Consider the following 60970-nt stretch of genomic DNA (forward strand, 5'->3'; position numbering starts at 1 on the left):
AAGTGTATTCGAACTGATAATGGTAGGGAATACATATCTAAAGGCTTTGAAGAGTATTGTTCAAAGTATGAGATCAGGCATGAGATGACAGAACCTAGAACACCACAGCATAATGGTATAGCTGAAAGAATGAATCGCACCATTTTAGAAAAAGTCAGATGTATGTTGAGGATGACAAAATTACCAAAGTCATTCTGGGGTGAAACAGTTAACACAGCTTATTATTTACTTAACAGATCACCATCAGTTCATTTGAGCTTTGACGTTTCAGAAAGAGTGTGGACAAAGAAAGATACATTATACTCTCACTTGAAAGTTTTTAGGTGTAAAACATGTGTCAAAAGAGCAAAGATCAAAGCTTGACAGTAAAGCCACACAGTGTTTGTTTGCAAGATATGGTGATGAAGAATTTGGTTACAAGATATGAGATCCAGTAAAGAGAACGATAATCAGAAGTAGAGATGTGATCTTTCATGAAAAAGAAGCCATAGCAGACCTTAAGAAAAATGAGAAGACTACACGGGTTATTGTTAAGTGTAATGTTTCAACACCGACAGAGATTTCACAGAAAAGAGCCATAGATAGTGAAAATAAGCAAGAAACAAAACTTAGGGATATGAATGAGCCAGCCACAGTTGGTGATGAGCTAGATGCAATTAGTTTTGAGTAGGAAAAACAATCTTCTCTACCTGAGAGTGTTGAGCAGAGGGAGCTACCTTCGGTATTAAGTGATGTAGAGTCTCAACCCAAGAGATCTACTAGAAAACGTAGGCTATCTACCAGGTATCCAAGTTTAGATTTTATTTTAGTTACTAATGAAAGGGAGCCAAAAAGCTTCCAAGATGTGCAGGTTACTTCGGATAGAGAGCATTGATTTAAAGCAATGAAAGAAGAGATGGAGTCATTACAAAAGAATAGTACTTATGATCTTGTTAAACTTTCAAAAGAGAAGAAGTCATTAAAGAATAAATGGATGTTCAAGTTAAAAAATGATGGTGACAAACTAGTGAGGTACAAAGCTCGATTGGTAGTAAAAGGTTTTTCTCATAAATCAGGCATCGATTTTGATGAGATCTTTGTTCCAGTTGTAAAGATGAGTTTTATTCGAGTGGTACTGAAATTAACAGCTAGTTTGAATCTTGAGCTTGAGCAATTTGATGTTAAAATTACTTTTTTGCATGGTGATTTACAGGAGGACATTTATATGAATCAGCCTGAGGGTTTTGAAGTGAAAGGGAAAGAGAACTTAGTTTGTAAATTAAGAAAAAACTTGTATGGCTTGAAATAATCTCCGTGATAGTGGTACAAGAAGTTTGATTCTTTTATGATGAGTCACAGCTATAAAAGAACAGCAACGGATTCTTGTGTGTATGTTAAATAATTTTTTAATGGTAACTTCATTATCCTATTATTATATGTTGATGATATATTGATTGTAGGACAAGATGCTAGTATGATTTACAGGTTGAAAGAATAATTGTCTAAGTCCTTTGATATGAATGATTTAGGTCCAACAAGGCAGATTCTTGGTATGAACATTATCCAGGATAGAAAAGCTGAAAAACTGTGGTTGTCATAGGAAAAATATGTTGAACGAGTGCTTGGTAGATTCAACATGCAACATGCTAAATCAGTTAGCAGTCCACTTGCCAATCATTTTCATCTAATTGGTGTAGTGAGCAGATTTTTTTCTAATCTGATAAAGGTTCACTGGGAAGCAGTGAAATGGATTTTTAGATATTTGAGGGCTATCTCAAAAATATGCTTGACTTATGGAGTTTCACAACCAGTTCTAGAAGGGTTTATTGATACTGATATGACAATCGATCTTGATGGTAAAAAATCTACTTCAGGGTATTTGTTCACTTTTGCAGGAGGAGCTGTATCTTGGCAATCTAAGTTACAGAAGTGTTACTTTGTCAACTACAGAGGCTAAGTATATTGCAGTAACAGAAGCATGTAAAAAAATACTTTGGATGAAACATTTTTTTCTTGAATTGGGATTGAATCAAAAAGAGTATGTGATATTTTGTGATAGCCCTCTATTTTAGATTTGAGTAAGAATGCCATGTACCATGCTAAAATAAAGTACATTGATGTTAGATATCATTGATTACGTTCAGTGATTGAAAAATAGCAGATGCTATTGAAAAAAGTTCATATTGATAAGAATGTAGCAGATATGTTGATTAAGATACTTCCTAAGAAAAAGCTTGAGCTTTGTAGTAACTTAGTCGGAATGAGTTCTCTGGCTAAGGTAAGTTCAAATGAAACTGCTATGGTGATGAATCTCCTCCTAATAGAGCTAGAGGGGGAGATTGTTAGAAAAATGAGGTCCAACCCCATGTAAGTGGTTTTGGACCAAGTAAAAGCTATGGGTCTTGATCTTTCATTTTACACAGAGCCCTAATTACTTAATAAAAAAGAGGTGGGGTTATTTTAAGAGGGTGTCAAAAACCAAGGAGAAAGGAGAGTTAGTTGAACGGAAGTTGATCCGTGGTCCAATTGAGTTGGAACCTTGTCAGGAGATTTATGATTCAGAGTTCTACATTCTGAACGGTGAAGATCGAGTTTGAAGCTCTCTAGGAATAAATCTATAGTGTATTTGTTGAGTCACTTATTTGGTGAGATTTCTCTAATTGTTTCTCTAGTTGTTGATTAACTCTAGTTTTAGCTAGAGAAGAACTTTGTATACCTATTATTTGATAGTAAAATTTTTTCTGGTGCTCCGTGGTTTTTCCCTCTACACTGAAGGGTTTTCCACATAAATCTTGGTGTGCTTTATTTTTCCTGCATTTTTTATTATTGATTGTTGTCTATTGCTTCTGTATTGTTATGATTATTGCTTCAGGTGCAACAGCAATGACTTCTCTATAATCCACACCAAACTCTTGCTTATAGCCTTTAGCTATTAAGCGCGACTTGCACTTGTAAACTTTGCCATTTTTATTCAACTTTATCTTGTACACCCACTTAACACCAATTGTCTTGCGTCTTTTTAGAATATCAATCAACTCCCAAGTGTTATTTCTTTAAATGGTAACAATTTCTTCATCTATTGCCTTCCGCTATTTTGAATCTTTGACAGCCTTTTTGAATACTATAGGGTCATAATGGAAAAAAAAAAAAAAGCAAAATGTGTAAGTGGATCCTTAGGTTGATCAATTTTAGTTACCTCATAATCAGTAATCCATACAGTTATTTTTCTAACACATTATGGCTGTTGTCAACCTTCTTAAGCTGTAAGTGGACTTTAAGCATTTTCTAGAATATTTTGAGTGATTATTGGCTGCTACACATATTACGTAGGTTGTCACCTTTTCTCGCCATTATCTTCATAAAAATTTGCTAGAATATGTATTCCAATACTATTTACGTTCCATGACCATATTTGTTCTTTATAAAAAACATCACGACTAATAACAATTTTCTTGGTGCTTGGGTTACAAAAACTTATAAGCTTTTGATTGATCACTAACACCAAGAAAAATGCATTTCTTTCCTTTATCTTCTAGCTTTTTCGTCTTCTAGTCTAGAATATGGGCATAGATAGCATACCCAAAAATTCTAAAATGATCTACCATCGATTTTCGTCCGTTTCATGTTTCATCTAGTGTCATGTTTTGAATAGCAAATGTAGGACTTCTATTTAAAATATGAATGCTCTAATTGACTACTTTGCAAAATATTTTCATAATGCTGCTCTTTGTCAAAAGGTTTCACACCATATTGTTGAGGTATATAAGCTACTATAAGTTGCCTCTTGATTCCACGAGTCTTACAAAAATTTTGCAAATGCATATGAGTTGTATTCTCCACTATAATTAGTGTGAAGAACTTTTATTGCATTGCCAACATCTTTCTCTACAAGCACTTTGTTGTTTTTAAAAGTTACAAAAGCCTTAGATTTTTCCTACAAAAAGTAACCAAATTTTTCGACTACAATCATCAATAAAGGTAATAGAATACCTTTTTCCTTCATTGAAAATAGGATTTATTGGCTCGCAAATGTCTAAGTGTATAATTTCTAATAACTTTTTAGCCCTTTGCAATTTTCCTTCTGGAAATAGATTTCGATTTTGTTTGCTAACTATAGATACCCAATTTGGTCCAAGCTCGAATCAATTAGGCCTGGTCCAAATGGGTAAGCCCTTTTTGTATTTTTATTTTTATTTTATTTTATTATTATTATTTATTAATATATATTTTTATTATTTATCTATTAATTATTAATATGTATATTTTTTTATTTTATCTTGATTGATTTTTTTACTGGGATTAGGATAAAAAAATTGGAGTATATTCTATCGTAAATTTAGGGGCTAGCAGAGGTGGGATTGGATTGAAAGATTGAATCCAAATCTCAGAGGGAATTGGGATTGATCAAAAACTCTTCTGATCAATCCCTATAAATAGGTGTTGAAACAGAACCCACAGGAAAAAAAAAAACACAATAGAGAGAGGAAACAGAAGCAAGATTGTGTTTAAAATTTTTTTAAAAATTTTTTTTGAATTTTTTGGAGTTTTTTTTCTAGAAAATTTCTGAAAGTTTTTCAAAATCCGATAAAATTTTTTGGCAAACTTTGAATTTTTTGATGAGTTTTTCTATGAACTTTGAAGTTTTCGACGTCTTTTTCCAAATTTCGATAAAACATTCAATTGAAATCTGAGATTGTTTAGAGAGAAAGAGGAGAAAAGAAGGGAATAGAGAGGAAATGAGAAGGGAAATCTGAAGAAAAATAGAGTTTCAGTCTTATATACCCTTCCAAAAACGACGTCATTTTTACGTTAGTAAACCCACAGGATTCTCGCGTTTTGCCAAGATCTAACCCAACCCGTAGCACACCTGATCCAGTGACCCACTTCTCCTCCTGGGTTCGAGCTGAGTTGAACCGAGCCGTTTTCCTGTCGAGTCGCACATCCAAGCGGTCGTTTTTTCTGGAGCCAAGCCGAGCCATTCCAAAGGTTTTTTTTTCTTATTTATTATTATTATTATTTCTTTTATTTTTATTATTATTATTATTATTATCGTTATCATTATTATTATTATTATTATTACTTATTGATTAGATTATAATAATTTGGTATTCCTTATTTTATTTTTATTTTTATTTTATTTTATTTTTTTAAATGATTTTCTTAAAATAAAATTCTAAAAAAAATTTTTTGAGGAAAAGTTGAAAGTATTAATTTTTCTTGAAAATAAATTTTCTTTGAAAATAAGTTTTCTAAAAAATATTTTCTAGAAAAAGTTGAAAGTATAAATTTTCTTTGAAAATAATTTTCTAAAAAATATTTTTGAGGAAAAGTTGAAAATATCAATTTTCTTTAAAAATAAATTTTTTAAAAAATATTTTTGAGGAAAAGTTGAAAGTATCAATTTTTCTCAAAATTAAAGTTTCAGAAAAACATTTTGGGAAAAAGTTGGAAGTACCAATTTTTCTTAAAAAAAAAAACGTTTTAAGGAAAAGTTGAAAGTATCAATTTTCCTTAAAATAAAAACTCTCAAATGCTTTTGAGAAAAAGTTAAAAGTATCAATTTTTCTTATACAAAAGCAATGAGTTTTTGAAGTGAAAAGAATTTATATCTAAAGCTGAATCATTATTCTTTTTTTTTCATTTTATTTTTTTCTTTTTAAATTTTCTTTAATGGTAAATAATTCGACGATAGAGCCTCTGCAAGTGAAATAATAGTTTTCTTGCATACTCTTGAGATGAAAAAATTTTTTCAATTTTTTGCTAAAAGTATTAGAGTCAATTGAGAATAATTTTTAATAATTAATTACTTGATAAATTTTTAAAGCTTATTGGATAACACAAAATTAAGTTGGTAACATCTTTCAATGGGCGTTGTGAGGGTGCTATAACCTTTCTCACACGTAACCATACTTTTGAACTTTGTTCTGGTTAGTAAACCTGAACCTATTCTTTTAGGGACCCTTAGGCTTAGGTGTTCCTTAAAAGGATAGATTCATTAGGTGACCAATCGCACATAGATAAAAAAGATTAGTGGCGACTCCTCAAATCAATGTCTAGCAATAGATCTTCGAATCTAAACGTTATGACACCAACCATATATACTTCACAAATGTCTAGAAGGCTGTTAAATTGAAAGAACAACCACCATGTTTTTTTTAATTGAAGTGTCTTTAGGCCTATGAAATTTAGATGCCTATACCAAAAATGCCATAACCAAGCTACATCTATTAATTTTGCTGATAAGCTTGAAGGAATGGAGTTGTGGAGGTAAAGAGGAAACATTTGATTTGCTATCATGTTAACTTAAACAATGAAGCCCAATTTGGCATCCTCGATCTACAAACTCCATATCTGATAAAGATCTCATAACCCTTCTCTTGTAGTTGACCAATACATAGCAGATTAGTCTTCAATTTTGGAATAAAGAAAACATTAGCAACAATTTGATCAACATTTTCTTTGGTTTGGATTTTTATCCTTCATTTTCCCATGATAGAAGCTTTAGAATTGTCCCTGAATGTCACCATGCTACGAAATAATTCATCCAACTATAAAAATATTGACTTATTTCTACATATATGACTACTGCAGCCAAAATTTAGACACCATAAGTAGACTTGGAAATCTGTGTTTTTATGTCGTGTTTAACACGTATAATAACACAAATTATTAAAACACAAACACAGCATGAATTATAAAAATATGTTTAAATCCTAAACACCAACATGACATGTTTATTATACATATTACACGTAATATGACACAACTAACATGAATAATATACATATACACGAATAAACACAAATAACATTGATATATACGAATAGATAGTAGAGACATATCATCAAACATCATACCCAATTCAAGACATACCAACCTACTAGCTTCTGAATTTCAAAAAACAACATTAATTTATAAGTTATATTTAAATAATATCATATCATGTAATATAAAATAAATTATATAATTTTTTTATCATTAAACATATTATTTAGAATATGTATTATTTTTAATTTCAAGTGTATAATCTTTTATTTTAACTCTTATAATTTAAAAAATTGCATATTATAATTCATGTTATTAAAATGATCATATAATTTTTTATTATTATAAATGTTGTTTATTATCATTATAATATATTATTATATATTTATATGATTTGGATTTGTTTTGATTTATCAATGATCATTTTGTTGGATGTTATTTGTTAGTTCTTATTAACAATTAAGAGTATATTTCTCCTTCTAAATTCTTTCTTTAATAAAAAACTATTTTTTAATCTTATTATAAAAAGTTACAAAGAATAATATATATTTAATATGTTAAAATTTATAGATATGTAATATAAACATTGCTAATATAAAAAATACTTGCATATTTAAAAATATAAAAAAAATTGATGCCCATTTAATATGCATTTAACATATATTATATATTTAAATTTTAATATATACATTACTAATATAACATTCACAAATGTATGCTTAATTATATTAGTTTTTAGTGCTAAATCCAAAATGACAAACTACTAAAGATTAAAAAATAAAATAATGATGTATTATACTAATATTATTATTTATATTGTATTTTTATTATTAATATAAAAAATAATTTTATAATAATTATTAAATCGGTATCATAATTAAATGTTTAAAATAATTTTTATATGGTATATTGAATAGCTAAATATTAAGTATCATAATTAAAAGATTAAAAATTAAAATAATATTTATATGTTTATACTAAATTAAAATAAATATAAAAAATATGTTAAATGTATTCTTATGTCATGTCACGTGTTAAACGTGTTTTCATGTAAAATGTTTTATTTAAATATATTTTTCATGTTTTATACGTATTTAGATATATTATGTCGAAATTCGTGTTGACGGAAATAAATATAAAACATGTTTTTTTAAAATACATATACGAATTTTTTTGACATCATTTTCATATCATATCACTATATTATATATGAAATTACCAAATCTAACCACAAATGTTGGTGATTTTCTCCCTTTGCATGACATGCCAAGAGGAGTGAAACTTCTTCTTTTTTTACAAAATTAGATCTTTCTCAACGTTGCTTATTCAAATTAGTTTGACACTCAGACATATAGTAGCCATACCTATCTATGACACCTAGAGCATTCAATTTTTGACTTTTTTGCTAATTTTGGCTCGTGGCTTGTTTAGTGTTGACCATCACAACCTATTCCTTTCCCTTGAAATTTTTTTTATCTTTGTTTCCTCTTTCACCTCATTTGCCTTGATCTTTCTTGGTTGAATGATTGTTTGTTGAGACTTGTAGTACTTACTCTTTCTTATCTTGCTGATTTAGTTTCTGTTCATGAACCAGCAACCAGCAAAGAACTTTACAGTTCATCAAGTGAGAGTTCATCAATATTTTTAGACTCTTTTATAGCACACACCACAAAATTAGATTTTGGTATCAAATTGGAATATCTTCTTAAGGGTGGTAAGGCCTTGTGTCATGTTGCCATAGATCTGTATCTTGTTGATGATTACCATTGTCCGTTACAAATAGTCTATAACTGATTTTTTAGGCTTCATTCAAAGTGTTTTGAACTCCAAACGAAGTGCTTGAATCTGTACCCTTCTTGTTTTCACATTTCATTGATACTTTTTTTCCACTGAATCCTAAATATGCTTAAAGGTATCTTTGCAAATAATTATCTCCTAGGTTGAATGATCAATAGCTTAATAAAGGTAGTTTTTAGCCTTGAAATCCTTCAGCTTTAATGTCTCCAGTTCTACTTTCTACATTGCTGACAACACCATTCCCTCTTTTGGTTTTACTACTCAATATTCAATCACATGCTAATACTCCTTGGACCTAAGGAAATTCTCCATTAGTATGCTTCAGTGATCATAGTGACTATCAAAACATAGAATTGCAAGCTGAACAAAAATTTCAACTACCATCATGGTTCATTGTCGTTGTAACAAAACTTAAAACAAACTTGCTGTTATACTTTCTATATTACAAACTCTCACTTTTGGCTGTATCAAATTCTCTAACTTGGCTCTAATAGCACCATTGCAAACTTTCAAGAACAATACAAAAGAGTAAATAAAGTTTGGAAGATGTAAACTATAATTATTCATTCAAGACCTTTAATTAGGCACATAACCAACAACTAATAACATAAGAATAGCAACAAAATCACCTAAAAAATTGCTATGTGCAGGACACTCACTAAAATATCTCAACAAACAAGTTGTTCCTAAGGAATAGGACAAACATAAGTTATTCAACAATGAGCCATTCATTTTAGGGTGTGGCCCCTTAGTTCAATGTTGATATAGAGTAGAAAATGAGAGAAAGGGGAGACGTGTCTCTTACCCAGACCACACATTAGGCATCATTCCCCTTTTTTCCAAGCACAACACAAAGGAGAAGAGTCCTTTTCCTATGCCTTAAAAAAAAACAAAAAAAAGAAACAACTCCACTCCTCCATTGCTCTCCCCTCACTTCCTTGTTCAAGTAAACTTTAAAAACTTTTAATAAGGATGTGTTTGGCTTTTAATGACTCGTGAATTCTATTTTTAGTTTTGTATATAGAATTATATGTGAGAACATATTTATATTGAAAATGAAGATAATTTATTTTTAATTGTATAGGTTTAATTTGGATGTTATGGGTTAACATTATACCACAATTAAACTTGTCCATTTCAAATATGATTTCTCATAAATTTCTAAATTTTTTAAATTTTGAAAATTTATGGAGTTTAGTATTTTCTCTTTAATTTTTCATTTTTAAGGTTTTTTCTGCCTCTACCTTATGCTTAAATTAATTATGCCTTCAAAAAAAAATTTTATACTATTTGGTTTTTTCATGTATAAAAATTCTAACTACAATTTATTCTTTTTTTTTCTTCCCTAATATTTTTACTACTATTGTTTCTAATAGTTTGGTATCAAATATATAACAACATTTAATACAAAAAATAATTTAAATGCAAAAATATTACTAGAATAATTGTTTGTTATTTTAAGAAGATTAGAAAATAATTAGATAGAAAAAAAAAAAGGCTTTTTAAGTACAAACTTTGCTATTTTTTAAGAAGCACAAACTCATAGAAAAATTAGATTCAATCCAAAAAGAAAATACAGTGTATAAAACTTTAAAAGATATTGTTATTATATTTGTTTTATTTTATTATTTACTTTATTTAGTTCAATAGAATAATTATGTCATATTATTTGATTGTGGTTTTAATTATACTAATTAGGAGTAATTACTACTCTATATAATCTTATTAATTTAAAAATATCTACAATTGTACAATTTATTTATAAAATATTAAAAAATTTATTTTAATGGTTAAGATTCGACTCATTATTATCTTAAATAAAAAAAAATATGAATTAGAAAGTAGAGCAAATTTTTAAACCAAAAAGCGTAAACATTATCAATAATATACCTGATTAGTCACAAATTAATCGTATTAATTAATTAACCAAATGAACTAAACATCACTCATTAAGGGGTTGACAAACATTTACTAAAATTTATAGAGGAAAAAGGAAATTATGATGAGGATGATGAATTCAGTCCTTGAGATAAGAATTTATGGCAAAATAGGGAACCCAATAAAGTTAAATTAATATATAATTTGAGAGTTTGTTTTGAATTGACCTCAATTCCATTGTAAACCACAAACAATTCAGCTCAAGCATTTCAATAAATGATTCAAAATTAATTCCTTGACTGATTTAATTTCCTGACTGAAATAAAAGGCAAGGAATCCTATTTAATTTCGGATAGCGATTGGTAAAGATAGATTTTAAGAAATTGATGAATAAAAAAAAAAAATCTTATGTTAATGATTGAAGTTATCTCGTGAAATTTTGTTCTTGTTTCTTTAAAAAAAAAATGTTTTGATATATAAATATATATATATATATATATATAACCTTATGAAAATTCAAATTAGGTCCACTTTCTTTTTGGTTGGATGAAGGAGTAGAATGTGATTGTTGATTTCACTAGGTTTTTTTTTTTTATTATTATCTATTTTTTAATGAATTCTTATCTAAAATGTTTAAGTTCACGCATTTATTTCCTTTAATGAATTTAAATAATTATATTTCATATTAATATAATAAATATATATTAATGACCCATTATAATAGACCAATCAATTTAAAATTTAATAACGTCCGAACATTACTCAACGCTTCATGCAAAATCTTATTTAAAGAGCATCTCCTTTTTCCAAATAATAACAAAAAAAAAAACTATATTACTCGCCATCCCCTTGTTTTAGCTAAGATATATCACAAATTTTTTTCTCATATTTTGACCAAAAATCTAAGATAGTTTGTATGAAACAATTTGACTTTAGGAATAACAAAGTAAAACTAAAAGCGACAAAAAAAAAAAAAAAAAAGAGTTTGCAGCCAAATTTAATGTTTCAAGTAGTAATAAGACAAAGTAAAATTTTATTATTTTTACCAATTAAAAATTTTCATAGATAGACTGTATATAGAGAGGTTAATGGGGTCCAAGCATTCCATGTGCAAACCGCAAAGTAACATCCATGTTTGTTTTTATTTTTAGGAATAGATAAGGGAAAATAGGTTAGTGGAATTGATTATTCCTTCTATAATTTTTATCATGAATGTTTCATGGTTTACCCTCTGATAGCTAATTTTCTATGAATTAATGTATAACTTTGTATGTTGCTTTATATTTATTTAAAAAAAAAAGTATACTCAAGCATAATTTTATTAAAGAAAAGTATATACAATTAGTAAGGGTACCAACATGGGAAAAAAAGGAGAGAGAAAGAAAGGGTTTTGACCTATAGTAGATCAAATATCACCTTGTTTTTTTTTTAAATAAAATTTGGAATAGATATGTTGTTTAATTTTCTATATCAAGATCAAAATTGATCAGATGATGATGAGGGCTAAATCCAGTCCACCCTTCAGGAATTATATATAGGAATTGTAGTATAAAGATTTTTCTTTGGGTAAATTAACCAGTAGTGATAAAGCTCCAAAAAAACATTAATAATGTGGTCAAGAATATTGCATTTTAATTATTTTTTTATGGAACATTAAACATATGGAAATCTGATTTTCAAATGTTTGAAATACGTCGGCATCATCCAATTTCTTTAAAAAAAAAAAAAAAATTCGAAGTTCATGTTTTCACGTGGATGCAAAAGATATAACGTGGTTGCCTTTTTATGAGAAGAAAATATTGTAGCAAATTCCAATATCTCTCAATCATACCAAAAAAGAAAAAGTGGGTACTTGGACCACACGTCTAAAATATGCTATGAAATTAAAAATATTAACTTTAATTTAAAAGTTGTAAGTTTAAGTCTAAAAAATTGAGAACGAAATTCATGAGATGATAGAAAATTTTATTTTATTCTGTAACTTTAGATAATATTTTGATCAAATATATATTTTCTTTATTTTTCATGAAAATATTATTCAAATTTAATTGCATCTAATAATATAGAGTAAATGATTCTTGAAATTATAAAGGAATTGAAGTTGGGTCATTAAATTAAAAATTGAATATTTCATTAATAGATTATGAGATTATTGAGGGTATAAATAATTTTATAATAAAAAAATAAATATAAAAAATGCTTAATAGGTGACTTATTTTTTTCCCAATCAAATCCGGTTTTCATTTTCAGGTGTGATGATAAGCTTTTAATTGTTTGCGTTTGAACGCGTTATTCGGTTTCTGGGTCCATCTGTCTCTTTCGGATAAAATTTGTCAAAAGAAAAAAATGAAAAGAAAGAAAGAAATAAATCTTCTTGGAAGCTAAGCTTTTGGATGACGTGAATGTGAATCACACCCACCTTGGGAGCTGAAATATGAATGAATATGACATAAACATTGCTTTCATCCCCCACCCTCATGCACTCAATCTCATACCCAATTTCATTTTCATCCACTAGAGTTTCTAAGAAACGTTAAATCTCACATGTTCCCATAAATATATTTATGGGTCGGATTTTGAATAAAATTTTTTAAGTTTGGATTTAAAGTAATCAGTTTTATAAAAATATCTTATTATTAAATAATTTTTTATTTAATTTTAATTTTAATTTTAAAATATATTTAAAGATATTAAAATATTAATTTAAAATATTTTCATAATAATTTTAAATTAAATGAATTTAAATGACCTTTTGTACGAATAAATTAGATTGGATTTTAAACATATTTTTAGATGTATAAACTATCAATCGATTCTAATTTGATCCAAATCAAAAATAACAGATCCAAATTTTTTTTTTAAGATTGTTCACTTTAATATAAAAAAATTATAAGCAAAAATTCAAAATAATATATTGTTATATGAGTTCTTATATTTTAAAAAAGATAATTGCATTATTATTAACATTATCAAATACATCTTTTCAATATAAATAATTGAATAATCATTCAATAAATAATAAAAAACTTTAAAAGTATTCAAAAAAATTTTGTAAGTGTGTAAGAAAAAATGTACCTTCAATTTTTTTTATTTTTTATTTTGGAATGTCCATAAATATCTCATTTCAGCACTAGCATCCATCAGTACACGTACAATTCCAACTTTCACAAAGTAAGAAAAGCTTATTAAAACATGCATAATGCATGTCCTAAAACACTTAAATTAATTTCTTATAAAAGATTTTAAAAATTAATTAAAAAAAAATGAGATAAGGACTCTCCTTCACATTTTTTTTAAGCTCAATATCATCAATTTGCAAAAGTATTATTGACATATATATTTCAATAATACTTTTTTAATAAAATTAGAATTGATTAACGTTTTGAGCTCACGTTTATTGCATGATAAACTTTAAAAACGTTTGTATATTCCTAATTCATTAGTTTATTATAAATATTGTTAAAATAACTTCACATAAAAAATAATTTTATTTTTTTTAAATTTTCACTTTTTTATAGTGAAAATTTTTAATTTCATGATCAAAATTAATAAGAAACAAATATCTTTTATGATATAATAAAAAATTAAAAAATAAAAAATGTGATATTTTTAATTATATTTATGAAATTAAAAAATAACACTGTTAATGCATAAAAATAAAAAATTTTAAAAAAATTAAAGATCTAAATTTAAAATTTGAATCTTAAGCTCTCTTTATATTTTCAATTGTAAGATAGTAATTTTAAAAAATTAAAAAAAAAAACCTAAAGTTCAAGGTTTTAGTCGATATCTTCCATTAAATTATTATGAAAGAGATAAACTTAGCAAAAAACAAAAGAAATAATCTATCACTATTAATAAAAGTTATCCCCATCTTTATTTTGCTATTCAAGTCAACAATGTAAAAAAAAAATTATTTGAAGGATGTTTTGGGAAGACAAGAAAGCTTTTAAAAAGATGTGGAGAAAAGAAAGGGAAACAACTGTAGACACTGAATTTTGTCTGAATCTACCATTTTTAATTTTTGGTTTAATAATAATATTGATTTAATTAATATAAAAAAGTGATAATTGATAAAAAAAAAAGAGGAAAAAGTTAGGATGGCAATGGTGCCTTACACGCCACCATTGCCACCCACCCTGTCACCACCATCCTCAATCCCATCAGAGCCCCTGTGTCACGGATCTTATGGGGAGTCCTGAATCCCACATCGAACATAATAAGAGGGTCACGGGATATAAAAGGGTTCACACCATTTCTTCCTTATGAAGCGCCTTTTGTGGGACAAAACTGTGAGGCCAGGGGGGCCAGAGCGGACAATATCTCACAAGGGTGTGAACCGTGACAGGAAGGTTGATCCGGGACACCGGATGGGTGAATGCCCGGGTCCCAGAGCCGCACAGGTTCGGAGCTTGAGTCTCAACCCGTGACAAGTGGTATCAGAGCCGGCCGTTCGATCCACGCCGAGCGCCTCGAAGGAGGTAGGTAGGGTGACCAATCTCCATAACGAGGGCGTCACGAGGTTGGGTACGGGAGAATGTCACGGACCTAAGGGGGAGTCCTGAATCCCACATCGAATATAATAGGAGGGTCACTGGGGTATAAAAGGGTTCACACCATCTCTTCCTTTTGAGGCGCCTTTTGTAGAACAAAACCGTGAGGCCAAGGGGGCTAGAGCGGATAATACCTCACAAGGGTGTGAACCGTGACAGGAAGGCTGATCCGAGACGTCGGATGGGTGAATGCCCGGGTCTCAGAGCCACACGGATTCGGAGCTTGAGTCTCGACCTGTGACACCTGCACCTCACTTGCCCCAATTGCTCGAAACCATCAACCTTACCCTGACATCACACCAGTACCTCGTCAGACGTGTGCTCCATTGGCTATCATCATTTTCAGCCCTATAAAGCCCCTCACGTTTCCCTTTTTTAGCCTTTCTTTGACCCTTAGAACACGTCAGAAACCCAACTCTCCATCTCTTAAAAGCCAATCCCATCAGACTCACCCATCAGTACCGATCCTTCTTTACCCACACAAACCCCCCAAAACAAAAAAAAAAAAAAAAGCAAAGACAAACAATCCTCCTCATAGAGAGGAATCTTAGCGTTGAAGCTCCCTATAAGAACAAAAAATCATATCAATCTTCAGTTCAAAAAAAAAAAGAAGAAACAAAAATCTTCAAACCCCGATCTACGTCGATCGAGGTAGTTTCTAGCAAAATGAAGGCTGGATCGAAGCTTAGAAGAATACAAAGAATTTTTTTGGACCTTTTTTCAACTTTTCGATCGTCGACAATCGACAATCGGTGGCCAAAGCAGTGGACGATCACCGTCCGACAGCTTAGAGAGAAGGGCTCTAAAGAAAATAAAGCTAGAGAGAGAGATGAGAGAAAAATGAAGCAAAAATTTTTTTTTTTGCTTTTATAGAATACTTAAATTCAAAACGACATCATTTAGAAGAACACCCAAAACGATGTTGTTTTAGCTAAGGAGATCCACGCGTCAACCAAGGGTCCGCACAACCGACCCGCCAACTTGGCTCCTAATTCAGCTCTGAACCGGTTTGACAAGACCAGACCGAACCGCTCCTTAGCCTGCTCAATCGAACTGTGCACCAAACCAAACCTTTTTACGGTCTAATCGAACCGCTGTTGACTGATCCGGTTTAGGTAAAAAAAAAATTTTTTTAATTTTTAATTTTTTATATATTATTGTTTTTGTTATTTTGAGTAATTTTTTTATTTTTATTTTTTTGCATGATAAATTTTTAAATTTATTAGAATAATTATTTGATTATTTTTATTAATAATAAAAATGAAAACAAGTAAGATAACTAATAAAAAAATTAAAAATGCTTAAAATAATAAAAATAATAATCTAAAAAATTATAATAAGAATAATTTTTCTTATTTTTCCTGCCTAGATGTTTGAGGGAATAAAACATATTCCTAAAAATAATTTCGGCTAGATGTTGAAGAATTATTATTATTAAATTTTCATAAAAGAATATATATATATAAGAAAATTTTAATTAATTTTCAAAAATTACTAAAATCAAACTTGCTCCGAAAATCAGTCTAAATATTAGAGATTTTTAGAGATGTTCACTTTTTCTTAACAAAACGAAATTTTAAATGCTAATTTTTAAATTTCAAAACCATTAAAACCTCATAACCTTTAAATCCAAACCTCAAAACCTAAAATCCCTAAAATCCAAACCCTTAAATCAAAACCCCAAACCTCAAATTTTAAAATCAAAACTCTAAAATCTTCAAACTCTAAAATCAAAATCCTAAACCTTCCATACCCTAAAATCTAAGCCTTAAGACCCTCTAAACGTTAAAACCAAACCCTAAAACCCTCAAAACTCAACCCAAAATCCTAAAATCCGAATTTTCAAAATCTTGAAACCCTAACTTTAAAACCTCTATTCAAGCCCTTACTCAAAACATTCTGAAAATCCTAAGGACACGTGTGAAAATTTCATTTAAAGTAATTTGTTCCTGAATGTCGCCTAAATGATGGAGTATTTAGGAAACTTTACTTCGTTAAGTTTTTTCACACGAGTTCTTAATTCGTATTAATAATAAGATTAATAAATAAAAAGTATAATAGTAAATTGAATTCTTAAATATAAACAATCGCATTTAAGCTCTGCTTAGATGTTAGAGAGTCAGGGTGGTCTCATTATACTTAAGAACCCAACTTTTAAATTGTATTTCTTTTTACATGACATTCATTAGCATACATACGTTAGCGTGTTATCATTATTCTCTCTTTAATTTTTATTTACTATTTGATGATAAAATATTTTATAATAAAAAAGAATAATACATTTTTAAAAAATTTTGTGATATTATAAAATAAAATAAAAATAACATTTCGAAGGAAATAATTCTTGGTACTCTGCCTAGATATTGGAGAGTCACTAACAATTATCTTCTGTAGACACCTAATTTGGTCCAAGCCCGGATCAATTGGGCCTGGTCCAAATGGGTAAATCCATTTGCATTTTTATTTTTATTTTTTATTTTTATTTATTTATAAATATATATTTTATTATTATTTATCTATTAATCTCTTTTATTTATCTATTAATATATATACATTTTTATTATTTATTAACATATTTTTTATTATTTATCTATTAATGTATATTTTTTATATTTATCTATTATTATTTTATTTATTTATCTATTATTAATTTTTGTTATATTTCTTTTTTGGTTGGTTGATTCGGTCTTAATTCTGATTCTTGGTTCTAAAAGAGAGTTTGACCGTAAATCAGGGGACTATGAGAGTTGGAATTAGATTTAAAGATTGAATCCAAATCTCAGAGGGAATTGGAATTGATCAGAAACTCTTCTAACATATCCCTATAAATAGGTGTTGAAATAGAATCCAAGGGGACACGAAAAAAACACACACAGAGAGAAAACAGAAGTTAAAAAGGTTCTAGTGCATTAGATACAGCTTTAAGAATTTGTGAGAATTTTTTTAGAATTTTTGAAGTTTTTTTTTTTGGAAAATTTCTGAAAATTTTTCAGAATTTGATGAAATTTTTTGACGAACTTGGAATTTTTTGACAAGTTTTTCAGCCAACTTGAAGTTTTCGACGTTATTTTTCAGAATCCGGTGGAAATTCAACCGGATTCTGGGTTGTGTTCTTCGAGTAGAGAGAATGAGGAGAAAGCTGAGGGGAAGAGAGAGAAGGGGAAAGGCACATCTGAAGAAAAAACCCGTTCTTTGCCTTTTATACCCGTACAAAACGACATCGTTTTAATGTTAATACATTACTAAGATCTGCATGTTTTTGTTTGGGCTAACCAAACCCGATCACGATCCGATTTGTTAACCCACGTGCTAGCTGATCCTTGGAGCCAAGCCGAGCTAAGTCGATGTCCTCAAGTTGCATCTCCGAGCTGCCTGTTCTGTCTTGAGCCAAGCTGAGCCGTTCCAAAGGTTTTTTTTTCTTATTTATTTATTTATTATTATTATTATTTATTTATTAGATTAGAATTATTTAGTATTCCTTATTTTATTTTATTTTTTGATTTTCTTTAAATAAATTTCCAAAAAAAAGTATTTTTGAGGAAAAGGTGAAAGTATCAATTTTTCTTGAAAATAAGTTTTCTAAAAAATATTTTTGAAGAAAAGTTAAAAGTATCAATTTTCCTTGAAAATAAGTTTTCTAAAAAATATTTTCGAGGAAAAGTTGAAAGTATCAATTTTCTTTGAAAATAAATTTCTAAAAAAGGGGGTTTTTTTTTAGAAAACGTTGAAAGTATAAATTTTCGTCGAAATTAAAGTTTCAAAAAAATATTTTGGGAAAAAATTGAAAGTATCAATTTTTTTTATACAAAAGCAATGAGTTTTTTAAGAGAAAAAGATTTATATCTAAAATTGAATCATTCTTTTTTCATTTTATTTCTTTTCCTTTTTGTTTCCTGAATTTTTTTTAATGTTAAATAATCTGACGATAGAGCCTCTGTAAGTGAAACAGTAGTCTGCTTGCATACTCTTGAGGTGAGAAAATTTTTTCAATTTTTTGCTAAAAGTATTAGAGTCAATTGAGAATGATTTTCAATAATTAATTACTTGATAAATCTTTAAGGCTTATTAGATAATACAAAATTAAGCTGGTACCATTTTTTGATGGGTGTTGTGAGGGTGCTATAACCTTCCTCACACGTAACCATACCCCTGAACCATGTTCTGGTTAGTAAACCTGAACTTATTCTTTTAAGGACCCTTAGGCTTAGGTGTTCCTTAAAAGGATAGATTCTTTAGGTGGTCAATCGCACCTAGATAAAAAAAAGATTGGTAGGGACTCCTTCAAGTCAATGTCTAACGATGGATCTCTCGATCTAGACGTTATGACATTTTCTATAAATACTGTTATTTCTTTTTAAGGATTATCGTGTTAAATCTTAAGTGAAAAGAGTTATTTTAAATTCTACCTAGATGTTGGAGAATTTTAAAATAATTCTTTAACTTTAAGATTTTCTCAATATTCCTAAATAAAGAGCTTTAGCAAAATTTTATTTTTCCAAGTGAAGGAAATTAGTGTTAAATTTCAAATGGAAACCATTTTTATCCAACACCAAAAATAGTGCATAATTAAATGGTACCAATTTATGGGCGTTGTGGGGGTGTTAATCCTTCCCCACATGTAATCGACTCCTAGACCCAACCTGGTTTTTCGTAGATCAAAATTTATCTTTTTGATAAACTTTAAACTCGTTTTTATAGTTTTATTGAAAAGATAAACTTTTGGGTGGCCAATCACACCCTAAAAAAGATTGGTGACGACTCTCTCATTTATTTCGATTTTAAAACTCCTTTACATCTGGCAGTCCCAAAACTATTATAACAACTTGGTGACTTCGCTGAGGATCTTTGAGAGTCAGGCTAAAACTTTAATTATACGCTATTAACAATGATTGGATTTAATTGGTTTTATTTGATATTTAATTTAATTTCCTTTATTTTAATTTTTCATAAAATATATATATACAAGTTAATAAACAAAATAAATTGCATGATGGTCATTACTTTATTTTTATGATTTATTTATGTTATTTTGATTAATACTTTACTTTGCATACACTTTGCATATTCACTCACATGCATGAGATCTATACCCGGGTTCCATCCCTTTTAAGAGGAAGTGAAGTAGCTACGTTATCGTGAGGGATAACTTTCGCATTTGCTAGCGAAACATTTTCACTCAAATTGAACCATTTCCATTTGTAGGCTATAATGGGTAAGGATCGGGGTGCCTTACTAGTCCAATATGGATGCCAATGAGAAACAATTTGAAACCCTTTAGATGAACAAATCCTCACTCAGCATATAGTGAACCTTAAGTGACTAGCCTTCGATAAAGCATTGCCCTTTTGTAGAAATAAGGGAACAACATTTTTTTTTTAAGATTTTTTTTTCTTCTTTTGACATGTATTTCATTCCTTTGGTAGCTATTCAAAATTTACATTTCATAAAATATTTTACAATAGAATGAATAATTTTTAGCATTATCCAACAAGTAAAATAAAATATAAAAAAAAAAAACATTTTCAAAGATTAAAGGATTTCTCAAAAAAAAAATATTTATTGGCCAAATAAAAATTAATTTTCAAGTCCTAGTTATTTTTGTAAAAAAATAAATTTTTTTTTGTATTTTTGTTTCATCTTTTGCATTTCATGCATCATGATGAAATAATACATGTATCACATCCCATGTGCATCATGATAAGATGATATGAGCATTTTATCCCATCCATATCAATGGATAGTACATGTATCTCATGTTATGCACATATTGATAAATGATACATGCCTACCATACGCGTCTTAATAAGTAGTGCGCACATTCCATCTTATTACATGTTTAAAGGTAGTGTTAGTTTCACTAGGTTGGCATAACACAGGCATTGCATTCCATGTAAAAAGATAACTTGCACTTGATAAGTTCATGCATTCCATTAGTCATAGGAATACATCTCATCATTCATGTAAATATGTCATTACATTTCATGCATATAGATTCATGAATAATAAGATCATATGGAACATACATTGCATTTCATATCCCACTATCCCTACAATATAATATTATATTCCTTGCATACACATTCATGGTTGACTAAAATTTTTATTTGAGTACTTATACATATAAAAATCCATTGTCATAGGCATATATGCATTTCATGAGATTCTTTAGCAATCATACTCATGTGTTCATAAACATACTTTGTGTGTCATTGTTTTTGTGATATTCATTTAATAAGGGCAGTAATCTAGAATTTTTGGTCTAAGTCTCAGAATAAAATGTCTGTCTTGGTAGAAATTAGAATGGCAAAAATGGAAGATCGATTGGAAGCAAAGATTAATGCTTTGGAGTTGAATCAATAGAAATTATAGCTCGAGCTTCGAGAGATGAAATAGCAGATGGCTCACTTGATAGAAATGGTTAAAGGTAATGGTGGAGTTGAGTTTGTTCCTCCTCAAGGATCGTTGTCATTTTCAATTCCATCAAGTCAAAATCAATCGACTCTTGTTAGTCTTAGCACTTTACCAGAATAAACTAAGGCATTGGGTGATTTGAATAGTGATCAAAGTTTGGACGAACCCAAGAGAGGAATGGATGAACTAATCACATAAATGACTGAGCTTAAAATTTTAATTTCTAATAAGGAGTCATCTGACTTCAAACAACCATCACCAACTATCCCGAGTCCTAACCCATACCTAAATCCTTCTTATGACTACTTCTAACCTCCTTTCCAAGCACCTAGAATTAAGCCCCCAAGTGTCATGCAACCTTCAAAAATTTCACACTTGAATTCACGTCCTCCACCTCACATTTCACAATCGCTTGCTCAGCATGCTATCTAATCACCACTTTATCAGCCCAATCTTCAACCCAGAGTTTCTTAATTCACCTCAAGACCAACTATACCAGTATCTTTTTAGCAAAGCAAACCAACCATAGGATAGAAAAAATCTGGCAACACCAAAGGAAAAACCTCTATTGATCCAATACTTGTGTCCTGCACAAAGTTATACCTATTGCTCTTAGAGAATTACCTTATCGCCCCTATCCTTGCTGAACCTCGCAAACCACATTTTCCTTAAAAGAAGAAAGTCAGAGAATGCTCTTCAAGATCCTTGGTCTAGTTACCCTAAATAATATATTTTAAGCTTATTTACCTATTCTTTTCAAAACCCTTAATCGCGGCCTATATTACACACCTTGAAAAATCTATTTTGATCAAATGTAGACACTTGGATTGAAAAGCAACATCCTTGAATTTGTATATACTTGTTGAATTCTTCATTGATAGAAAATATAGCTTTAAAGTGAAAACTCCAAGAGGGCAATTTAGAGCTAAAGTCATTTTTAAGGCCTCAAAATAAATTTCAAAGTTTCAAGGTTCTATCCAAAATAAAAAATCTCGATGCAAAGCCTTTTCAAAGAACAGTACCTATTAAAGATCTTTCAAAAAAAGAAAACCAGCCTTGTTTCCTTTCCAAATCTAGTTTGGAAAATAATGACTAGTTTTGACTCACATTGAAGTATCACATTTTTAATAAGAAAAAAAGTGTTTTAAAAAATTTATCTCTTTTGTGAGCCCAAGATGAAATCCTTACAACCCTCATCGAGCCTTTTCATGAGATATGCCCACCATTAAAAGGAGTTGAATTGTCAATTACACTCCTATCCATAAGCTTTCCAAATAGTAGTCACTGACTTCCAAGAGATTCGAAAGTCTTGAGTTCTAAATTTTTCATTAATTACAAAGATACTTTATGTGAGGTAATTTTTTATCACTTTTGAAAATTTTCAAGATTATTTAAGCATTTTGTACATAATACTGAGATCATTTTTTTGGGTGAAAATAAAATAGTGAATTTTAAATAGAGATTATTCAAAAAAAAAAAGAATGGGCAAAAAGAGTCTATGCATTTGCATCGCTTGCATCTACATCAAAAGAAAGACATTCGTATTTGCATCACTTGCATTGGCATTTGTATAAGACATTTGCATTCACACCTTAAGAAGAATTTACATTGCATCATGGCATCAGCATCCTAAAAAAATGTATTGGTAGGGGCATTTACATGAAAAGAACATTATCATTTGCATTATGAAAAAGTCAAATGTATTTGCATCAAGCATTCGCATTCATGCGTTGGCATTGACATTTGCATCGACATTTGCATCGACATTTCCATTAACATCATTTAATGAGAATAGACATTTGCATCGTGATTACATTTATCAACTTTGTAAGTATTAAAAACAAAAAAAAAGGAAAAAATATGAAGGGACAAGTTTTTTTTTCTTTTTTTTTCTTTTAAGATTTCAAAGCCTTTGTTTAAGAGGAACCTTCTTCAGACAAAACCTTTATAGTCTAAAAAATCTCTAATCAAGCAAAAGCCACGTTTAAAAAGATTTTTAAATTTTTAAAGTTTCATTGCCTCTGATTATAAGGAGCATTCAAAGATTTTGATATTTGTAAGACTTTCGGGCATAATCTCTAACACTTTTGAGCACAACTTTCAAGACCTCCAGGCAAAAGATTTTCAAATATTTAAAAGTTTCATTGCCTCTAATTATGAGGGGCATTCAAAGATTTTAATATTTGTAAGACCTTCGAGCATAATCTCTAAAGCCTCCGGCACAACTTTCAAGATTTTCAGGCAAAAAATTTTTAAATTTTCAAAATTCACAGATCTCTTATTAAATGAGCATCCAAAGATGTTGATTTTTAAGACCTCTAGAAATAAATTTGATATGCAGTGTTATCTCGATCAATTCGTTATTTTTTTGACTTACGGTGTTATCCCAGTCGATTATGTAAGACCTCTGAGCATGATTTCTAAGACCTCCGGGTATAAATTTGATTCACGGTGTTATCTCGATCGATTCATTATTTTTGACTTGCATTGTTATCCCGATCGATTCTGTAAGACCTCCGGGCATGATTTTTAAGACCTCCGGGCATAAATTTGATTTACGATGTTGTCCCGATCGATTCATTATTTTTTACTTGCGTTGTTATCTCAATTTTGTAAGATTTTCGGGCATGATTTCTAAGACCTCTGGGCATAAATTCGATTTACGGTGTTGTCTCGATCGATTCATTATTTTTGACTTGCGTTGTTATTTCGATCGATTCTGTAAGACATCCGAGCATGATTTCTAAGACCTTCAAGCATAAATTCAATTCGCGGTGTTGTCCCAATCGATTCATTATTTTTGACTTGCATTGTTATCTCGGTTGATTCTATAAGACCTCCGGACATGATTTCTAAGACCTTCGGGCATAAATTCGATTTACGATGTTATGTCGATCGATTTTTAGTTTTTCAACTTGTAGTGTTATCCTGGTCGATTCTGTAAGACCTCCGAGCTTGATTTCTAAGACCTTCGGGCATAAGTTCGATTCGCGGTGTTGTCCTGATCAATTCATTATTGTTAACTTACATTGTTATCCCAATCGATTCTATAAGACTTTCGAGCATAAATTTGATTTACGATGTTATCCTGATCAATTTTTAATTTTTCGACTTGCAGTGTTATCCCGATCGATTTTGTAAGATCTCTGAGTATAATTTCTAAGATCGTCAGACATAAATTTGATTCGCAATGTCATCCCAATTGATTTATTATTTTTTGACTTGCGGTGTTGTTTCGTCGATTCTATAAGACCTCCAGGCATGATTCTTAAGACCTCCGAGCATAAATTTAATTCACAGTGTTATCTCGATCGATTCTTGATTTTTCGACTTGCGATTTTGTCTCAGTCGATTCTGCAAGACCTCCGGACATGATTCCTAAGACCTCTGGGTATAAATTTGATTTACGGTGTTGTCCCGATTGATTCCTTATTTCTCGACATGCAGTTTAATCCCAGTCACTTTTATTTTTTTAACTTACGGGACAGTCCTAGTCGTCGTTAATCTTTGACTCGTGGTTCAATCTCGGTTATTTCTATTAGTTACCTAACTTACGGTCTAATCTCAGTCTCTTTTATTTTTTTTACTTATGGTTCAGTCTCAGTCATCTTTAATCTTTGACTCATGGTTCAATTTCGATCATTTCTATTAGTTACTTGACTTGTGGTTTAGTCCCGGTCATTCTTATTTTTACTGACCTATAGTTTAGTCTCGGTCATCATTAATCTCTCACTTGTGGTTTAGTCTCGATCATTCCTATAGCTCTCTGACTCACTGTTTAATCTCGATCACTTTTATTCTTTCTGACTTGCGGTTCAGCCCTGGTTATCGTTAATCTCTGACTTATGGTTTAGTCCTGGTCATTTTTATAGTTTCCTAGCTTGCGATTTAATCTCAGTCGCTTTTATTTTTCTGATTTGTAGTTTAATCCTAGTCACTTTTATTTTTGTCACTTGCGGTTTAATCACAGTCATCCTTATTTTTTGACTCACATTTTTAATCCCAATCATTTTATCTTTATCATTTTTTAATTCGCAATATCATCTCAATTGTTCTTTTCCACTTAATTCGTAGTTCAATCCTTTAAATTAATTAAGAAAGTCATTTAGTTAGCTTTGGATAAAATCATTGTCTTTATCTTTGTCCTATTACTAATTCAAAGTAAAAGTGCAAAGAGAGATAGCTGTAGACATCGAATTTTATCTGGATCTACCATTTCGAATCTTTGGTTTAATAATAATAATAATATTGATTTAATTAATATAAAAAAAATAAAAATAAAAAGTGATAACTGATAAAAAAAAGAGGAAAAAATCAGGATGGTAGTGGTGCCTTACACGCCACCACTGCCACCCACCCTGTCACCACCATCTCCAATCCCATCAGAGCCCCTGCACCTCACTTGTCCCAACTACTCGAAACCATCAACCTTACCCTGCCATCACACCCATACCTCGTCAGACATGTGCTCCATTGGCTACCACCATTTTCAGCCCTATAAAACCCCCCATGTTTCCCCTTTTAGCCTCTCTTGGACCCCTAGAACATGCTAGAAACCCAACTCTCCATCCCCTAAAAGCCAATCCCATCAGACTCACCCATCAGTATCGATCCCTTTTTACCCACACAAACCCCTAAAATAGAAAAACAAAAGCAAAGACAAACAGTCCTCCTCATCGGGAGGAACCTAAGCGCCGAAGCTCTCTGCAAGAACAAAAAATCAAATTAGTCTTCGATTTACAAAAAAAAAAAAAAAAGAAATAGAAATCTTCAAACCCCGATCTAAGCCGATCGAGGTAGTTTCTAGCTAAAGAAAGGCTAGATCGAAGCTCAGGAGAATACAAGGAAAGTTTTTTGGACTCTTTTTTTTACTTTTCGATCACCGACGATTGATGAACGACGGTCAAAGAGGCGGACGATCACCGTCTGCCAGCTTAGAGAGAAGGGCTCTGAAGAAAGGAAAGCTAGAGAAAGAGAGGAGAGAAAAATGAAGCAAAAAAAATTTTTTTTTCTTTTATAGAAGACTAAAATTCAAAATGATGTCATTAAAGGAACGCCCAAAATGACGTCGTTTTAGCCAAGGAGATCCGTGCATCAACCCGGACCTGACTCGGGGTCCACGTACTCGACCCGCCAACCCGGCTCTTCATTCAGCTCCGAACCGGTTTGACTAGACCTAGACCAAATCGTTCCCTAAACCAAATTGAATCGTTCCTCAGTCGGCTAACCGAACCGCGTGCCAAACAAAACTCTTTTGCGATCCAATCAAACCGCTGTTGATCGGTCCGGTGTAGGTAAAAAAATATTTTTTTTAATTTTTAATTTTTATATATTATTGTTTTTGTTATTTTGAGTAATTTTTTTATTTTTATGCATGATAAATTTTTAAATTTATTAGAATAATTATTTGATTATTTTTATTAATAATAAAAATGTAAACAAGTAAGATAATTAATAAAAAATATTAAAAATGCTTAAAATAATAATAATAATAATAATCTAAAAAATTATAATAAGAATAATTTTTCTTATTTTCCCTGCCTAGATGTTGGAGGGAATAAAATATATTCTTAAAAATAATTTCGCCTAGATGTTAAAGAATTATTATTAATAAATTTTCATAAAAAAGTATATATATATATATATAGATAAGAAATTTTTAATTAATTTTTAAAAATCACTAAAATCAAATTTGCTCTTAAAATTCGCCTAGATGCTAAGAATGTTTAGAGATGTTCACTTTTTCTTAACAAAATGAATTTTTAAATGCTAATTCTTAAATTTCAAAACCCTAAAACCTCTTAACCTTTAAATCCAAACCCTAGAACCTCATAACCTTTAAATCCAAACCCCAAAACCTAAAATCCCTAAAATCCAAACTCTTAAATCAAAACCCTAAACCCCAAATTTTAAAACCAAAACCCTAAAATCTCCAATCTCTAAAATCAAAATCCTAAACCTTTCATACCCTAAAATCCAAGCCTTAAGACCCTCTAGACCTTAAAACCAAACCCTAAAACCCTCAAAACTTAACCCAAAATCCTAAAATCTGAATCTCCAAAATCTTGAAACCCTAACCTTTAAAACTTCTACTCAAGCCCTTACTCAAAACATTTTGAAAATCCTAAGGATACGTGTGAAAATCTTATTTGAAGTAATTTATTCCTGAATGCCGCCTAGATGATGAGAAGTTTAAGAAACTTTACTTCATTAAGTTTTTTCATATGAGTTCTTAATTCGCATTAATAATAGGATTAATAAATAAAAAGTATAATAGTAAATTGGATTCTTAAATATAAACAATCGCACTTAAGCTCTGCCTAGATGTTGGAGAGTCAGGGTGGTCTCATTATACTTAAGAACCCAACTTTTAAATTGCATTTCTTTTTACATGACATTCATTAACATACATACGTTAGCGTGTTATCATTATTCTCACTTTAATTTTTATTTACTATTTGATGATAAAATGTTTTATAATAAAAAAAGAATAATACATTTTAAAAAACTTTTGTGATATTATAAAATAAAATAAAATAAAAATAACATTTCGAAGGAAATAATTCTTGATACTCTGCCTAGATGTTGGAGAGTCACTAATAATTATCTTTTATAAAGACTGTTATTTCATTTTAAGGATTATCGTGTTAAATCTTAAGCGAAAAGAGTTATTTTAAATTCTGCCTAGATGTTAGAGAGTTTTAAAATAATTTTTTAACTTTAAGATTTTCTCAATATTCCTAAATAAAGAGCTTTAGCAAAATTTTATTTTTCCAAACGAAGGGAATTAGTGTTAAATTTCAAATTAAAACCATTTTTATCCAACACCGAAAATAGCGTATAATTAAATGGTACCAATTTATAGGTGTTGTGGGATGCTAATCCTTCCCACATGTAATCAACTCTCGGACTCAACCTAATTTTTTGTAGATCAAAATTTATCTTTTTGATCAACTTTAAACTCGCTTTTATAGTTTTATTAAAAGGATAAACTTTTGGGTGGCCAATCATACTCTAACAAAGATTGGTAATGACTCCATCATTTATTTCGATTTTAAAACTCCTTTACGTCTGGTGGTCCCAAAACCGTTACGACAACACAGAAAGATTGAAAGAAAAAAAATGAAAGAGAAATTTGATCGCCTAGATGATAGATAATTCTTAAGGTTATATTTTTTGGTATTTTCCTTTTGGAAATTGATTGATTCTTAAGGTTTATTTTTGTAATGGCAGATTTTAGAGGGCTACCAATCTTCATCTATTCAACACCGACGTTGGATCAAAATAGCAACAATGATGAGAAACAAGTTCCATCCTTAGATCTATAATAACCTAAGAATGAACAAAGAAAAGTAGATGGCTCATGCAATCTTGAAACCCAATGGCAAATGGTAAATTCTAGAGGTACAAAATTTATTTTTATTTTACTTGTAATCTTGAAACCCAATGGCTGATTAAAGTTTTAATTGCATCGAATATGAAAAGGAAAAATAGAAGAAAAACTAAAAATGCAACCTTAAATCCTAAATCAAATATGAAAGGGAGAAAACATAACAACAATAAATTGTGCATATATTTTGAAGGAATGGAATTATAACAATGGGAAAAGAACAAATGAAATATAATGAAATCAAGTGAGGTTTGAAACATTTTCATCATAAGATCTTGAATGATATCTTAATATTACAAAATGATGGTAAATTATGGAAGTTCATCTAGATTTATGGCATCTCCAGTATGAGGATAATTGTTCTTAGCCATGTTTATTTTTTCGTAAATAATGGGTATTTAGTAAAAATTGAGTTAGGTGTTTAGATTTTGATAGAGTTTTGTAGGGTTTGGGTAAATTTTGACAGACAAATTTCAAGTGTTTAAGTGGGTTTGGTGTTGAGAATATTTTCATCACTGCTTTCATTCTGCCCCTTATTTGGTTTTACTTTTTTTTTTTACTTGATTTGGGTTTGAACTCTAAAGTTTAAAACTTCATAAAGTAGAAAACTTAGAATGGTTTATATTGGAAAAAGGTTCCATTTTAATAGGGAACTAGGAAAGTAACAAAAGATTTTTTTTTTTTTTTGTATTTTGGCTACCAATTAGACTAAAAACAAGGAAAGTATCAAAGAAAACAATAAAGAAGGTGCCTTCTCACTTTTTACACTCTGATTGTAAAATAGCATTGTTGATTTCTTGATATGTTTCTTTATTAGTATTCAATTTTTTCCTTTTTATTTTTTTTCTTTTTGCTTTTGTAATCCCAAACTGGTTTTTAGAATTTCATTTTGAAAGGCCTAATGTTGTAGTCTTGGTGAAAATGAAACCTTTGATATATCTAACATGCTTTGGATTTTATTTTTCTCTATGATGTGTCTTAGAGTTCATTGAGGTGTTTTATGAGTACTAACTTCTAAAAACATTTATTTTCTTTTGTATATTTGATGTGTAATGATTTTTTTTATATATCTAATTAATGATTTTCACATTGTTAGAAAATGGCAAATTGGAATTGGTATTAACTTCTTAATAGAAACCTTAGACTAATATTGATGTTGGCAAATTTTTGAATGTGTAACTAGGTATGGCTAGTGTATTGAAAACTGTATGTGGTCAAGCATTTGGAGCAAAACAATACCATATGCTCGAGATATACCTTCAAAGATCATGGATAGTTTTGTTATTGACTACATGATGTCTTCTTCCTTTGTATATCTTCATAGCCTTAATTTTGATAGCTATAGGCCAAGATGAAAAAAAAATAACGAAATTGGCAAGATATATTGGTCAGTGGTTTATCTTTGTCATGTTTTCTTTCAACATATTGTTCACCTGCCAAATGCTCCTACAAGCATAGAGCAAGAATATGATTATTGCATACTTGCCAACATTTTCTAATGGAATCCATATCTTTTTTTCATGGCTTTTGACTATGAAATTCAAGTTTGGGCTTACAAGAGCATCGTCATTCATGATTTTGTCTTATTAGCTTTGAAATAGAGGTCAGATTTTGTTTGTTATATGTGGAAGATGCAAGGACACATGGAAAGGTTTTTCAATGTTAGCTTTCAGGATTTTTGGCCAATAGTAAGGCAAAAATTGGTTTTGACCTAAAAAACCAATAAAAAATTAGTCTATAAATTAAATTGGTTTCGGTTTGTTTGGTTATATATATTAAATCGATTTAGGCAATCGATTTTCGATTTTAAGATTATGAACTGAATCGATAAAAAAATTGATTAAATATTATTAAAATTTTTTATATTTTTATTAATATAATTTTAATATTTTTTTATCTTTTACATTTCATAAAAGATCTTCACTCGCTCACCGGCTCACCCAGACCCAGACTGTCAAACACCCACTCAGTCACAGTCATTCACCCTCATGGCCTCACCCTTGTAGCCATTTCTCAATCGATCATTGTGCACTGGTGGTCAATGCAAGTACGTAACCCTCACCGACTCACCTCAAACACCCACTGAGTCACTTACCCTTGTAGTCATTTCCCGATCGATCTTGAAGACGCAAGCTTCAATCGACAACCACTTACCAACGAAGACCACCTCAACCTTCAATCGATTGTTTTCACTTGTTACAACTCTTCATCCATTTGATCTTCCCTCTTCTACAACATAGCCCTAAACTTAACTCAGGGTAAGATTTTTAATCTTTCTTTTCCCATTTTTTCTAGCTTGAAACAGTGGGTTGTAATAAGTTTCAAAACTATCGACCTTTAGAGGTTTTACTATGGTCAAGTCTAGAAAGTTTTAAGCCTATTTGCTATGTCACAATTAAGTTTTCATGGAATGCTTTGGCACTCAATCCCATGTGCTAGATTTCTAGCTATTGTTTTTAGACTTTTTATGCTCACCCTACACTCCAAGACTGGTTTTAAGCTTATCTGTTATGTTCTTGATGTTTGTACTTTTTTATTAAACCAAGCAAACATCAAGAACACAATGATAATCATATATACTTTTGACATTTTATTCTAAATGTTTGTACTATTTAAATATTTTGCTTCATTGTAAGCAATTATTTCATTCGAGAGTTAATTGAATCAAAATTGTAAACTTTGAATTGTTGTCTTTCTTCATGTTACATTATCTTATCTTATGGTATATGATTGTCTTATGGTATATATTGCTTTAGAAAGAAATTAAACAAGTATGTTGAGTTGAACCTGTAGTAAATTTTCCCTTGTTTTATCTCAATTTCTGTCTGTCACAATCTCTCTTAGGCTTGTGGAATAGAAAAGGCAAAAAGAATATTTTTTGTCTTAAAGTTTAGGTGAAGATTTTGTTGTATTGTGAGAAAAGGTGGACAAAAGTGAGGTCTCATGTTTTTGAATAGTACCTTAAAATGAAAAAAAAATCAAAGGGATTTGTGCTACTGTTTGCAAAATTTGAATCTTTGTTGGATGCCATCTTTTAATAGTGATTGTATAAATCAACTATATTAAGTTTCAAATTTAAATGAGTAGGTTTTTTGAAGTCATTGGATAATCTTTTACAAAAAAGAAAAATAGATAAGGTGAATTGAATTTTTCTAAATCTTTAATATGATTTGTCATATAACTATAGTGAATCACATTTATTTAGCAGTCAAATTACATAATGTAAGGGCATCATGCTTTTGTTATCTCCTCATTGTTCAACATTTTTCATGGCATGTCCTAATCTATATGCATTAACAAAAGTCTTAGGTGCTGGAAACATTCAAAATAAAAAACAAGTTTCAGGTCTAAAATTATTAACTTTAGGCTTATAAACTATTTACAAACTTAAAGGATTTGATTCAACATCAAACTAAAACATTTACAAGTAATTCTTTCTTCTATAAAGTAGTTTATGAATTCTGACCATTAAAACTAATCTTGGCTAATTTAAACCATATATATTGTTTTTATCAATTTGAATATTAGAAAAGTTGGTGGTGGGATTAGTTAAGGTTTGATTAATATCTTATCTAGCCAAACCAAATCCTATTTATTAGGCTAGCTTGGCTTGGCAATTGGCATGGTTGATGGTCATAGTCATGGTTGTGGATTCAACACAAGGTTGAAGAACCACTGAACCTTATCAATTACTAAGTCAATTACTCACATTTGGCTATCACCACACCAACCATATTATAAATCTTATCTGAAAAAGAGAACATGTGCCCTTAGGAGCTTGAGGTGACTATCCAACAAAAAAAGTACTAGTACTGGCTCTATTTGGAGGGTTGAGGACCTTTCAAAGCTTGCCTAAGCTTATAAAAGAGTTAAAAACCAATGGCCACTACCCTAAGTTGTTAACTGACCCTTATATTGGGGACCCAACTTAATTTTCAACTAGTTATGGATACACATCACTATCCCCTTGGTCTTATATTTAAGCCCCCCCCCTTTTTTTATGTGCAAAAAATTTAAGGAATACTTATAGAGCTTTAGTGCCTTAAAGTTTTGGAATTGAATAATTCTTTATAGCCATAACCTAACTTTAACTCTATTAAGAATTTTGACCAATAAATGTAGCTCTATGCTACAAATTAGTATTTATTTCAATTAAGATTTAAACCTTAAATACTAAAATTAAAAATTATTATTGCAACATTATTTGTATAAATATTGCTTGAACTGAAATAACTTGCATATTATAATTGAGTAAACTCCATAAAGAAAATTGGATAACCTGACTTGCCTTACTAGAAACAATTTCAATGTCAGTAATGTAAGCTAAAACATTTATATTTTATGTTTTCTACTAATCTGATCATATGATCGTTGAACCATTATATCAACAATTTTCTTGTTCAATATTTCATGTTCTGAAGTTAGCAAGCTAGCTTACAAAAGTATACTTTCTAATAAGGGTGGATATTTGGAATTTGACTTTTACAATGCTGTAATATTCATTATGCTGTCAATAAATTATTTCTTATAAGATTGACTTTATTCAATTACAAAGATTTTTTGTTATTTGATCGGACATTTATTTTATTATTTGATTAGATGTTTATTTTTAGCATGTAATGCATATTTGCTTAGACATTTATTTTATTATTTTTTCAGTTTGTATAAGCCTTGTTTACTCTTGAAACTTACATTTTATTATTCTTTTATTGAAGATGAGTGATAAAGATACTACACAAGTGGATACTCAATCAATCCCTTAAGGTGAAAGAGACACATAAGAACAAAAAGTGAAGTTGTAAGGATAAAACCGAAAAGGAAATGACCTAACACATGGTCGAAAGTATGGGATCATTTCACTAAATTTACTTGTGACAATGGTGATCTCAAAGCTAGATGCAATTATTATGATAGAGAATTTTATGCTCACCTTAAAAAAAATGAAACCTCTACATTAAAGAATCACATGGGTATTTGTACTATATTTTCTTGAGCTAGTGGCTATGGTGATCTTTCCCAAACAAAATTAATTTTAAGCTTAGGAGGAGATCCTTCTTTAGGTATTTGAAAGTTTAATCAAGATGCCATTAGAAGAAGTGTGGCTGAGATGATTATTATAGATGAATCACCCTTTAGATTTGTTAAAGCTATAGGATTTAGGCATTACATGTCTATTGCTTGCCCTAGATTTCGTATGCTGTCATGATGGCTGTTGTTAGGGATTGCGATTAAATTTATGTAGATGAAAAAAATTTCCTAAAGTAAAATTTGAAATTGTCTACTACGATAGTATCTCTGACCACTGATACATGGACCTCATTGTAAAGAGTCAATTATATGTGTCTTACTGCTCATTTTGTAGACAATGATTGAAACTTAACAAAAGGATTTTAAACTTTTATCTCATTTTTATTCATAAAGGTGAGGCTATTGGTAAAGTAATTGAGAAATGTTTGCGTGATTGGGGGATTGATAAAGTTTTCACTATCATAGTTAATAATGCTAGTTCTAATGATGTTACAATTTCATACTTAAGGAAAAAATTTAATAATGCAAAAACTAGTATTGTAAGAGGTAAATATCTTCATTTAAGATGCATTGTTCATATTGTTAACCTTATTGTGTGGTATGGGTTAAAAGAATTGATTGATTCAGTTGCTCGTATTAGAGGAGCAGTTAGATATATGAGACAATCACCCCTTAGGTTAGCCAAGTTTAAAGAGTGTGTTGTCAATAAACATATTCAAAGTAAAAGCTCGTTATGCTTAGATGTTAGCACTAGGTAGAACTCTACTTTCGTGATGTTAGAACAAGGCCAAAAATTTAAAATAGCTTTTGAGGCATTTAATGAAGTTGATCCTTATTATAAAACTGAACTCTTGTTGGGAGATGAGGTGCCTGATCAAAATCATTGGACTAGTGTTAAAAAATTATGCCTTTTCTTGTAAAAATTTTATAATTTCACAGTTAGAGTTTCGGGTTCTACATATATCACGACTAACAATTTTCTTGAAGATATATGTGGTGTTTATGGCATTTGGCAAGATTGGCAATTGAATGCTGATGTCGAGTTGAGTGCAATGGCTAAAAGAATGAAGGATAAGTATGACAAGTATTTGAGGAATATAGAGAAAATGAATATGTTACCTTATATTGCTTTTGTTATTGATCCTCGAAAAAAACTTGCATTTATGAAGTTTTGCTTTATGAAAATGTATTCTCGTGATCAAACTTTAGTGATGTTTAAGAAAATGCAAAAAGCAATAGTTAAGTTGTTTGATGAATACAAAAACATATTGTAACCTCAATCTGAACAAGTTTGTGATAGTAGCCATGCGAGTCAACCACCACCATCCACCAATGAATTTGAAACTATGGACCTATATAACTCACAAGTTATTATGGCTGAGTTTAAAAGGTTTAGGAAACAACAAAGTAAAGAAAAGAATAAATCAGAGTTAGATAAATATTTGAATAAGGAGATTGATGCTATTAAGGAGAGAGTGGACTTTGATATTCTTCTTTGGTGGAAACTTAATATGCATAAGTTTCATATCCTTTCCCATCTAGCTCATGATGTGTTGGCAATTCTTATATCCATGTTGCTTCTGAATCTGCTTTTAACAATGGTGGCCATGTGTTAGATAAATATAAGAGTTCTTTAACTTCTAAACTTGTTCATGCTCTTATTTGTCCTCAAGATTGGTTACGTGAAACTTCAGATTTTGATCTAAATGCCTTAGAGGATGAAGTGGAACAATTTGATAAGATTGATTTGAGTAATTATTTTATTTATATCATTATTTTTCAATTCTTATTTTTTAAAATCTTTTAGTTAAAGCTGACTTTTTTTTTTTAGGTACTTTTAGATTTATCCAAGATTAGATTGGACCCCATAATTGATTAGTAAAGTTTATTAATCAATTGAGGTAATATTGGCATTACTTACGTTGAATGTGATCCACACAATTAAATCTTTCTCTTTTAAATAGTTTTAAATGGAATAATTTTTCATTGAATTGTGTTTTGCTTTTATTTATTTATTGCTAGAATTTTAAAGGGTGTTGCTACACGCTGCTCATTACCTTTTGCTTGCTGCTACCCACTGTTGCCTGCTACTTGCTGGATATTAATGTTTAAGACTTGGAATTTAAGTGATGTAATTGGTTAGGATATTTGTTGCTGCTTGTTGAATGTTGTTCGAGAATTAGACTTTATGGATTGTAATTTGCTATGTATTGTATGTGTTTATGTTGTTTAAGACTTATACTTAGAGTTTATGAAGCTTGTATTTAGATTTTATTTGAGTATTGCTCATTGATTTAGAGCTTGTGTATTTCTCACTGACTTAGACTTTATAAAGCTTATGTATTACTCACTAATGTTATTTGATATGTAAACTTACTGTATATTGTGTATTGCTGACTGATTTAGAGCTTGAGACTAAATTTACTGTGTATGATGCTTATGTTTATGAAGTTTATGTTTAGATTTCATGAAGTTTGTGTTTATGAACTATATGAATCACATTGAAAGTTGAATACAGAAAATAAGAAACCAAAATCGATTATATCAAAAAAATTGACCAAAACTGACAAGATTAAATCGGTTCAATTTTTTCAGTTTTCTATTATTATTCAATTAGTTCGATTTTATCTATAAATTAAGTTAGGTAAATCGATTTTTAGATTTTTTAAATTGAATTAACTAAACCAACCTTTGCTCAATCGTAGCCAGTATAAAAGCTATCTTTGTCATCTGGTGCAATGTTCTAGTAAAGTTTCAGTTAATTTATAAGTCTTTTAAAAGAATTGGTAGAGAAAGTTTACTTTTTATGGATTAATATGAATTAAAACATTGACAAAGTGGAATAAGTTCTGATGTAAAGGTTGAATGTTGAATAGAAGAGGTACTTATATATGTTTTAGGTTAGTGAAGTTTTAGGTTAGAATCAATTTCAGCCAAGGTTATGCTTAAACTAATAGGATAGTTTATGGTTTTACCGCACCAAGCATATTAGTTGTATAGGATTATAGTAACCAAAGTTGTTAAAATCTTAGCTTCAAAATGTAGTATTGGATAATCTTTGATGGGCACAGTAATTAGTTTCTACAATGCACAATTGTACATTGAATAAAAGCCACCTTAATTGCAGACTTAATGAACTATTGTATCCATTATTTTTAGTTTAGTAGTTGATTATAGAATTTGATGTTTCTGTTAGTAAATCTAGAAAAATTGAAGCATAAACTACCTTGATAGCTCAAAATTCCCTATTATTTTTTAGATATCATAATCATTACAGAATTACTTTTAATTGGAATAAGCAACTAACAAATTCTCCACCCCTACCTCCACTCCCATCTTTTCTTTTTTTTTTTCTTTTTTCTTTTTTTTTTAAGTTTACATCAGAAGATATTGATTTGAGAATTTTGTTTTCATGGTTAGTCTTAGGCTCTAGTACAACATAATCTTGGTCTTTCTAATTGGAAACTTGAAAAATGCTCAGGTTGCAATTGATGCTCTTGCCATTTGGTAAGTCTTTCTAACATTTTTTTCCCAATTAGCTTAAAAGGTTTCACTTTCTTTTGTTGTTCCTGTCATAACGTATAGATTTGTAGACCTACCGTTAGACATAAAATAAAAGAGTCATCACCAATCTTTTTTTGCTAAGGTGTGATGGTCACCTGACAAAATATGTCCCACTTAAAGAGGAATCTCAAAATTAACTTAGGTATCTTTAAATAGTAGATTTTAGTCCACGAAACCAAAATTAAGTTTCAAAAGTACGGTTATGCATGAAAAATATTATAGCACCCTCACAGCACCTATCTAGAAGATAGTATGAGTTTGATTTCAAGTTATCCAAGCCTTAAAATATATTTAAATGTTATCAAATAATTTAATATTAAAAATTTTTCTTAAATTACTCTAATATGTTGGTAATAATTTAAAAATAGTTTCTCACCTTAAGAGTATTCAAAAAAATTATTTGTCACACTTTAAAAATGTTCCATCATCTAATTCACTTAAGTTTACTTCCACAAAAAAATAAGTATAGACCGAGTTTATAATCAGAAATATCTTTCAATTTGTTGATAAGACTTTTTGTTGAAAATTATTCTCCAATTTGTTTGTCGGATTTTATGCAAAAAGATAGGAAATATTATTTTATTATTATGTTTTAAAAAACTAAATTTTTTTAAGAAATCATAAAACTTTCCAATATGTTGGTAAAACTTTATTTTGAAAATAAAATATTGACCCCCCAATCTGTTGGTAAGGTTTTTTTATTTTTATTTTTTTGAAATAAAAAAATGTTATAAAGTTTTTAATATATTGATAAAACCCTATTTTTAAAAAAATGATTGTCTTTTAATCTATTGGTAAGACTTTTATTTAAATATATTTTTATAATAATAAATATTCAAATAAAAAATAAATAAAATAGTTAAATAAATAAAAATAAAAGAATACCTGAAGTTTACTCTGCTAAGCGACTAGGTTGCTCAATTTACTAGAATAAATCCTTGCAATTCTAAATTCTACAAAGAATTTCAAAAAAAAAAAAAAAAACTTACTATCAGAAATTGTATCTTTTTTTTAATGATTTTTCTCTTCTTTTTTTCTTAAGAGTTTTCATATAATCTTTTTCTCTATCCCCCACTCTTTGTTTAGTTTAGAACAATTTATCGAAATTTTTTAATCATAAATTTTAAGATTCCATTGATTGTCAAGGATTTTCAAAGATTTTTTAAATCCTTTTAATTTAGGTAAAATCAATATAACAAAAACCCTAACTTTGATGCTCTATGATCCTTTTTTATTTGATTTCCTATTTCATGTAAATTAAGAAAAAATTTCAAAAATTCCTCTCTGCTCAATTTTTTTACAGGATTTCCAAAAAAATCTGTTTGATTTTCTTTTCTTTTTTTTTTCATTTATTTAGTTTTTATTAAAGAATAAACAAATAAATAAAATTAAAATTAAAATATTTGTTTGGGCAAAACTCACATCAAAATAACATACATTAGGCTCAAAGCCTGACAATCTCAACAAAATCGAAATCGAGAATTTTAATGCATGCCTTAGATAAAATGAAGTGTCTACAATTACTCCTCTTTGCACATTCCTATGAAACAAGAATGATGTAAAGACATAGAAGCCACTATATCCAAGTTCAAAAAATCAAGTCAAAGTTCAAAGTTAAAATGATTTGGACGAAGTAAAATTAAAATGTGAAAATGACTTAACTGAGTCAAAGTTAAAAGTGATCAAGGTGTGCCAAAATAAAAAATTAAAATTGACCAAGACTGAGTGACAAGTCAGAAAATTGAATAACTTAGATAGAGCTAAGGTCGAAGGTGACTACGCGAAATTGAATCGCAATAAATATCCTCGACCAAGCCAAAGTAAAAAATGATTGACCCGAATTGAATTGCAAATAAATGATTTGGATCGAACCAAGATAAAAAATAAGTGACCAAGATTTAATCACAAATCAAAAAAATAAATGATTTAGACTGAACCAAGACCAAAAATGAATGATTGGGATTGAACAACAAGTCAAAAAATAAAATAACCTGGACCGAGCCAAAGTCAAAAATGATTGACCGGAATTGAATCATAGGTTAGAAAAAATAAATGATCTAGATTGACCAAAACTAAAGATGAGCGATCAGAATTGAACTACAAGTTCAAAAAATCAAATAACTTGGATCAAGCCCAAGGTCAAAATATGAGATCAAACGATCTTAGAAATAACAGCCACAAATCTTAAAAATCATACTAGGAAGTCTGATAGACCATATTCGGAGGGCTTCAAGGAAAACTCCTTTAAAATAGAGGCCCAACAATTTCGAAGATGTTCTCAAAATCACAAGTTTGAAATTTACACAAAAATCAAAATTTTGTATGAAATAGGTGATAATGCAAATGGTGCAAATATAACAAATCCATGTATGTAATGACACTAATTATTCAAATATTTGATATAAGATGTAAATGCATACCCTATCCAAGATGCAAATGTCAAAATAGGAAATGTCAAAAGACATAATGTCAAAAGATATCCATTCACACAGGTGCAAAAAAATTTTAACTTAAAATTCAAAGATTCACAATTTTAAAATTCAATGGTCCACAAACTGCAAATATTAGCAAGGTTCTATAACAAAAATTGAAATTTTCCAATACTCCAAAATTCATAAAAAATTTATAATGATTTCAAAATTCACCAAAAGTCAAGATTCACAAAGGTTTGCATCAATTTTAAGTTTCACAAAGATTTCAAAAGCTTGTAAATGATTCAAGTTTTTAAATTTTTAGATTTATAAGAATTCACATTTGTAAGACTTTTAGATTCGCAAACATCTAAGTTTCGTAAGAATTTCAGATTTGTAAGAACTTTAGGTTCGCAAGAGCTTTAAGTTCTCAAGAATTTTAAGCTCGTAAGAATTTTAAGTTCGCAAGAATTTATGGTTTGCAAGAATTTTTAGATTTGCAAAATATTCAACTTCGTCAATGTAAAGTTTTGCAAACTATAATGCAAGATTCAAAGATTCACATTCAAAGGATTTTCATTAATGATTGACATCCAAAATTCAAATTATTATATTTGAAAAATTTACGGATTCACATTAAAGGTTTCAAGGCTCACCTCTAGAATTTAAATATTCTCATTTGAAAATTTTTAGGGTTTTACATCCAAAAGTTTAAAGATTCACATTTAAAAATTTTTAGGAATTCCCATCGAAAATTTCAAAAAATCTCATTAAAAAAATTTTAAAAATTCATATCCAAGGTTTTAAAGCTTCTTTTTTAAAAACTTTATAGCTTCACATTCAAATATTCTCATTCAAAAAGCTCATTTAAACAAAAGCTTTATAATTTTAAAAGTTTGGAAAGTTTTCCTTATCTAAAAATTTTAACATGAAAGATCTTACTTGTTCGAGGAATCAAAAGTTAAACATTTTCTCCCAACAAAGACAAATGTCATGCTAATAATGCAAATGCCTTCTAAATGATGCAAATGCAACAACCCATAATCTCACTGAATGACGCAAATGCAAATACCATACAATAATTCAAATATTTCTTACATGATGTAAATGTAATTATCAAGGATTTAAATACAATGTAAACACAATGTATGTAATGCAAATGTTAATACATTAATACCATGAAATTTTAGTTATGGTAACAAAAATCTCAAAACTCCATAATTCTTTCTTAGCTTCTCAGTACTAACCATTTTAGAAAAAATTCTATCAACTAATCCATATTGTTTTTCTTATCTAATCTCAACTCACAAGTTTTATCGACCAATCTATCGTTGTGGTCATCATTGGGTCACTTCATTGGCCATTATCAAATCATTTTCTTAGGCTTTTTTCACTTTTTTCATCTTGGATTTCTTTTAAAAGAATGAAGAAATCTTTTATGAATATTGCCATTCATTTATTTATCATCATTCTAATTTATGACAAATATGATATATTTTCTCAATTCATTTAGGGTATGCAAACTTGATAAAGAACAAGAAAAATGACTATTCAATAAAGAAAATCTAGTAATGAACAAATCAAGGATGAATAAAAGTAAAATACTGTGAAAATAAAGCATCAACATCCAAAATAATGATTGTTCAAACAATTATAAACTCTCACTTAGAATTTTTTCTCAAAAACACATTCCATCAATGTTCTCAATGTTTGAGCCAATCATCATCCATATTCTTGGGATCTTCAAATAAAGCTATTTTTTTGAATCTCTATTTTTACTTAAACCGTCATTTTAGGTTTTCAATTTAAATCTTCATTTTTTGTCTTTTTTCTAGTTTGTTTTTTGGTTTTTTTTATTTTTTCTTGCACATTTTTTTCTCGTCCTTTCTTCTTATTTCTCTTTTCCCTTATCCATCAATGATACTTTGATCAAAATTCTAAACAATCTAATGACTAACCTACTTGGTTCAATTCATGATTCCCCAATTTGAATATTCATATTCAATCAAAATAGACTTTTAAAGGATGTAATGTAGGCTAGGGTGAGGGATTATAAAAGAAACGGATAAAATAGGTCCAAACTATATTTGAATGGTAATCAAACCAAGGATTATTTTTTCATGTATAGTACCTTGACATTTTGCTCCATCAAGTTTTTTTTTTTTTTTTTTTTCACTTTTCATCATTTTTCCAAAAAAATTTAAGCATAAAAAAGATTTACCCCTTATATCATTAAAGATTTTTACTTTTCAAGCTTTCCAAATTTTGCCTCCTAGTGTAGAGGGTGATTCTTGGTTAGGGTTCCTTGAAAAAAATTTTCAATAGACTCAAAAAGGGTAACAAAGAATAATTTTACTCTTTTTGTAAAAGGTAAAAGAAAATTGGTTATTTATCATTTCAAACATAAATACTCTCAATGGAGAACATTGATTAACCAAAAATAGACTTGTGAATGAATCATTACAAAGATCAAGTATTGTATCACTTTCACTTTTCAATAAGTAAAATTCTTCACTACATTTATCTTTTTTTATTCAGTAGTCATAATGAATCAACAATCTCAATTTATCAGTCAGATCATCATAAATAATATTTTCAAAGTTAAATCCTGAATTATTGTCATGACTGTCTGAACATTCATTATTTGGAATCAAAGAAAAGATATGAGACAAGATATAAGAAGGTAAAAGCATATAACGGTGATTCATACAAAAAATAAAATGACATGAAAATGTATCAAATCTGTACTTTTATTAATAAAATAAAATCCAAGTACATAAACGAGATTCATATTCTCAAGAAATCTTAAAATGATAAGCAGTTCTAATTAATCTTTCTAAAATAATGCCCTTGGGTGATTGGGCAAATAGTCTTTATTGATAATCAGTTTCCCTAATTCATTGAAACTAACTAAGCCTACTCGGATCAAACTTTGTACCTTGTACTTGAAAGTATGATAGATTTCTATAGAGTGACTTCTATTCCCATTATAATAATCACATGTGGTATTAATATTATATCATTTAGGGTAGAGTGACTTCAATGGTTCCAAAAGAACCGAGGATACTAGATCATTCTTGATTAATTTTGAGAACAACTCAATATAGGTTATAGGGATAGGCTCAATGCGAGCTCTTTCTTAGTTGCCTTTAGATATTCCCAAACTATTCATTTTATTGTAATGCCTTGAAATTGGTGTACTAACAAAACTAGACCCATATGTAGGTGCTTAAAAAGCTAGTTGATAAGGACTTGGAGCGATATTGTTCATGGTTGGGCAATGAAGTTAGTAAGGCACTTATGTAATATTATTAGCTATTGGATGGTAAGCAGAATGAACACATGGTGGATATGAAGCATAATTTTTGAATTGTTGCCCATCAAAACTCACTGTTTAGGCTTTAACTTGTTCTTTCTTGGGCATTTCACCTTTTTTAGCACTACTGGCCTCTTATTCTTTAGGCTTGCCACTTTTAATGGTATTTTTAATAATTTCTCTTAAGATCACCATATCAGTAAAGTTTTTTATTGCATTCTCTATCATTTTATCATAATAGGGTACCTTTAAAACAAATAAGACCATTGTTTCTTTCTCGATCAAAAGAGGTTGAACTTGAATAGTCATATCCCTCCACTGTTGGGCATATTCTTTAAAAGACTCTGTTACCTTATTCTTCATGCTTTGTAGAGAAATAAGTTCAAAGGCGATATCAATGATGTGATGATATTGGTTGATAACTGCCCGACTAAGCTTATTTCAAGAGCGGATACGAGTTCAATCTAACTGAACATGCCACATTGCAATTGAGCCAATAAGGCTATTTTGGAACACATGTATTAATAGCTTTTTATTATTGGTATAGGCAACTATTTTTTTATAGTACATGTAACATGAGTTATCGAACGAGTACTACCATTATACTTTTTGAACTCTGAAACTTTGAACTTTGGCAGGATTACAACATCAGGACCAAGCAAAATTTGGCTACATCCATGGAGTCTATACCTTCGATGACTCATATTTTTTCTCCTCCAGTAAGTTCATCTTATGTTGAGACTTTGAGTCCTCTAAACTTTCAATTGCTTTTAATTTCAGCTTTTCATTCTTCTTGAAGTCGTCTGAGTTAGGGATTGAAACTTGCTCTACTACTTTTTCAATGAAGATAGGATTAGCAAAACTTTAAAATAGCCTTTGAGTTGGTGTAGATAGCATTCTTATATAAGTATACCCTGTAGGGAATGTAAATTATTATGATAAAGTATCTTAAGTGGACTATGCTTGAAGTGGGCCATGACTAGGAAGATATAGAAGGTTAGCAACATCTTACAAATTATGGTCTTTAGGTCTAACCTTTTCTTTGTTCAGGTTACTTAGTTCTTTTAAAATTTGCCCAACTTTTTTTTGAGCTCTTCTTAGGCCTTTTCCAACTTCTTAATGTGATTTGCATTGTCTTGCTCCATTCTTTTGGCTTGGATTCAAGTGTTGTACTTGTGGTGAATTGGTCAAGCTATCCTTAAACCTTGATTTACCGTAATTAGGGTGCATGTTTAGAATGATGTTTATAGAATTATCTAATTATGCATGAAGTTGAATGCAAAAATGCATGAATGTAATAAAGAGGATTTAAATATATAAATGCTTGCATATACAATAAAAGAAAAAGGTTAAAAAACATTATATATACAAAAAGTAATAGAAAAATAACGTAAAAGGTTGTATACAAATAATATATACAAAAATATATATATAAATTGACAAGCAGAATAAAGTCCCATCATGTGTCTTATTTAAGATTTTTTAACACAAGGGAAGGTATAGCTTTAACTTAGGTTCAGGCCCTTAGGGTTTATTTACATGCTAGGTTCAAAGATTTGATAGTCTAAGGGTTCTCAAATTCTTTCTTACATCATTGTCTATTATAAACTAATAAGGCACCATAATCCTCTCCTATTATAGGCTACAAGCGAACAGGGTTCAATTTCAGTGAGAATTTTTCACTAACTCATACAAAGACATGAAATTCATGAAAACGTAGTTACTTTACTCTGTCATAAAGAATAAAACTCGGGTATAGAGATCATGTTATGCATATACAAATGAATGATAGATATATATAATAAATAAATAAAATACAAATAAGAAAAAAATTTTAAATTTTTTAGGTTAGGCTTGTATAACAAGCAATCATTTACTGGCCTAACTCTCTAGGTCCGTAGCGGAGTCACTAAATTATCAAAATGTATAGATCCTTATACTACCATTAGACATATATAAAGAAGTCACTACCAATTTTTTTGTTAAGATATGATTGGTCACTTGACAAAATCTATCCAATTTAAAAAGGAGTCACAAGATTAACTTAGATACTTTAAATAGTAGATTCTAGTTCACAAAACTAAAATTTAGGTTTAGGAGTACAGTTATGTATAAAGAATATTATAGCACCCATATAGAATATAGTACTAGTATGATTTCAAGTTTTTCAAGCTTTAAAATGTATTTGAAATTTACCAAATAATTTAATATTAGAAAATTTTCTTAAATTACTCCAATATATTGCTAATAATTTAAGAATATTTTCTCACATTAAGAGTATTCAATAAAACTATTTGTCACTCTTTGAAGACACTCCGTCATTAGATTAACTTAATTTTGCTTCCAAAAATAAATACCTATAAACCGAGTTTATAGTCAAAAATATCCTTTAATCTATTTGTATGATTTTATGTAAAAAGACAAAAAATATTATTTTCTTCTTTTAATTTTTTTAAACTTGATTTTTTAGGAAATTATAAGGCTTTCCAATATGTTGACAAAACCTTATTTTGGAAATAAAATATTTGCCTTCCAATCTGTTGGTAAGACTTTTTTTTTTTTTTTGAAATTAAGAAAATGTTATAAGTTTTTCAATACGTTGGTAAAATTCTATTTTTTAAAAAAATGATTGCCTTTCAATCTGTTGATAAGACTTTTATTTAAATATGTTTTTATAAAAATATATTAAAAAATAATAGATAATTAAATAAATAAATAATTAATTAATTAAATAAAAATAAAAAAATTAAAGTCGCCTCGACTAAGCAGCTAGACTGCACAACTTACAAGAATAAATCCTCACAATTTCAAATTCTAGAAAGAATTCAAAAAAAAAAAAATCTACTACCAAAAATCGTATCTTTTTTCTAAATGATTTTTCTCTCTATTTTTTTCGTAAGAGTTTTCATATAATCTTTTTCTTTATCCCCTTTATTTATTTGCTTTAAAGCAATTTATAAGGATTTTCTAGTCAAGAATTTTAGGGTTCCATTGATTGTCAAAGATTTTCAAAAAAATTTTAAATCCCTTTAATTTAGGTAAAATCAATTTAACAAAAACTCTAGTTTTGATACTCTATGATCTTTTTTTATTTGATTTCCTATTTCATGCATGTTAAAAAAAAATCTCAAAAATTCTTCTTTGCTCAATTCTTGTATAGGATTTTCAAAAAATTCTATTTGATTTTCTTTCTTTCCTTTTTCATTTATTTAGTTTTTATTACAAAATAAATAAATAAATAAATAAAAATAAAATATTTGTTGGGACAAAACCCATATCAAAATAATATATATTGGACTCAAAACCAGACAATCTTAACAAAATCGAAATTAAGAATTAGAATATACACTTTGGATAAAATGAAATATTTACAGTTCCCATCCTTATATTGGCTATTGCATTCTACTAATTTGTATATGTCTTTTTCAGCCTGAACATTAATGGATGGGAAATGATTATATAACTCGGTTTTTTGGCTACTGCAAGGTATTATCAGCTTAGGGCTTGAACAAGACCATGGATTTTGTATTTTGTTTACTGTAAGTTAAATATTGTTTCTTCTCTTTTTGAAAAATTTCGAGGGTTAGGGTGTCAAATGAGCTTGGAAGAGGAAGCTCCAAAGCTGCCAAGTTTTCAATTGTGATGACAACACTTACATCACTTTCCATTGGATTCGTGCTATTTTGTGCTATTCTTGTGCCTTAGAGGACGATTAGCATACATATTCACCGAAAGCGAACAGGTGGCTAACGTAGTTGCAAATTTATCTCCACTATTGGCTTGCCCTATACTTCTAAACAGTGTTCAACCTGTGTTCTCTGGTAAATTTCCGTTTGTTGGTTTTGTCCTTCTGCCTCCGGCATTTTCGATCATGTTTTCCATTAACATTTTGTACTTTAATGACAGCAGATTACATCTAATCCAATATATTCATACATTAAGATCAGGAAATTTATTTTACGCTTAGGAAAAATGTGTTACATGATTTACATTTTTCAACAAAAGCTGCTATTGATATAGGATGGCAGAGCATCGTATTTATATATTTAATTACAGCACTCCCCGTGAAGCGAGAATTATACACTAATACATAATTAAAGTAATTTTAAATATGATAAAAAAATGTTGATAACCTCATTGCTTAAATGCTTATTAACGTCATGATGATGACCTAATTATTGATAACCTAGGGGACAACCAAAGAGAATGTAAATCATATGACTTTTTGACAACCAAAGGGTAACCAAAGGGTATATAAATCAAAGCACTTTTTGACAACCAAAGAGTATATAAATCAAAGAACTTATTTTTTGTAATATTTTTCAAATGCATAATAATATTTTAAAACGTGAAATCTTTATCTTATCTTATATTCATTTAAAACATTAAAGATGATATATAAAACAAAATAAATTCTCAATAACTAGTGCTTAGCCGTATCACACCAAAAAAATAAAACAAACCAAATAATAAATAAAGCAACAACTTGCAGAATGATGATTTAATATATTTTTAAAGATATTATTTTTATATAAATAAAATTGTAATTTAAAATATAAAATATATTTATAAATTTTAATATTAGAATTTAAAATTTGTTAAGCTTCAAATTCCAAATGATCACTTTAAAATACATAAATTTATTTTTAAAGACATAAATCATTCTTTAAGAAACCATATTAATACTTTTTCGTTTCATTTTATTTATTTATAATTTTTAAATGTTTTAAAAATATATTTTTAGCATTTAATATTTTATTGTTTATATTTTTTAATTATTTTTATAATAATAATAATAATAAAGAACCAAATTAAAAAAATAAGATAAAATATACTGAAATTAATATTTTTAAAACTCCATATAAATGACATAAATATAATAAATTTAAAAGGAAGTAATATATAGATTAAATTAGTAAGAAAAAGATTAAATATTAAATGCGCATTTTAAGGGATATGTCAAAAAAAAAAAAAATCAATCTGCATCATCGAAAACAACTACCGAAAGTCGTGGGCCCAGCAACTGCAGCGTTTGGACGCTTAATCAACCAAAACTCTTCAAGCACTCCTCTTTTTTCTTTTCTTACATCCATATTCTCCCACGTGACTAATTCGCCTTCCTTATCACCACGTGCTTTAATTATCTCTCTCTCTCTCCTGTCTTTTTCAGTTTTCTTCGTCCTCTCCTCATCCTCTTTTAAGAACCCTTTCTCCCTATTTTTCTTTCTCAATTTCTTTTCGTTTCTTGCTCTCCAAACATGAATTCTCTGAAACAATATGTTTTATTCTTAATCTTGATACCCTTTTTTTCTAATAATTTTCTTGTTTTTGTTAACTCTATAACTTCTTCGTCTCCGTCGGACAATGAATACGCCACTTTTTTCGACGCTGCAACTTCCATCAATCCAAAGGCTTCTTTAAACTCCTGTAAGAACCAAACGGTTTCGTCCGCTTCACGTGGTCCTTTCAGCTGCGAGGTGCGGTACAAGAACTGCTCCGAGGCGATGTTGAGCCTGGCCCGGAAGCCCGAGAACGTAGAGTGGATTAAAGGGTTGAGGAGGAAGATACACGAGAACCCTGAGCTTGCTTTTGAAGAGTATGAAACGAGTAAACTGGTTCGAGCCGAGTTGGATCGGATGGAGATTGAATACAGGTACCCTTTGGCGAAAACGGGTATTCGGGCTTGGATTGGAACCGGTGGCCCGCCCTTTGTTGCCATCCGAGCTGACATGGATGCTCTTCCTATACAGGTATGCTGTTCTTTTATGACTCTGGGTTTTTTTTTTCTTTTTTCTGTTTAAACATGTATTGGGATACATATATTTATAATTATATACGTGTGTATAATATAAATATTTATGTATATACTTTTTTACTATATATGGACATGCTTTATATGTACATCATGTTAAGGTACTTGGTAGTTGGTACTTTTGTAGGTGAGAAGAAAATGGGGTAGGTGGTTCATGAACATTGGATTTAATTTGTTGACACAATGTTTTGGAGTTCTGAAGTTCGGAAATAGGGTTTGGTTTTGTGTTGTAGAAGTTGGAATCAACTACTTTCCCAAGGAAATTTAAAGGAGTGGAAATAAACATGAAATATTTCGGATTCAAGATAAGAGTGCTAAGTTTTTATTGAGAAAAAAATTGAAAATATCTTTTTTTGTTGCTGATTTGGAGACTTTGTGTCAGACAGATGAATTTATTATCTAAGTTTAGTACATTCTATTTTGTTTATGTTATGGTCCAGAAGATGACAAAAAAGTATATTTTTAATTAAGTGTGACGAATTATAAAATGTTCAATTTTCGAGATCAAATATTTAAAAATAATGATAATGTATTTTAAAATAAATTCTAGACTATACTTTTGGAATTTTCGATCTCCGGGGTCATCATTAAATTAAATTTCTACCATATCTTAGTAAAAGTTACTTTACTTTTCGAGGTTGCATAGAATTTTATGGCATGGTTGATTTTTCACTTATGGTGGGGTAATTTATTTTAGGAAGCTGTAGAATGGGAGCACAAAAGCAAAGTTCCGGGAAAAATGCATGCTTGTGGGCACGACGCACATGTGGCGATGCTCGTTGGTGCAGCCAAAATATTGAAGAACCGAGAACACCTTTTGAAGGTTTGCTTTTTTTTAACTCTACAACTCTAAAATTACCCCCTAGCTAGTCTCATCTGCCTATTACTTCATGTCATTTAATCCACCCTTGTGCAATGGATGCATTGTAAATCTTGTTGGTTTTGGTCTTGTTTTGGTGCAATTCAATGCATTGTGGGGACAACATTGCTTCACAGAAAGTGAAAGATTGGCTTTCCTGGCTAACTCTCCTCCCATGGGCCTATATATATATATATATATATATAGCTATAAATGACCCGTGATAGTTTTCTGTTTTTCTGCATTTAGAATGAATTTTGACACACCTTCGTCATCTACTTCTGCTCTAGTTTAGTCATGTCTTGCTCATTGTCATTTTACCGATTCACATATTTGCTCATTTGCCCTCTCCTTTTGCTGATTGTCCTTCAGTGCCATGAGAGTTCAATCTGACTTATATGTGCTTCAACATTTTATTCTACCGATTGAAAAACCAAGCATATGATTTTTCACATCCACACAGAAAAGGAAAGTTAACCCTTTGCTCATCACATGTCTAGTTCCCTATTCCCCTCTATATATAGCCAGATTTCTTCACTTCCATATAAAAGTGAACTGTCTTCTTGCTAAATAAAATTAGATATGTTGAGGTTGTCATTTATTGGGTCTGGTTTGATGTATGTGGACAACTAAGGATTTGTGTTGGATTTCAAAAAAAAAAAAAAAAATTTGCTCTTTCTATGTTTTAATAATCTATCCCTCTATTTCCTCCCAAAATTTCATTACTAAAATAAATTGAAGATAGATCTTGGATGGTTTAATATTGCCCGGGACTGTTCTAGCCACAAAGCAATTTTTTTTCTTCTTTGTGTAGGTAAGCCAGTGACCCTTTTAGTATCATCATTTTGGAACACTAGGCGACTAGGAGAATGGGTTGTTCTTCTAGTCTCATCTTTCCATCTCTAAAATATGAACCTCTAGAGGTTACGAGAAGGGCAATGTTGTTCCCCCATAAGGCAAAAATGATGAATTGCTAAAATAGTTGTTGCTTAATTAGTATAATGATTAATCTCTGTTCCCAGACGTAATTAGACATATAATTGTAATTATCACTTTTAAAGTCTAGTAAACTATAATTGCATGAGTATATGACCTTAGGAAATATTGTAAATTATATTAGGTTATCTTATTGAGAAAAATCGTGGATTAAAACTTGTCACCGTATAAAGGGTGAAAGTGCGTATTATAATTGGACCCTTCATGTTTTCGTTGGACTCCCAAATGGAGACTCTTTTGCTTTAAAAAATGAAAAGCATTTAAGTTTTTATTGATTTTTATTGAAAGGCTAGGTTACTTTTTCATCTTGCTTTATTTATTGGAAGAATCTTCAAAAACAGAAAGTTTTGTTGAAGAGGAATAATTTATCCTTCAAGTTTTGTTGTATAATAAAAGGAATTCCCTCCAACTATGGTTAACTTCTTGAAAAAGTTAATATACAGAAAGGAAACTCGTGGTTATGATATAGACCAAAATTAAACAAAAGTTGGTTGGAGTTCAATTTTTTTTAAGAGTCTCTAGACGGTGAAATAAACCTAATTAATTTGATTGCTTGATATTGTTGAGGCTTTGTCCTCATTTATCAAAGATAATTATTTCTGAAACAAACAAAAAGATTTTGAAGGACTGCCCAGTTCATATTGCCCATTTGTATGATCTAGCAAATTATCATATTACCCTGACGAATTAAATCCTTTGGTTAAATCTTTTGGCTGTCTCAGGGAACTGTTATACTGATCTTTCAGCCAGCTGAGGAAGCTGGAAATGGTGCTAAGCGGATGATTGCAGATGGGGCCTTAGAAAACGTAGAGGCCATTTTTGCAGTCCATGTCTCTCATGAACACCCCACGGCTATTATTGGTTCAAGGCCTGGTCCTCTGCTTGCCGGGTGCGGCGTCTTTAGAGCTGTTATCAGTGGAAGAAAGGGCCTTGCTGGGAACCCTCACCACTCAGTTGACCCTATTCTGGCAGCTTCAGCTGCTGTAATTAGCTTACAGGGAATTGTTTCTCGCGAATCAAATCCATTGGACTCCCAGGTTCGTCTTTGTTTTTTGTAAATTATCATCCTTTTATCTTTCAACATTGTAAATTTCCAACTCCTGTGAGTTTTAATCTTGTAATGCAGGTTGTGTCTGTCACCTCATTCAATGGAGGCAATAGCCTTGACATGATCCCTGACGCGGTGATAATTGGAGGTACCTTCAGGGCTTTCTCCAATGCCAGCTTCTACAACCTTCTTCAAAGAATCGAAGAGGTTGGTCATGATTATACTTGATTCTGATCACAATTCAAGCCAGGTTTTCCCCTTCTAACATACCTGACATGGAATACAGGTGGTCGTGGAACAGGCCAGTGTTTTCAGATGCTCAGCAACAGTAGACTTCTTTGAAAGGGAGTCAACAATCTACCCGCCAACCGTGAATGATGACCGTATGTATAAGCATGTAAAGAAGGTGGCTACTGATTTGCTTGGACCACCAAATTTCAGGGTGGTACCCCCGATGATGGGTGCCGAGGACTTCTCCTTTTATTCAGAGGTAGTTCCGGCAGCTTTCTACTACATTGGCGTCAGGAACGAGACCTTGGGGTCTATACACACAGGTCACTCGCCATATTTTATGATCGACGAAGATATTCTTCCCATAGGTGCTGCAGTTCATGCCACTATTGCAGAAAGATACCTCGTTGAGCATGGTTAAAGTGAAGAGATCCCCCTCTTATAAACTGGGATATTGTAACTCAACTGAGCACAAGATTATTCAGAGAATTTGCAATCTGATGTGCTCTTGTAATTTTGGTCTAGTTAGGGTGCATGGAAAGGGCAGGATTTTCCACTTTGTCAATGTAAAGAACTGAGCAGAGGATACTTTGCTCTTAGAAAAGGATGTAGTTGTAACAACATTAAACGTTTCAAGTAATGGTACCATGCATTCAACTTTTATGCTGAGAGCATTAAGTTGCATTAACCAGGCCCAACACACCAACTTTTGAATGACCGCAGCTGAACATCGTTTCACAACCATGAAAATCTTAATATAAATTTTCCTCTTCTTTCTTTTTCTTTTTGTCGAAAATATTTTAAGGTGAGGAGAAATTTTTCTATTTAAAGATCAAGATAGATCATAGGTCTCAAAAAACTTCCATTAGATCAATAAATCGTCTATCAAAAAGAAAGGAAGGCCACAGAACTCGATCCTAAGTTTTATAAACAAAATATCCGAATCTTACCAACTCAACCCTGTTGGCTAATATGCATTTTCTTTAACATGGTTTCAGATACCTAAGTTGAACACCATGTCTGAAAACAAGGATGTATTTTCCTAAACATACAAGACAATCTCTCCGTACATTTTCAGAAGGTATAATTCTTGATAGCATCTCAGCAGACAAGATTCGTAGCAAAATATTCCACAGATATGGCGGCTTCTCACAATTTTATTGTACGTCATTACCAACAAGTACCCATTCCCAATTGTATTATTTTTCTTCAAATCTCCAACAGAATTATTTCTATCCTGTTTATCTCTTTCTCTCTCTTACCTCTCATCAGATCCTTGCAGCTTTCTCATTGTTTTCACAACCATTAAGATATACAATAGGTGATTTTATCGGTATGATCTATAAATTTATTATTTATGCATTCATTTATTTACATAACCTATATTTTGGATTAACATTCTCGGTATCTACACCACACAAACACACCTCCATTTCAATCAAGTTAGCTTCTAGAATTACATTCTTCTTTCGGATAAGCATCTAGAATTACATTCACAAGAACAGAACATGGATTCTTATCATTAGAAATTTCACTTTAATTTAGACTTGACAAACATAGATGGTATTTTATTTTTAGCATGTAACTTACTTGAGGTTTATGAGGAACACGGACTACAAACTGCTAAGTCAAGCATGCTATAACAAGTCCCGCTTATTCTAACATCTAGCACTCTTAAATAGAAGATTTAGTACCTCAAGCTTTTGTGCACAATCAACCAAAGCCTCAAAAAACAAAAGACCAATATCACCTTTTCTCACCACATAAACATCTAGCAGCTTGTAAAGCAAAATATGTAAGGATGATGTCAGCACCAGCCCGGCGGATGCATATCAAGGATTCCATCATAACCCTTTCTTCATCAATCATTTTGAGAACTCCACCAGCCTTGATCATCGAGTATTCACCAGAAACCTGGACAACATGAAAATAAAAATAACAAATCAATTTTTGATAGGCAGGAAAGTGAAAATGTGCATTTTAGAAGAAAAAGGAAGTACATACAATTTCAGAACAAAATGTGTTTGATTAAGTCAGGTAAAAATGCATCCTTTGATGCATTAGACAAATTTAACATTTAGAAGGGAAAATAAGAATGTCAAGAAAATGATCATGGAAGGTAAGAGCTTGCCACCTTTTCTTTTTTCTTTGCTTCTCATTTTCCTCATAGCTAAGTTTTGAAATGCAAATCATGAGTTCCATCCCATAGGCACACATGTAGATAAGTGTGTGTATAATTAGAAACAGTCTTTAAGGACATCCACCACAATCCACACCTTATTGAAGCAAATTATGGAATAGTTAATTGATCATTAAGACATAATCTTGAGTATCTTATACAAGAATGGTTGGCTTCATGAAATATGCAAAAATAACCTCTTTTTATGGGTTTTTCCCCCTTTTCAAAGCTTGCCACCTTTTCTTTCCCTTTCCTTCTCATTTTCCAAATAGCTAAGTTTTGAAATGCAAATCATGAGTCCCATCCCATAGGCACACATGTAGACATGTGTGTATAATTAGAAACAGTCTTAAAGGACATCCACCACAACCTACACCTTATTGAGGCAAATTATGGAACAGTTACTTGTTAATTAAGACATAATCTTGAGTATCTTAAGCAAGAATGGTTGGCTTCATGAAATATGCAAAAATAACCCCTTTCTATGGTTTTTCCCCCTTTTCTACTATTCTCATGCCATCCTATCGTTCTTCATCCTTCATCCTTCATCCTATGAAGTATGAACTATACACATTCCCTATAACTATGAATTAGGCACTGTAGTTAAAAATCCATTCCTCTAATCTTGTTAAAATAAAAAAAGAAAAGAAAATTATGGAAATAATTTCATTATCGCAAAAATTTTTGTTATGGGCTTTGGTTGTAACAATTCAGCAAGCCAAGGACCTAGAGCAAGAACTGATGAAAGCATTATTGGCTCTTTGGCTATATGAACATTTACTCAAATTTTCACTTTAGCGATTATGGAGAAATCAGATAAAAGAAAAAGTTCAAACTCACAAATGAAAACAATGATAAGAATGTTCAGGACGCTGTGAAAAGTTAAAGAGAATACCTGGTATGCAGCAATAGGCAAAGGAGATTGATCCCTGAGAAGTCTTATGATATCCAAATAAGGAAGACCAGGTTTCACCTGCGATCCAATAGAAAGACTTCAATATGAAGGGAGCTTTGCATTAATCACAAGGGATTAAAGTTCCTGAAGGAAGACATACTAACCAATAGAATATCAGCTCCTTCAGCCTCATCTTCATGACCCTCAACTAAAGCCTCTCTATAATTTGCTGGGTTCATCTGATACCTGTTGTTTAACAACCAAGATTAACAATCAAACGTGAGTACCAAAAAATTCCCATGAAAACACATAAAATAACATACAAGCAAGTGAATTCATACGTGTTTTTATCTCCAAATCGTGGATTGGAGTCCAGTGCTTCTCGAAAAGGACCATAAAATGAACTCGCATATCTGTTATGCCAGAAAAAAAGAGTCAGAATAGTGACAGCACGTTTCACCCAGGTGACCAAGAATAACAGAGAATAATTTCTGCCAAGATATTCCATTCGTTCAAAATGTTTGAAGGCCACAGAATAAGACAACCCATAATGTCTTACACAATCAGGTAATAGCATTGAAAGGAATATTGTCTCTGGGCATCCCAACAGAGTGATATCACTCTATTTGCCCTCAAAGCATTTGTTTTTTGTTTTGGTTGGTGGGGGGAGGGGGGTGGAGAGACAAAAGATAGTAAAACTTCTGCAATGTTTTAACACAACCATTGGTCTGTTACCATGCTTCAATGAAACCTACTTCTAGAAAACAAACAGACATCTATGGTGCAAGAGCAAAGATACAAAGCCAAATTACTTCGCAGTATAGGACATAATAGAAACATGGTGAAAGCCTTCAGCATCAAGGGCAGCACGAATAGCTCCAACACGCCCATCCATCATATCACTGGGACTCACAACATCAGCTCCAGCTCGGGCCTTTTAAAAGGACACCACCAAAAGAATCAAAACATAGCCAACCAAGTCAAAGATAGCAGAAAAGAATTGAACATAAAATAAGCATAAGAGACCTCCAACATCCACGCAAGTGATTAGCAAACTCCCAATTATTTCACTGACTAGCCATTTAAAGCAGTAATAGCAAAATTTTGCTTGCTTTAAGCATTTGAAACACTATTTACTCAAGCATATAGTATTAATAAAAAGTTAAGCCATGGATATGTATTAAGACCCATGGGAGGAGGGGGAGAACAGAAAATCACAAAGTCAGAACAAGATCACCAAAACTTTTGCATGAGACATCAATGGCTACAACAAATGTACCAAAAGGGCAAAAAGTAATCACATGCCATTACTGCATTTAGAACTCTAATAAAGCATTAGATTTCTGCCTAAGTGTGCAAGTTCTAACAGCAAAATATCTACAAAATTTACCTGGGACACAGCTTGCTTACATAATTGATGCACCGTCTCATCATTCATTATGACTCCTACAAGGTAAAAAAAACAGACATAGAAATTAGTACTTTTATGCATATATCTATATAGAAATTAGTAACTTTACCTGAACACAATTTATTTTGATCAAATAGGAAATTGCTCAACTACCAAAACTTGATGCTTAAACAGCATTTTTTGGTAAAGAAAACAAGTATCATTCTAAGTTAACTTATATGGCAACATAGCAAACCAAAAAACAGCTCAGTAAGATGAATGCATGTCTTCTGGGCTGTGCTTATATCTTCGACTGAATCCTTTACTAATTAATTAGGCTTTTGGCATCCATCTGTGAATAACATGTTTTTAAATAAGATACTCCATTTCCAGCAACCAAAAGTGTATGAAACATATCTGTCTTACCATCTTCTCTGACAATACCATCATGCCCATCTGACGAATATGGATCCAAAGCAACATCCGTATAGATAACCTAACAAACCAATAAGTTATCACCATGTTTCAACACATAAAGCGCCTTAATCTGCCTTTACCACCATCACTCTAAATGATATACAAATCAGAAGATGAACTACATTGACTTACAAGGTCAGGATATTTATCCTTAAGCAGCCGTATTGTTCGAGGCACTAAACCATTGTCATTATAGGCTTCATCACCTGTGGGAGACTAATGTGCAAAAAACCAATTCACTACATCAACATATTAAACAAATAGGATTATAGTGGGGGAATCAAAACCTTCAGAGCATCTGGAACTTTGGGGAAGAGCACAATACTATTAACACCAACATCCCGGGCCTTTGCTACCTGCATCAGATAATGCACACTTCAAAACAACCTCACAATTTACTCATAAAATAAGTATCTAAAATGCTCGTATATGTTTACAACTTCTCAAACAATCAATAGAACATTTATTGTCATATAGCTATGTGAAATACATAAGTCAATAAAACAAGATAATATAGTACTTGAACACCAATACTGAGGGACAAATACAAAATGTTTCGTGAAAAAGGACACATAATCAGAAAGAGCTTAACAACCTCTTCAACAAGTCCATGTCTCCATCCAAGCCTATAACATCCTGGCATAGCTCCAATGGGTGTGTCCTCCAGACCTGAAGGTTTAGGGAACTGTATCATATTAAATCCAAGCGTATACCAGAAGGTAGAAAGAAAGAAAGTATCACAAAAGTCACAGAAAAGAAAACTGCAACAATATAATATTCATGTTATGATTTGAGGGTGCTTATCATGGTCTTTGATATAATTTCTTTGAATATTTAACTTATTAACTCCATATTTTCACCAAAACCAAAAACAGACTAATATCCATAGAATACCAACCTTCATGAATAAAAAGAGGATATACAAAATTTGCAGGAGATATACTTGTTTCCTGGAAGGATGATCTCAATGCAGGGGACTTGCGGTTACGACGAGGGCGTCTGCTAAGTTGCTAATATAAACAAACACCAAATGAGCAAAGAAGAAAGGAGAGTGCACCAATTGGCCTAAAAACCACAATTATAACTTTAATTATTTCATTTCATTGTCATGAATTAAAGAGAAGTGGAGAACAAACGATTACTGATTAAATCTCATCCATGTCATGAGACAAGAAAACCAAATAATTGTTGATGGCATTCCAAAACTCCTCCGACACAATCAAATTATATACATGACCATATCACATTACCCCTATTTGCATATGAATATAACTAATCAAACACTATACAATAGCGAGAAGATAAATTGCAGTATCATTTCATTTTCAAACACTCACAAGAGGTTGAATCACGGGAGTCCCAACAGGAGCAGCTGGCTTAGGGGGCACTGGAGGAGCTTCAGGCACACTCCCAGCCACAACAGCAGCCTCACATTCTTCAATACTCTTTTCAATCTTTTTCACATGTGCATCATGACTTTCGCTAGCCCTCACCACAAAAAGGCGCTGAGAAAGTCCAGAGATTGAAATTCTACCAGAACTGAATTTTAAACTCGAGATTGGTCTAATACCAACATAGTTTTGACTATCAGGACCTTTAACTGAAGGAACCGTACATCGAGCATTTATAATAGTAGAAGCCATAACATTAAATTCACACGATCTCTGCAATCGTAAAGATGAAATTCTAATCAAAATAACAGCACAAATCAGGTAAAAGACTTACAAAAAAATTGTAATCAGCTGCAGATAAAAGTTGCCAAATTAAAAACAAGAAATGGGTACACAAAAAACACAATCTTTATCTAATCAACTAAAAATGTAACTTTTCAGTCAGACCTTGTTTGGTTGCTAAGAAAATGAAGGAAACAGAAAGAAGAAACTGAACTTTGAATGACCCTTTTTTTCCATATATATATATTTATATATATATATATATATATATATTTCTTCAAAGTTACTTGAGAAACAGAAATGAGTTTTTACCGAGAGCAAAACAAAAAAAAAACAAAATAAGAAAAAGAAGAAAATGGGGCATGAAATCTTCCCTTATCTGATGGGAATACAGAGAGGGCCAATGAGAAACAAGAAAGGAAAATGAAAGAGAAAGAGTTTATACTGTGATTGTGAGCGCAGACAGAGGATCCCACACCGTTGCCTTTGACACTCTCTGACTGCTGACAAAGACAAAGGCCACCAACCACTCTCTTCAATATAAAATTTTGTCAACTCGCTTTCTTGGCCTCCACGACCTGTGCATATATAGAAAGAAATCTCCCATGAAATGACTAAACTATCCTTTCTATTTAATAAGAATTTAACATGTTTACGAAAATTTGTTTTTATAATTATTTATTATAATACTTCATACCATAATTATAAAAATACACCTTCTCTTAAATTAATTATTATACTCTTATATCTAATTATAAAAATACATTATGTCTTATAATTATTTATTATAATACATGTATATCATATTTATGAAAAAATTTATTCTCTTAGACTCCTTTGTTTTGCAAAAAATGATTTTCAAAAAATGATTTTTGAAAAATGTTTATATTTTTTAAATTAAAAAATATTTATATTGTTTAGATGACTTAATAAAAAATATTTTTCATTTGTTTGTTTTCTAAAAAAATTTTTCAAATAATATTAATATAACTATTAAAATATTAAATTTTATATATGATTAAAATATATTAAAATTATTAATATTAAAAAATAATTATATTTTAATAATATATAATATTAAAATATTATGTTAATATAAAAAATACTTAAAATAAAATTGTTTATTTTCTTTATAATATTAATTAATATATTATAATATTATTTATTAATAACATTTATTAATATATTATATTAATAGTATATTATTTATAATATATTATTATAATATTATTAATTAAGTTAATAATATTTATTATTATATTATCTATTAATATAATATTATTTATTAATATATTATATTAATAGTATATGATTTATTAATATATTATAAAATTATATATTAATATATGATTTATTAATAAAATATTATTTATTTATATAATATTAATATATTAGTATAATATTTATTAATAATATTATTTATTATTATATTATATTAATAGTATATTATTTGTTTATATAATATTATTTATTAATATATTATAACATAATATTATTTATTAATATAATATTATTTATAAGTAAAATTATACTCAAAAGTATTGATAAATAATTTTACACATGGATAGTACTTTTTCAAAAAATATCTTTCTCTTTTCTAATTCGTAAGAGAATGTCAATAAAAAGTGCATTATTTTTTATTAACCAGTAAGTCATTTTTCATTAACCAACTAATTTTTTGTTAAATAAATACATGAAAATGCAAAAATCATTTTTCAAAAGTCATTTTCTGTGAACCAAATGAAGCGTTATTATTAATTAAAATTATTATAATAAATTATGAAAATACCTTTCTCACATACTTAATAAAATTACTATAATACTCATTCTACCATAATTACAAAAATATTTTTATAAATGTTTAATAAGAAGTTGACACACATTTTAAAATCAATAACATATATTAAGACAATCTCGTTGATAATTACTATAATAACCTCTTATTTAATTGATATGATGTTGAAATGTATCCAAATTTATTACAATATCTTTCTATTATACTTTTATGAGTACTTTATAACATGTGATATTAAATAAATAATACCGCTATTAAATTACTTATTAAATATTAAGTAACATATATTAAAATAATTCCCATAAAAATTATTATAATGCCCTTTATTTATTTGATATGATTTTAACATATATCCAAATTTAGTTTAATGGCTTTCTACCATAAACACGAAATTACTATTTTTTATAATTAATCAAAATTATTATAATAACATCGCACTATAATTACAAAAATATCTTTTTTATTATATTTGGTCAAAATTATTATAATATCCTTATGCTATACAAGAGAATGCACTTCATAC

At 30.0% G+C, this 60970-nt stretch overlaps 2 protein-coding genes and 1 pseudogene across 3 annotated transcripts; 2 read left to right on the forward strand and 1 right to left on the reverse strand.

Moving 5' to 3' along the window:
• The first annotated feature begins 29958 nt into the window (after positions 1-29958).
• LOC111299943 (protein DETOXIFICATION 21-like) lies at positions 29959-47012 on the forward strand (annotated as a pseudogene).
• A 1208-nt stretch (positions 47013-48220) lies between these two features.
• LOC111298252 (IAA-amino acid hydrolase ILR1-like 6) lies at positions 48221-52701 on the forward strand. Its single transcript, XM_022893054.2, has 5 exons — positions 48221-48842; positions 49602-49727; positions 51482-51796; positions 51886-52014; positions 52094-52701. The coding sequence occupies exons 1-5, from the start codon at positions 48351-48353 to the stop codon at positions 52457-52459; spliced, it is 1428 nt and encodes a 475-aa protein (XP_022748789.1). The 5' UTR covers positions 48221-48350; the 3' UTR covers positions 52460-52701.
• Positions 52702-53530: 829 nt separating this feature from the next.
• On the reverse strand, positions 53531-59216 carry LOC111298263 (delta-aminolevulinic acid dehydratase 1, chloroplastic-like). Of its 2 annotated transcripts, none has more exons than XM_022893057.2 (13): positions 59098-59216; positions 58317-58643; positions 57878-57989; positions 57575-57648; positions 57267-57335; positions 57112-57195; positions 56929-56998; positions 56503-56558; positions 55925-56046; positions 55454-55525; positions 55277-55358; positions 55113-55190; positions 53531-53952 (listed from the first exon to the last, which is right to left on the reverse strand). In XM_022893057.2, exons 2-13 carry the CDS (start codon positions 58620-58622, stop codon positions 53785-53787), a joined length of 1293 nt encoding a protein of 430 aa, XP_022748792.1. In that variant the 5' UTR covers positions 58623-58643; positions 59098-59216; the 3' UTR covers positions 53531-53784. The 2 variants fall into 2 exon arrangements, with proteins under 2 accessions (XP_022748792.1, XP_022748795.1); XM_022893060.2 differs by lacking the exon at positions 59098-59216 and adding an exon at positions 58818-58978.
• Positions 59217-60970: the final 1754 nt, after the last annotated feature.

This window comes from Durio zibethinus, chromosome 3 (genome assembly GCF_047325235.1).
Source record: "Durio zibethinus cultivar Kanyao isolate XHJ-2024 chromosome 3, ASM4732523v1, whole genome shotgun sequence".
Lineage (NCBI taxonomy): Eukaryota > Viridiplantae > Streptophyta > Magnoliopsida > Malvales > Malvaceae > Durio > Durio zibethinus.

Excerpts from the sequence above, each read along its gene's own strand:
- LOC111298252 (XM_022893054.2), top strand. The coding sequence starts at position 48,351 with ATGAATTCTCTGAAACAATATGTTTTATTCTTAATCTTGATACCCTTT. Across the intron at positions 48,843-49,601 it reads TGGATGCTCTTCCTATACAG|GAAGCTGTAGAATGGGAGCA; the intron begins GTATGCTGTTCT and ends AATTTATTTTAG. Across the intron at positions 51,797-51,885 it reads CAAATCCATTGGACTCCCAG|GTTGTGTCTGTCACCTCATT; the intron begins GTTCGTCTTTGT and ends CTTGTAATGCAG.
- LOC111298263 (XM_022893057.2), bottom strand. The coding sequence starts at position 58,622 with ATGGCTTCTACTATTATAAATGCTCGATGTACGGTTCCTTCAGTTAAA. Across the intron at positions 57,990-58,316 it reads CTCCCGTGATTCAACCTCTT|CAACTTAGCAGACGCCCTCG; the intron begins GTGAGTGTTTGA and ends TGTTTATATTAG. Across the intron at positions 55,526-55,924 it reads ATTATGTCCTATACTGCGAA|ATATGCGAGTTCATTTTATG; the intron begins GTAATTTGGCTT and ends CTGGCATAACAG.